Genomic DNA, 67169 nt, shown 5'->3' with positions numbered 1-67169 from the left:
ATATTTCTAGCCTTGATCCTTCCAGATTTACATCCCCACTTATATAAAGGTCTTCCTTACCTAGCTGTTCAATTTACATCTCATATTTAAAATAGCCAAAATGAAAATAATCTTTCCCAAAATATTTTCATCAGCCTTCATGAATTTAATTGCCATCTCCATGTTGATGATTCTAAAATCTACCTATCCTGCCCCCAGCTCTCTGCTGAGCTCCAGTCTCTCATCTTGAACTACCTTTTAGCCATATCAACCCAGATGTCAGTAGACATCTTAAACTCAATATGTTCAAAATAGAACTTAATTTCTTTTCCCCCAAGCACTTCCTTCTCTTACCTATCCTATTATTGTAGAGGGCAACTCTATGCTCTTAGCCACTCAGGCTGGTAAGTCACCTTGGACATCTCTCTCACACCCTGTTTTTGAATTTGTTGCTGGGCTTTGTCAATTTTACCCCTGCAACAGCTTTCCAATACTCCCTCTTCTCTCCTATAATACTGCCACTATCCTACTGCAGGCCCTCATCACTTTGTGCCTGGATTATTACAACAATCTGCTGCTGGGTCTGTCTATCTCAAGTCTCTTAGCACTCCCCATCCTCTATTCAGCCTCTAAAGTGATTTTCCAAAAGCACAATCTGACCATGTCACTCCTCTACTCGAATAAACTCCAGTGGCTCCCAATTATTTCGAGAATCAGTTAAAAATGCTTTTTGGTATTCAGTCCTCTTAACACCCTACCTTCTCTCCTACTTTTCCAAGCTTCTTACCCTTATTCTTTGACATATACTCTGATTCAATGATACTGGTCTTCTGGCTATTCCATGAACAAGACTCTCCTCCCCTGGCTCTGGCCTTTTTTTTCAGGCTGCCCCCCATTCTTAGAATGCTCTTCCTTCTTTGCTCTGACTGTTGACCTTCCTGTCTAGTCTCAGCTAAAATCCTACCATCTATAGGAAGGCTTCCTTAATTCTTTTCAAATACAGTGCCTTCCTTCTGTTAATTATTTTCTATTTATCCTGGATATAATTGTTTACTATTTGTTTGTGTGTTGTCTTCCCCATTAGACTGATCTCCTTGAGGACAGGGACCATTTTCTGCTTCTTTTAGTATCCCAGGGTTTAACACAGCTCCTGATACATACTGGATGTTGAATGTTTGTTGACTGACTTTTTTTCTTACCACCATACTTTTGGTTGCATTCTACTCCCTGTTCATCCACCTATTATATATCTGTCATGGAAAGCAGAACTCAGATATTAGCTCCTTCAGGAGCTCTTCCCTCATTGTAGGTCTTTACTTATTTTTCTTTGTGTCCTAGACAATGATTTCCATCACAGACTGAAACCATGGCTATTCAAAAAAAATCATAAATGATGATTATAAAATAATGTTATGTTGTGATCCATACTCAGTTCCCACAGTCCTCTCTCTGGGTACAGATGGCTCTCATCATCACAAGGTCATTGGAATGGGTCTGAATCGTCTCATTGTTGAGAGAGATGGTTTTAGGACATGGATAAGCTTTTATACATTTCATTAGGCAAAGGAAGGAACATTTTCATTTGAGAAGAAAAAGGAAGGTTTCATGGATGATTTGGCAGCTAAGATGGGCTTTGGAGCAAAACAGAGATTTCCCATATAAAAACAAGGGCAGAGTGCACTCCAGACATCCGGGTAGGTCTATGCAGTTGTACAGGGGAAATAGAGCTTAAGGAAAAGCTGGTCCAGTTTGATGAGAACTTAGTGTGTATAAAGAAGAAGAATGTGATCTTGAGAGCTAGAAGGGTAAGCTGGAGCCAGGCTATGGAAGGCCTGAAATGACAGTAACTACAGGTGGCTGAAGTGAGGAGTAAGGCATCTAATTTTTATTTTTCTATAAAGTCTGTGTGATGCTGTTAGTGTAAAGGATATACATTCAGTCCAAATGACTACTATTCAATTTGCTTGCCCATTAAATACTACATCTAAATACTTGCCATGTAGAATTGGTTAATAGATGAATAACAACAAATTAATAATTTTTATTCCAATCTGTTAATCCTCACTGGTTCAGTACAACAGAATTCCTTTGAAGCCTTCATCTTAAGAAAATGCTTGGTAACTGAATTTATTTATTTTGGATTTCTGACAATATCGAAAAGTTACTGGTATGATTTGAAGATTTCACTTTTGATGTTCTGTTGAGCTAATGGAAACCCCTGTTTGAGGACAATAAAGTCATGAAGGTATCCTATTTTAAGTATTACATTTTGGTCAAAGTATATGAACAGGGCAGTTAGGTGGTTCAGTGGATAGAGTACCAGCCCTGAATTTGGAGGAACTGAGTTCAAATCTGGTCTGAGACACTTAACACTTCCTAGCTGTGTGACCCTGGCCAAGTCACTTAACCTTAATTGCCTCAGCAAAAAATAAAAAAGATATGAACAATTTTCAGATGAAGAAATTGAAACTATTTCTAGTCATATGAAAAGGTGCTCCAAATCACTATTGATCAGAGAAATGCAAATTAAGACAATTCTGAGATACCACTACACACCTCTCAAATTGGCTAAGATGACAGGAAAAGATAATGATGAATGTGAGGGGGATGTGGAAGAATTGGGACACTGATACATTGTTGGTGGAACTGTGAATATATCCAGCCATTCTGAGAGCAATTTGGAACGATGCTCAAAAAGTTATCAAACTCTGCATACCCTTTGATCCAGCAATGTTTCTATTGGGATTATCTCAAAGAGATCTTAAAGGAGGGAAAGGGACCCGTATGTGCAAAAATGTTTGTGGCAGTCCTTTTTGTAATGGCAAGAAACTGGAAACTGAGTGGATACCCATCAGTTGGAGAATGGCTGAATAAATGGTGGTATATGAATGTTATGGAACATTATTGTTCTGTAAGAAATGACCAGTAAGAAATCTGAATGATGATTTCAGAGATGGCTGAAGAGACTTATGTGAACTGATGCTGAGTGAAATGAGCAGGTTCAGGAGATCATTATATACGGCGAAATACTATATGAGACTATATGAAGATCAATTTTGATGGATGTAGCTCTCCTCAACAATGAGGACCAGTTCTAATGGTCTTGTGATGAAAAGAGCCATCAATACCCAGAGACAGAACTATAGGAACTGAGTGTGAACCACAACATAGCATTTTCACTCTCTGTTGTTGTTAGCTTGCATTTTGTTTTCTTTCTCAGATTTTTTTTCCCCTCTTGATCTGATTTTTCTTTTGCAGCAAGATAATTGTATTAATATGTATATATATATATATTGGATTTAACATCTATTTTAACATATGTTGGACTACCCCAGGAAGGGGGTGGGGGAAAGGAGGGGAAAATTTGGAACAGAAGGTTTTGCAAGGGTCAATGTTAACAAATTACCCATACATATGTTTTGTAAATAAAAAACTTTAATAAAATTTAAAAAAATTAACCCTCGTCCCCCAAAAAATCCATTTTAATGATTTTTTTTCCTGTAGTTTTGAACTTAAAAAAAAATCACGCCATGTTACAAAAATACACGTTTCTTTCAACTTTTGCTGAGAGCAAAAGCAGAGCCTGCCAAATTGGGACAGAAGTGATCACGAAGGATCAGTTACTGATAGGAACTTCAGTCAAATGGCCTATCTCTGAACTAAGGAGAAAAAGCATGTTATACAGCCAAACTTCTTCTGAATTACATTCTGCCTTGATGAATTCAGTCTGTCTTTAATGTTAGATATGCACAATGAGATAGTATGTGTATGTTATAATCTTATGTCAGTGTACTGTGAGTGGCTTAATAGGAATCTTGTCACATGAAAATTTAGATAAATACTGCCTATTATTTCAAATAGGAAGAAAAACAATTCTGATATTCATGAAGCATTCTGTTTTTGTGGGACATTGGAATATTTTTTTTTTCCTTAAATTTAATTTAATTGAAGAAACAGTGAGGAAAAAAAAAACAAACAGAAAAGCAATACAAAACAAAATGAAACAAAAGAAAGGAAACATTATGTGCCCAGCAGAACATAAAGATTCAAAATATAACAACAAATTAACAGTTCAAGAAAGTATATATATTAATAGAAGAAATTATATTCATGAATGTCTGTCTTTTCTTAACTTCCTTATAAGTTGTTTTTTTGTTCTCTGCTGGACATCTTTTTTTTTTTTTTTTACTTTATTCTTTTACCTTTCATCTTCCCCACCACCCTCAAGCAGGCTACAGTTAAAGGATATATTTATATATACATATGTAGATATATACATACACATAACACACACACATATACATATTTCCTTTCCCTCCTCCCATCCCAAGCAAGCTACAGTAAAGAAAAGATAAGTATACATATGTAGATATATACATACATGTACACATTCACATCCCACATTCACACATGGTTTTCCTGTCCCTGCTGACTCATTAAATTCTACTTTATAACTTGGCTTACTATTATTTAGCCTACCCCCTCCGACCCCCTTCTACCCTTCCCACCCACCAGGATCCCTCCTTTGTCTTCTTCCCTCAGAGCCCTTTGCTTCCCCATCCACCCATTCCTTCCTTTTTACTTGTTTATAGATTTTGGAGGGTGCTATATCCTTCATGGTATGTGAGCAGGTTTTCAGAGCTTCGAGCCTTCCTCCTCTCTAATGCCTCTGTGTCTATTCTTCCTCTGCACTTTATTTGTACAATATGATTGCAATTTTTGCCTTTATTCTGCCAATCTTTCTTTTGAGCTTACTGTATTGTTGATATAAATCTTAAACATAAAGTATATATTTCCTAGGTAAAAAAAACCAAACAATTATCCATGTTTAACTAGTTTGTCCATGTTGAGTTCCTTAAAATTATTCTTTGATATTAGCTCTTATATGTTAAATTTTCTGTTAAGTTTGAGTTTGGTTGATAAAAAGACCTGAAAATCTTAGTATGTTGAATCCCCATTTTTTCTTTTTGAAAATTATAATTTTTCTGGATATGATATTTTTGGCCACAGGCCTAGTTCTTTTGCTTGTCTGTAGATAAGATTTTGTATGGGACAGTGCTACCCCTGACTAAAAATGACTACTCAGAGATCTCTCAAAGTGAAGATTAGAAGTTTTATTAGAATGTTATGAGAAGTGGGCAGTCTATCTATCCCCTGAGTGTTTAGAGAAAAGAGGCCGATTTTTCCAGAGGCTAAGAGGTGGTTAAATAGTCAAGAATCTTGTGGTTTACAAGAAAGGCTTACAGAAACTATTTGCTTACCCATCTTCTGTTAATCCTCCTAAAAATCATTGGCAAACTCAACCTGTATTCCTTTATTTGTCTTTGGAATACAGATTGGCTTTTGTGGTACTAGGGTCTTGGTTAAGCAATAAATGTTAAGAAAAAGGGATCTGTTTTGCTTCAAAGGTTAATCATCAATTAAGCCAGAGGGATTAGTTTTCTAGATTATTTGAGCTAGTAACTAAGGAGATTGGTCTATTTTACTTCAGGTTAAGTAATCAACAAATAGAAATAGCCAGTTTGGAGACTTTTGAATATCACTAGGCCATAATTAGTCAAGATCTTTTCTAAGCAGTTAAGTAAAGGTCAGGGGGTTATCTCTTAAATGTTTTCTGCTGGAAGAGCAAGTCTTTGCTCTTTTTTCTAAAGCTGAATGATTAAACAGACCCTTGGTGCTGAGTCTTATTATTCTGAGAAGTCCTCAGTTTCCAGTATCACTCATGGTTAAAGTGTTAAGAAGTGTTGCAATGTTTGCTAAATTCCATTCTGTTACAATGCTTACTCAAACTGATATAGTTGACTTATTACAAATTTCTGCTCAAGCTTAGCTGGTCACAATACTTAAACTATTTTAAGTTCTTTATCATAATACTTATACAAAGAATTTCATTTTCCCAAACCCATCAATTTATTTCATAGACTAAAATCTAAATGGCAGACTAAAATAAAAACTAAATACCTTAGTTAATTATTCTTGTAAGAAACCACACTCATTCCTCACAATTTCAAGACCTGCAGTTTTTTATTGTAGCTGCTGATAAATCTTATACAATTCTAATGGTTGCTCCAGTGTATTGCTTTTTTGTTTCTTACAAAATTTTCTCTTTGATCTGGGGGTTTTGAAATTTGGCAATAATATTCCTATGTGTTTTCCACAAAGAATCTCCTTGAGGTGGTGATCAGTGGATTTTTTTCTATTTTTACTTTCCCCTCATTCCCAGACAATTTTCTAGTTTTATTTCCTGTATTATTGTGTCAAGGTTTTCTTTCTAGCAGTTCAATTATTCTTATATTTTCTCTTCTTGATCTGTTCTTCAGATCTGTTATTTTTCTTATGAGATATTTCATATTCTGTTCTAATTTCTCATTCTTTATAATCTGTTTTATTATTTCTTGGTCTTTCATAGCTTCACTGGCTTCCCTTTGCCAAATTCTAATTTTCAGAATTATTTTCATCTTTGAGACTTCTACTTCCTTTTTTAATTGGTTAAATTTTTTTTTTATAATCTTTTTTTTTTTCTTAGATGGTTTTGATTTTTTTCTTGTTTTCCCTCAATATCTCTCATTTGATTTTTGAATTCTTTTTTGAGTTCTTCTATAAATTCTCCCTGTGCAAGGGAACCATTTCATCTTACTGTTTGGGGTAGAAGCTTTTTTTTTTTTTTTTTTTAATTAATTAGTGTCCTCCACTGAAGATGAATGTCTTCCACATTTCCATAATGTTTCAATAATGGGTTCTTCTTTGCCTGTGAAATTTTTTTAAAATAAGTATTAGTGTAAGCACCTCTAATTCTGAGGTGGGAGGGATACTGCCTCAAAATTCTCTGCAACTCTCCATTCTGACCAGGTACCCCAAACCAAGAGCCTCACCTTCCTGCAAGTACCCACAGCCAGTAGTGCCTCTGTCCCATTGCTTCAGCACTCACCAGTTACTGGTTCCTTCTCACCCAGGGCTCTCTCAGCAGCACAGCTGGGCCTGGTGTTCCTAATCATCAGAGGTTCCCTCAGTCTTCCCAGACTCCACAAACAGTCCTGGACGTAAAAGTCTCTGTGATTTCTGCAGTGGCTCCAGCTACCACCACATAACCTGAGGGATCCCCACCAGAGCTAGCCTGGAGGTTATTTGTACTTCAAAGGGGTTAATCCTGGCCTGGGGGCTTTCTTCAGTATTCTCAGGTTATATCCAGAGGACCTCTGTTCTGCCTCAATTCTTCTTGGTTTTTCAGTAGTCTAGGTTCACACTAAGGTGCAAATCCATTCTATTTGTGGGAGAAATCGAGGGAGCTTGACATTTACCAACCTACTCAGCCATCTTCCCAGAATCCTTGCCCCACTTTTTATAAATTTTAAGCAGTCTGTGATACTCAAAACACATGTAGTGCCTTTTCTTGCAGTTCACTTTGGGACAGCAAAAAAGGTCTAAATATTGTTTAAAAGTCCAAATTTATTGATCTTATATTAATTACATTATCATTCTTCCTTCATGAAAAGACAAGATGATTTTAATTACTCTTTTATTAATAGTTATGACCACCAGAAACTGACAGAGAAGCTGATATCCAGAGCTCGAACATAGTGCCAATACTTAACTGGAATAAACAGAATCTGCCCAGGATTCAAAATACATGATTGATATGAGGCCTCAGTAAATTTGGGGAATTTACTTAAATTGGGATTTTCCACATCCACCTAAAAAATAAAATAAACTAGTTAGTTGTATAATGATTATTGGAAGTAAAGTGACAACATTTAAAACTATATCACAAATATTTTACTTGGCTTGTATTATGAAGAAGTTGTGTTTCATGTGGATATAAATGCTCTGATTCTTGTGGAGAGTACAACTGGATGTATTTCCTTCCAAGTACCTGAAACGAGATTTTCCAGCTGTCAGTTGGTATTTTGGTTGTAGAAAGAATTTAATTTTAAGGTTATTAATAATGTTATTTGTGTAATGAGCAAGCAAGGGTGACCCCAAATTCTCACTAAATTGCTTAAGCTCTTAAAGCTTTGGACATACCCTCTCTAATCAAGGTGAACACATACAAATGAATTTAGCAGGATTTTTGCTAATTTGATACTATATATAACATATTAAGATAATGAACCTCTTTCCATACTTATTTGGTTTGTCTTATAGCTTTGAAACAAAATATAATTGTCATTCTTAAAAGTTCCAGTTAAAGAGCTTAAATAAGAATTAAAAATAATAATCATCTTCAAATCTAATGAATGTTATGGGCATGACATAGTAGATGAAAAAAGTACATAAAACCAATGAGTTGTCTTCTTAAGAATTTCAAATGTCACTGATAACTAATTTAATTTGTTACACTGTACATTTGAAATAAAGACCAGAGAATTATGGAATTCACTTAAATTGGTAAAATGCATTTTATCATGAAATTTAGTTATGACTCACTTATCATCCTCATTTAATGAACACTTAATGGTACAAGGAACTAATTTAATATAGATAATTCTATGAGAATAAATGGCATTTATACAGAGCATGGCTTTCTATTTACTATTACTATAAAAGAATGACAGCTAGTAGCAGCTAGATAGTGCACTAGATAAAAACAAAGGCTCTGGGATCAAGATAATTTTTTTTTTTTTTTTTTTTTTTGCTGAGGCAACTGGGGTTAAGTGACCTTCCGGGGTCACACAGCTAGAAAGTGTTAAGTGTCTTGAGGCCAAATTTGAACTCAGGTCCTCCTGACTTCAGGGCTGGTGATCTATCCACTCCCCCACCTAGCTGCTCCTGGAGGCAAGACATTCTTGGATTCAAATGTGACCTCAGACTCTTGATACTTGCTAGCTGTATGATCCTGGGTAAGTCATTTAATTCCAAGTGCCAAAAGAAGAGACAGCTACCTTAACTAATATTTTCTAATGAAAATATAGGTTCCTTTAGTGCTTTTTTTATAATCTTAATTTTAAAAACTCATTATAGTTTAAAATTTCAATTTAATACTGTGCTTATCAGACTAATTTAAGTAAATTTTGTTTCTTTAGGAACTTGTGTAACTTTAAGAAAAATCTGTTAAAATGCCTCTACTTTGTAAATTGTGCCATGCTAGGTGCAAACTTAATACAAAAATAAGTAGCATAGTCTTTGCCTTCAAGGAATTTATCATCTAGCAGAATACAGTCTGGTAGGTGACTTAGTAAAGTTCACAATTTTCTGTCTTCTTTCAATTTTTGTACTTATATAGGGTAGGACATGTGCTCTTTTCAACTTAAATAGTTTATTAGTGAGTCAGTTACTGCTGAGTAAATAAATTATTCCATGACCATTAGTTACCTAAGAGAGCAAATTTCTTTTTTCTTTTTCTTTCTTTCTTTTTTTTTTTTTTAATAACTTTTTATTGACAGAACCCATGCCAGGGTAATTTTTTACAACATTATCCCTTGCACTCACTTCTGTTCCGATTTTTCCCCTCCCTCCCTCTATCCCCTCCTCCAGATGGCAAGCAGTCCTATACATGTTAAATAGGTTACAATATATCCTAGATACAATATATGTGTGTAGAACCAAACAGTTCTCTTCTTGCACAGGGAGACTTGGATTCAGAAGGTATAAATAACCTGGGAAGAAAAACAAAAATGCAAACAGTTTACATTCATTTCCCAGTGTTCTTTCTTTGGGTGTAGCTGCTTCTGTCCATCATTGATCAACTGAAACTGAGTTTGATCTTTTTGTTGAAGAAATCCACTTCCATCAGAATACATCCTCATATAGTATCATTGTTGAAGTATATAATGATCTCCTGGTTCTGCTCATTTCACTTAGCATCAGTTCATGTAAGTCTCACCAATCCTCTCTGTATTCATTCTGCTAGTCATTTCTTACAGAACAATAATATTCCATAACATTCATATGCCACAATTTACTCAACTATTCTCCAATTGATGGGCATCCATTCTTTTCCCAGCTGCTAGTCACTACAAATAGGGCTGCCACAAACATTTTGGCATATACAGGTCCCTTTCCCTTCTTTAGTATCTCTTTGGGGTATAAGCCCAGTAGAAACACTGCTGGATCAAAGGGTATGCACAGTTTGATAACTTTTTGAGCATAGTTCCAAATTGTTCTCCAGAATGGCTGGATGTGTTTACAATTCCATTAACAATGTATCAGTGTCCCTGTTTTCCCACATCCCCTCCAACATTCCACATTATCTTTCCCTGTCATTCTAGCCAATCTGACAGGTGTGTAGTGGTATCTCAGAGTTGTCTTAATTTGCATTTCTCTGATTAATAATGATTTGGAACATATTTTCATATGGTTAGAAATAGTTTCAATTTCTTGAAATTGAATTGTCTAAGAATTGTCTGTTCATATCCTTTGACTATTTATCAACTGGAGAATGGGTTGGTTTCTTATATTTTGGAAATGAGTCCTTTATCAGAACCTTTGACTATAAAAATGTTTTCCCAGTTTATTGTTTCCCTTCTAATCTTGTCTACATTAATTTTATTTGTATAAAAACTTTTCAATTTGATATAATTAAAATTTTCTATTTTGTAGTTAATAGTGATCTCTAGTTCTTCTTTGGTCATAAATTTCTTCCTCTTCCACAGGTCTGATAGGTAAATTATCCTATGCTCTTCCAATTTATTTATAATCTCATTCTTTATGCCTAGATCATGAACCCATTTTGACCTTATCTTGGTGTACGGTGTTAAGTGTGAATCAATGCCTAGTTTCTGCCATACTAATTTCCAATTTTCCCAGCAATTTTTGTAAAATAATGCATTCTTATCCCCAAAACTGGGGTCTTTGGGTTTGTCAAACACTAGATTATTAAAGTTATTGGCTGTTTTGTCCTTTAAACCTAACCTATTCCATTGATCAACTAGTCTATTTCTTAGTCAATACCAGATGTTTTTAGTAACCGCTGCTTTATAATATAATTTTAGATCTGGTACAGCGAGGCCACCTTCATTTGATTTTTTTTTTCATTAATTCCCTTGAAATTCTTGACCTTTTGTTTTTCCATATGAACTTTGTTGTTATTTTTTCTGGGTCATCAAAATAGTTTTTTGGGAGTCTGATTGGTACAGCACTAAATAAATAGATTAGTTTAGGTAGTATTGTCATATTTATTATATTTGCTCGACCAATCCAAGAGCATTTAACATTTTTCCAGTTGGTTAGATCACACTTAATATGTGTGGAAAGTGTTTTGTCGTTTTGCTCATAAAGTTTCTGATTTTCCCTTGGCAGACAGATTTCTAAATATTTTAAACTATCAGTAGTTACTTTAAATGGAATTTCTTTCGTAACTCCAACTGTTGGGTTTTGTTAGTGATATATAAGAATGCTGATGACTTATGTGGGTTTATTTTGTATCATGCAACTTTACTAAAGGTGTGGATTGTTTCTAATAACTTTTTAGTAGAATCTCTGGGGTTCTCTAAGTATACCATCCTATCATCAGCAAAGAGTGATAATTTGGTTTCCTCATTACCTATTCTTATTCCTTTAATCTCTTTCTCAACTCTTCTTGCCAAAGCTAGCATTTTTAATACAATATTAAATAGTAATGGTGATAATAGGCAACCTTGTTTCACTCCTGATCTTATTGGGAATAGCTGCAGTTTGTCCCCATGACATATGGTGCTTACTGATGGTTTTAAATAGATGCTACTGATTATTTTAAGGAAAAGTCCATTTATTCCTATACTCTCAAAGTGTTTTTAAAATAGGAATGGATGTTGGATTTTATCAAATGCTTTTTCTGCATCTATTGAGATGATCATATGGTTTTTGTTAATTTGGTTATTAATATGGCCAATTATACTGAGAGTTTTCCTAATATTGAACCAGCCCTGAATTCCTGGTATAAATCCTACTTGATCATGGTGTATTATCCTAGGGATGACTTTCTGTAGTCGTTTTGCTAATATTTTATTTAAGATTTTAGCATCAATATTCATCAGGGTGATTGATCTATAATTTTCTTTCTCTGTTTTCAACCTACCTGGTTTAGGTATCAGTACCATGTCTGTGTCATAAAAGGAATTTGGTAGGACTCCTTCATTCCCTATTTTTTCAAATAGTTCATAAAGCATTGAGGCTAATTGTTCTTTGAATGTTTGGTAGAATTCACATGTAAATCCATCTGGTCCTGGGGATTTTTTTTTAGGAGTTGATTAATAGCTTTTTCTATTTCTTTTTCTGAAATGGGACTATTTAAGCAATTTACTTCCTCCTCTGTTAATCTGGGAAGCCTATATTTTTGGAGGTAGTCATCCATTTCACTTAGGTTATCAAATTTATTGGCATAAAGTTGGGCAAAGTAACCCTTTATTATTTCTTTAATTTCCTCTTCATTAGTGGAAAATTCTCCCTTTTCATTTTTAAGACTACTAATTTGATTTTCCTCTCTCCTTTTTCTAATCGGATTTATCAAAGGTTTATCAATTTTATTGTTTTTTTATAAAACCAACTCTTAGTTTTATTTTTTACTTCAATAGTTTTTTTACTTTCAATATTATTAATTTCTCCTTTTAATTTTTGAATTTCAAGTTTGGTAATTGATTGGGGGTTTTTAATTTGGTCTTTTTCTAGCTTTTTAAGTTGCAAGCCCAATTCATTAATCTTCTCTTTCTCTATTTTATTTAAGTAAGCCTCTAAGGATATAAAATTTCCCCTTATTACCGCTTTGACTGCATCCCACAAATTTTGGCATGATGTCTCATTGTTGTCATTATCTTGAGTGAAATTATTAATTGTGTCTATAATTTGCTGTTTCACCCAATCATTCCTTAAGATGAGATTATTTAGTTTCCAATTACTTTTTGGTCTATTTACACCTAACTTTTTGTTGAATGTAGTTTTTATTGCATCATGATCTGAAAAGAAAGCATTTACTATTTCTGCCTTCCTGCATTTAATTTTGAGGTCTTTATGTCCTAATATATGGTCAATTTTTGTGTAGGTTCCATGAACTGCTGAGAAGAAAGTGTACTCCTTTTTGTCACCATTCAGTTTTCTCCAGAGATCTATCACACCTAATTTTTCTAATATTCTATTTACCGCTTTAATTTCTTTCTTATTTGTTTTGTGATTTGATTTATTTAAATCTGAGAGTGCAAGATTGAGATCTCCTGCTATTATAGTTTTGCTGTCTATTTCTTCTCGCAACTCTCTTAACTTCTCCTTTAGAAAGTTAGATGCTATACCACTTGGTGCATATAAGTTTAATATCGATATTGCTTAATTGTCTATAGTACCCTTTAGCAAGATACAGTTTCCTTCCTTATCTCTTTTAATTAGATCAATTTTTGCTTTTGCTTGATCTGAGATAAGGATGGCTACCCTGCTTTTTTGACTTCACCTGAAGCATAATAGATTCTGCTCCAGCCTTTTACCTTTACTCTGTATGTATCTCCCTGTTTTAAATGTGTTTCCTATAAACAATATAGTGTAGGGGTCTGACTTGATCCAGTCTGCTATCCGCCTCCACTTTATGGGAGAGTTCATCCCATTCACATTTACGGTTAAAATTACTAATTCTGTATTTCCTGCCATCCTAATATCCCCAGATTATGCTTTTCTTTTTCTTGCTCCCCTTCCCCCCCTTCCCTAGTATTAAACTTATTGGTCCCACTTGCGTCACGCAGCTCTCTTTAGTATCCCTTCCTCCTCCCTTTGAATCCTTTCCCCTTTCTTGTACCCTTCCCTTATTACTCTTTTCCTTTTCCTCTCCCACTTTTTAATGAGGTGAGAGAAGATTCTCTGTAATACAAATATGTCAATTATTTCCTCTTTGAGCCAACTCTGAGAGTAGGATTCACACAATGTTCCTCCCCCTCTCTAAATGCCCTCAGATATGATAGGTTTCCTTTGCCTCATCATCGCATGTAGTTTCCCTCTTTTTAATCTCCCCTTTTCCCTTTTTCTGACACTCCCTTTTCTATTTCTACTCCCCTTTTTTATGTTATATCAGTAAAATCAAATTATACATGTGGTTTTTATGTATATTCACAACAGAAATACAGTTCTCAAAGAGCTCCTTTTACTACTTTTTTCTACTTCTCTTGAGTCCTGTTGTTAGAGATCAAATTTTTTGTTTAAGTCTGGGTTTTTTCCTTAGAAACAAATGGAATTCCTCTGTTTCGTTAAATGTCCATCTTTTTCCATTGAAAAAAATGCTCAACTCAGCTGGGTAGTTTATTCTTGGCTGCATTCCAAGTTCTTTTGCCTTTCGGAATATCAGATTCCAGGCCCTTTGATCCTTTAATGTTGAGGCAGCCAGATCTTGCATGACTCTTATTGTGGCACCTCGGTATTTGAATTGTTTTTTCCTGGCTGCTTGTAATATTTTTTCTTTAGTCTGAAAATTCTGAAATTTGGCCACAATATTCCTCGGAGTCTTTATTTTAGGGTCTTTTTCAGAAGGTGTTCGATGAATTCTTTCAATGCCTATTTTACCTTCCGGTTCTATTACTTCTGGGCAGTTTTCTTTGATAATTTCCTATAAAATAGTATCTAGGCTCTTTTTTTTCATCATAATTTTCGGGTAGTCCAATGATCCTCAGGTTATCTCTCCTAGATCTATTTTCTAGGTCTGTTGTTTTTCCAAGTAAATATTTGACATTTTTTTCCAATCTTTCACTTTTTTTGGTTTGCTTGACTGATTCTTGATGTCTCAATGAATTTCAGTCATTTCTATTTGTTCAGTTCTGATTTTTAATGAGTTATTTTCTTCATTAGCTTTTTTTTACTTTTTTGTATATGTCCAATTGAGTTTTTAAATGAGTTGTTTTGCTCTATGGAATGTTTTTCCATTTCACTAAATTTTTTTTTTAGTGAGTTATTTTCTTTTTCCAATTCACAAACCCTACTTTCTTGGGAATTCTTAACCTTTTCCAATTCATAAATTCTGTTTCCCTGTACTTCTTGGGAGATTTTTTACCTTTTCCAATTCACATTTCAGGAAGTTGTTGCTCTCTTGCATAGCTTCTCTTTCCTTTCCCCATTTTTCTTCTAGTTCTCTTTTAAGGTTTTTAATAGTTTCTTCTAGGAGAGCCTTTTGTATTGGGGACCAACAATTGTCTGGAGACTGTCTGCTATTAGTCTCTTCAGGGTTGAAAAGCTGCTGTCTTTCTGTATAGAAACTATCAATTGTCCTTTTGATTTTTTTACTCATTTTGTTAAAGCCTGTAGGGTGTGCCATCAGGGCCAGGAGGTTACCAGCTTCCTCTGCAGAGTAGTGATAGGTGTATGGATGGGTAGCTGTCCTGCTAGCTGGCTACAAAAAGCAGTGAGGTACTGAAGTGCTCTGGGAAAGAGTTCCCCACCAGGAAGTAACTCAGGCCTGCAGGGCAGAGCTGGGAAAGTGCCCTGCAAAGAACCTCTGCTGTATGAGATAATGACTGTCCTGGGGCTAGACGCTGAGCAGTGAGAGTTTCACTACCCCAAGCCAAAGCCAGCCCTGGGGCTGTGGGTATTAGCAGTTGAGCAGTGAATGGCCCTGCAGACACTGGAAGTGTCTCTGCCCAGGGAAGCACAGTCCTGTTGGGGAAGTTCTATTGCCCCAGGACAAGCCCCTCACTGTGCAGATTAGTGGCCACCCAGGCTGTGCTCCCCTGCCGTGCAGATTTGTAACTGACCCCGCAAAAGCCCCAATCTGCATGATGTGGCTGCAGAGCTGCATTTCAGTCTGCCTGAGTCACTTCCGGGTTTGGGTGGTTACAACCAGATCTTGTTAGGTTCTGGTGTTTTTTTAGAGTACCCTCTGTTTTAGGCTTTAATTTCTCTGCCAGTTTACTGCTTTATAATCAAGGCAGAGCAGTTAGCCTACAGCAGAGTGGTCTCTATAACTTCTCTAGCCACAGAGATCACTCCTGCCCCTGGTCTGCTCAGGATGCTAGTCTCTAGCTGCCTGTGCTATTGTTCCTGGCCCCTCAGGACAAACCTTTCCTGGTGATCTTCCAGATTATCTTCTGCTGGTAAATTGTGTGCTTCTAATCTTCATGAATTTAAGCAGTGAAGAGCTATTTTTGAGGCTGAATTTAATAGTTGGTTATGAAGGGAATGAGAGGAGCTTAGAAAGTCACGTGTGCCTTCTCCGCCATCTTGGCTCCGCCTCCGAGAGCAAATTTCTTTTTGGCCACTTAGGAAGCAAACAGTAATTTACTAAAAGTACCAAATGTAGCCTATTGGATTATAAGTATTAATGTAACTAAAAAGTACTTAAGTTGTGAGGGAATAAATGATTTGGGTGTATATAGAATATGGCCAATATGTAACTCAGGGATAAACATTATATTATAATGTATAACCCAAGTAGTAAAAACAGAATTCTGTGAATGTTATAGGCTCAAAAACCAAATACATATATTTTTCACAGTTGTCAGATTTAAAAAAAACATGAAGACTATACTGAAGAATGAAAATGAAGATTCTTTTAAATTTAAATTTTTTAAAATCATGACTTGATTATGATAATGATAACAGTACAAACCTGGGCTAAAAAATTCTGCTGTGGATCTTGGTGAAGAGGAGAGATGGTTCCTGCTGGACCAAACCAGGCATTAATAGTTATCTCTTCTTCTTCGCCATTACCTAAACAGCAGTAATCTGGTATACAAATATCTTCCTTCAATTCTGGAATCTGTCCCAGTCAAACAAATTACAAAAGATTATAGTCAGATGCTATATGGTAAAGACAATCAGTTTCAATTATAAAAATTTAAAATGAAATTGAAGCTAGATGATTCAAGATTAAAGACTTTGCAAGTAATGTTACTTACCTATCTCAGGTTGTACAAAGATATTTTCAGTGGGCTAACATAATCAAAATGCCATAAATATGGCATGTGGGTGAGTTAATATCCACTTAAGATTTTCATTATCTCAAATTTGTTTTATTTTCATAGCCAGACTGCATTAATGTGGTGTTTTGCATTAATTTCCTAGGTTTATGGTTCTAAAAGAGATTTTTCTTTTAGGTACAAAACCAAAGCTTCCATAAAAATTTCATTAAGTTTAGGGAATATGTTTCATGAGCCCATCAGGCAATTTTGAATGCTAACCTTTGACAAATATGCTCAATTTTTAAACGAGTCAAAAAACTAAGAACAAATCTATACTAATTTTCAGCCACTTCCTAATCTGATTATGTGAAAACCATAACTAACTGACAACAATAATAACTGCTTTCCTGCCCATCTCAGAGTTTTACTTTATCAATCATGAACTCACAAAAGGGAAATTTTCTGAATCAGACAGTATTGAAGATATAAAAATGGGGTCACTAAGGAGACCAAGTTTGCTTTTTTGCTTACATTTTTTCTAAGTATAATAAATATATTCAGATACTTTTCTAGTCTGGATAATAGACCCCAGTAGCATAAGTATTTTCAGATTTACACTTGGATTTCTGCATAATACTATCCATTTCCTCCTTATCTTAAAACTGAAAATCAGTTTAAAAAAAAGAGCTGTGGAAGAAGAAAGCAATCCTCCAAAATATTACATAAGTCACATCAAAAAATATTAGGTGTTAGGTGAGATTTTTTGTTTTTCTGACATTCCTGATCACAAGAGCATCAGAAATGATTTAACCCTAACACAGCAGTGATAAGAGGTTTATATGAAAGTACAAGAGAAACTTCCCAGTGTTTATTGCAATTCTAAGTTGCAGAACTTTTGGCTGTCTAAATTAGTAGAAAAGGATTTCCTCCACAGGAATTCCTTATATCAATTAAATCACAAATATGGATCCCTTTCCCCCCCCAAAAAAGGTAAGAGAAGACAACTATTATTTTTCAAATACTTATTAATAAATGATCCATTATTTTAGAAGTCTTGACCAAACTTGAGTTTCATTAAAGTTAACAATTCCACTGATTTATTATAAGCATTTATTAGGCACTTAGATTCCTGGCACTATGCCACTGAGGATATTTTTTAAAAAATCATGTTTCTGTTATTAAAGAGCTTATATTCTAATAGCTAATAATAATAAGAGCTAACATTTATAGAGTGAGAGTTTACATATATAATACCATTTGATTGCAGTAGGGGAGACAACCATGTATATTAATTGATATGAAGATGGGAAAACATTAGTGAAGTTGGAGGGTATGGGAAAGGTCTCTTTTATAGGTGACATTTTATTTCAATCTTATGGGATGCCAGGGATTCGAAGAAGTAGAAGTGAAGATGGAAGGCATCCTAGGCTTTGGGAACAGCTAACAACAAAGGTGGAGAGAGAAGTGATAGAGCACCATGTGGGAGGAACAGTAACTGGACTCTGATGGTTGGCCTGTCATAATGGTTACTTCCTGAACCTCCAGTTCAAGGAGGAGGCCCAGAACAAAGAGAGCTTCTTCCCACTCCATAACCAGCTCAGGAGGACTTTCCCTATCATGCTCTGTCACCTTGTGCTTTCTCTTCTCCCACAGCCCTTTCAGCTCCCTTTTCAGTATTGCCATCTCCTATTAGATAGGAAGCTGTTGGCGGGCAGTCTAACTCTCCTGTTTGGAGAAAAAACAGTACCTGTCCATGGTGACATGGACGGAAGTAATGTGTAGGAAAATTAGAAAGACAGGAAGGGGCCTTAAAGAACTTAAAATACTTAAAAAGGAAAGGAATTTCCATTTTATTCTAACAGTAATAAGGAACCGTTGAAATTTGTTGAGGGGGGGAGTGTCAATCTTACCTGTGATTTTAGACAGGCCTTTGGCAGCTGCAGAGCATGGACAGGAATGTCTCACGCAGGGAGACCAATTAGGAGGCTTTTAAATGCGACAAAGGCCTAATTTGTGTAAATACAGAGGAGATAAAAATGGGAAGTGTAGAGGTAGAAACAAGAGTTGGCAAAGGATTGAAAATGTGGGTTGTGTGAGAATAAAGAATCAAGAATGACACTGAGGTTTTGACTCTGGGTAACTGGAAGGATGGAGTACCTTTGACAATAAAGGCAAGTATGGAAAAGTATGTCAGCTAATTAGCATTTATTAAGTTCCAGTTATGTCCTGGGCCCTGTGCTAAGCACTAGGGATACAAAGAAAGGCAAAAAAATATGTCCCTGTTCTTGGAAGGCTCCCAATGTAGTGGAAAGGGGATGTTTTGTGGAGAAAGAGAACAAGTTGTGTTTTGTATATGTTGAGTTTTGAGACACTTATGGGACATGTAGCTCAAAATGTTAATTTATTGATGGAAAATCTTGATTGGTCTTGAAAGTAGGCAAAGCTGATAAAAGTTTAGTAAAGAGTATTATTTATATATGAAGAGGGGAGAACAATAATAATTTGTTTTTATATTTTAGTTGCTTCTTTGTAAATAAAAGGCTGTTAAAGCACACAGTACAGTGAAAACAGCACTATAATTGCAGCCAAAAAATCAAGTCAAGTACTGGATTCTAATATTGATTTGCTATAAGAATTTGAGCAGATCACCTAACTTTTCTAAGCTTCATTTTCATGGGCTCCCTAGTGTGGCTTGGCACAAAGTCCTTGGTCAAACTTATTTTCACCTCTACATAAAATGAGTACATCTAGACAATGTAGCTACCAAATCAGGTGTGGAAAAATATCCATTTAAATCTGGTACTTAGAGTACTTCAGTATATTCTTAAGCCCCTGCAGGAATCAGAAGCTGCTAGAATGGGACTGCAGTGCTGCTACCAAAGAAAACAGCACTTCTTAGGGGTAGGGTGATACACTGGAAAGAGCAATTACATCTGAATTCAATTTCTAAAATTCAATCGCACCTACAGTGCAAAAGACAATAAACTAGGACCGGGAATACAAAGACAAAAATAAACAAGTCCCTTCTTTCAAATAGCTCTACTCTGTATTTAGACCATTAAGAACCAGTATAGTGAGATCTGGGTTCAAATCCCAGCTCTTGTACTTACTGGCTGTGCAAATTAATTATCCTCTCTGAGACTCTACTCAGATATAAAAACAGGAATGATATCATATTTGTTCTGCACAATCCATTATAGAGTGTCTGCAAGAATCACATGAGAAAATATACAGAGTACAATTTGTAAAACTTTAAGGGCTATTCTTAGTAGAATGTAAGTTTCCTCATGGCAGGGAATATCTCATATTTATGTGTGAATTTCTCATATGTAGGAATATATATATATATATATATATATATATATATGTGTGTGTGTGTGTGTGTGTGTGTGTGTGTGTGTATTTCTATGTATACTATATATATATATAATTTATATGTGAACATCATTTATACATGATTATCTCATTTATCTTTATATTCCCAAGGCCAAGCATTTAATAGTACCTAGCACATAGTATGTATGCACTTAACAAATAAAACTCAATAAAAACAATTGATCTGAACTATTTATTAGGAAACAAATCTTGAGTCTGTGATTTACTACCTGTGTGACCTTTGATAAATTTTTTTTTAACTTATCTTGCCTTATTCTTAGGATATTTCTCTGCACTCTGTATCCTACTGTTCTATAATTTTTGATGTATTATTATTAAATAAAGCTTTTTTTCTTTTCTTTCTCTTTCTTTTTCTCTTTCTCTCTCTCCCTTTCTTCTTTCCTCCTTCCTCCCTTCCTTCCTTCTTTCCTCCTTCTTCCCTCTTTCTTTCCTTCCTTCTTTCTTTCCTCCTTTCCTGGGATTAATGTATTCATTCCATCTTCTTTTCTAGGAATTTTATCCTGGGATCCTAGTACTCCATGGTATTTCTTCATTGTGTTAGGTATTTCTTTTTTTACTCATTTCTGCCTACAGTCTCTCACTGATTTTTTTTTTAAATTTTGTTCTCCTGGCTAATCATTTGCAACAAGGTTTCCAACTTGAAGAGATGACTCTAAAAATTAATACTTCATTCAAACTCTCATTTCTGAAACTACCTTATATTCTTTTGGCATTTCAGGGAAATGTTTAGCACCATCAAGCTCAACTTCATGCTAATCTGGCAAAGTTCAATTCTCTTCTACCCTTATATTAAACTTCCCATTAGCCTGGAAATTAACTAATTCTTTCACAAAGTCTGACTTTTATTTTGTGTTTTTTAATAGAAAAATTAGCCAAATGAGCTCTTATTTTTGTAACACTGGATTTATATGCACCAAATACTAAATATCAATTGATTTATTTTCTAAGTCTACCACAGTTATACTCTGATAGCCTTGTTATGCCAAATTTTGATTTCTTATCAAGTGGAAAGATTTTGAATTTGGGTCTAGTGATGGACTTTATGTATCTATTTGAGGAGCATGCTTTTTCTGCTGAAAAAACATGAATTATTTTGGCTCTAGAAATTCATGAAGCAGTTTAATAAGCAATAAAGGGACTGCAATCTCTTGGTGGAAGGCCTATCTACACAAACTAATCTCTGAACTACTGAAGAAAATATTTGCTAGGAAAATTTTGAAGTTATGGCCCTTTCAGATGATGGAAATTATGTGGAATATGAATGGAACATATAGATATCTAACTTTTTTTTTTTTTGCATGGATTCCTTTTTTTGTAGTTAAACTATTATTCTGACAAATTCCCAGTTTCCTAAAAAATTATCTTTAGAATATAGGGACAGTAGTATATACAGGGACAGTAGTGAAATTCCTCATTTGAAGATATGATATGATGAATACAAAATTTGGGAATCAGGAAATCTTACTACTAGTTATAGCTCTGCCATTCACTAGCTGTTTGACCTTGGAAAACAGGTTGCTTGCTCCATCAGGCCTTTCATTTTGCAGATGAGGGGACTGGCTCAACTAATATCAAAAATCCTTTGCAGCTCACTTTGTATTTTCCAGTGCATTCCTCATACAGATAAACTCTAAATGTCCCAGCTAGATTTAAGCTTTTCTCAACACTACTTTCACCATGTTTATATTCCTGTCCAAAAAATCATTGGTTGCCCACTGCTTGCCGACTATAGGTCTTGTCCAAAAAAGTCTATGATTACAGCATTAAAGTAAAAATTTATTCTTGTAAAATTCCAAGGCCTCTATTATCTGGCCTAAATCTACTTCTGGTTCAAATCCTATTATTCCTCCTTTCATCAAATACATGAATACATTGAGCATGTGTCTGTTGCTACCTTTTTGTTTTGTTTTGCACACTACTCTGCTCATTGCAAATGCACTTCCTCCTCCTATCTTTTTGAATCTAATTCTTCAGAACTCTAGTTCATGCCCTACTCCAGAAAGCCATCCCCACCTACTCTTATAGTAAGTTTTTCTTCCTTTGAACTCCAATGGTACTTGTCTGCATCACCCATTTGGAAGTTAATATATGATGTTTATTATTATTATTATTATTGCTTTTTAAAAATTCGACCTGTGATTTTATTGGTATACCCTTGTGGGGAAACTTCCTTTAACAATACAGCTTATTAATAACTGCTCTGCAATTTAGAGGGTGAGCTGTTATTCATTGAGAGGTTAAGTGATTTGCCCAGGCTCACAAAACCAGCTGAGTTTGAGAATCAAGACTTGAATCCAGAAAAAACAAATATAATCCATATACTTACCTGATCAAATAGTTGGTGCTGAGCAAGGTATCCAATGTCATTCTGCTGTTTTTGAGAAGAACAAAGAGAGGATGGTGAGGAATCAATTTGACTATATTATATATCACTTTGTGATCAAGCTATTATTTTAAAAACTATCAATTTGGACTATAACTTACGGTTCTGGGAACTAACATCCTTTACAGGGGGCATGTTACAGGGAGTATATATTACAGCATACAGCTCTCCCAGCTAGATGGGTTAGCTCCTTGATGGAGTAAAGCCTAATGGCACTGTTTGCTTTCTAATTAGCAGCTGCCATTCTTCAGTTTTCCCAATCAGTGCATTATATAAATGGCTATTTCATTTCAGTTCTAAGAAAACCCATTAATTTGATAAAAGTAATCATACTTAATTTCATACCCCAAGCTTAATATCAAGAAATATAACCAAGTTCACCCACTATATACCTCTGTGATATAATCAGAGATAGAATCACACATTTTGAATCTGGTAATTCTGCTATTTTTGGAACAAAAGTTAGTTATTTTAATGTTCCTAAGTGAATTTTCATTTTTTTTTTCTTTTTTTTTTTTTTGCCTGGGTGTTTTAAAATTAGCATTTGAGGGATGTAAAATTTGTGGAAAAAAAATACAAACTTACATTTACATATCACTTTAAAGTTTACAAAGAATTTTTATTACACCAATAGTCCTATAAAGCAGGCTTGTTCACATTTTAGAGATGAGAAAACTAATACATAGGTTAAATGACTCATATAGGTTTTTTTGATATTACATTCAGTACTCTTTCTACCATATCAAACAATGTCTCTGAAGTATTGAAAGAGTAGATAGAGCACTGGGCTTAGAATCAGGAAGACTCATCTCCATATGTTCAAATCCAACTTAGACATTTACTAGCTGGAAAGTCATTTAAATCTGCTTGCCTTAGTTCCTCATCTGAAAAATGGGCTGTCATTCCAGTACCTTTCTTTCCCAAGAAAATCTTATCAAACAGGACCAAAACAACAACAGATATAACATGACAGTCACTTGGAGTTGATGGTTTTGTTTGGAATATAAGTCTAAAATATGGAAACATTATAGAATATATCCTCAATACAAGTCCTGCTTAGATGCCTCATTATGGGATGATGATAGCTCTGGGTTTTTGAAGGCTATGCTCATAGAGCACAAATCTGCTAAATTTTACCAAGTTGGAAAGGAGCTCAGTGACCACTCAGAGTAGCTAAACACATATATAAAAGTCCTTTCTAAAACATACCCAAATGGTTATCTAGTCATTATTTGCTTCAAGACTTCCAGTAAATGGGAATTATTTGTTACTTTCCAAGGCAATCTTTTAATTTTTTGGATATTTCTATTATGAAGTTTTTCCTTATTTCAAATCTAAATATGCTTCTTTGCCACATCAACCCCTCATCCCTAGTTCTGCCCTTAGGGAGGCCTAGCAGAAGTAGAATAATCTTACTATATGTGACAGCCCTTTAATTACTTGAAGACAGCTGTTGTGTTTCTCTGACATCATCTTTCTAGGCTAAAAATTCCCATGATTCCCTGATTAGGATGGAGAAAAAGGCTTGACTGCTGCTTTTTACTCTGCCATCCTATAAACAAATCCATAATGAAAACAACATTTATAAATCAGAAAATATAAAATAAACATAAAGTAAGCTGAAGTTAATGTTAAAGGGAATGGCAGTAGCCCAAGTTGATCTCTTTTTAAAAACAGCTAATTTGGGAAGGTGTCTCAATTGTAATACATTACTTCCTGCCAATTAAAATATAATGTGTGTGTGTGTGTGTGTGTGTGTGTGTGTGTGTGAGAGAGAAAGAGAGAGAGAGAGAGAAAGAGATTATTCAATGCTCACCATGTCTAACACCACTCAATTCTTTTCTCAAAGAAGCATGTCTGTGAGACTTCTGTGTAGAATACAAATTTTTGGTCCCTCATTCTTTACTCCTGAAATTGTATTTTCTCCCATATTTTTCAACACCTATCCAATAAAGTCACTGAGAATGAAAGTATATGTTAATTTATTTTGAAGGGTTTTACTTTTTTAAGATTTTTTTTCTTCCTGTTCACCCTCTGAAATAATGACATGAAGTATAATTATTTTCATAGCCATCTTCTGCAAACAGTTATGAGCATACAAGATAACCAAATATTTCATGAAATGTCACTTATTGCTTTCAGGCACATAAATATAAAGTCAATGAGCTCTTTTATTTGCCTTTCCAAGGAGAACCTGTGAGCCATCTTTTCATTTAGCTGTAACTTCTTACTGTCTTCTGGTTTTCTTTATGAGAATGTAATGATTGATATAATTCCATGGATAAATATTTCATTTGTAATACAACAAAAGCTAAAATAATTTTATAGATAGCCTAAAAATTATGATTCTTAGTATTCCCTGCCTACTTTGGCTCTGTTCTGCCTCTATTACTGTAGAAACAGAGGAGAAGCCTGCATGGAATTGAAGGCTATTGCGTATTTTTACTTATACCATGTGCTGTAATGCCCAAAGATTTCATCACCATGTAATCAGTCTACTGGTTACAGTCATTTTCATATTAAGGTATGTTTGTCTCTGGAAGGTAGGTACAGTCTATTAAAGGGATCAAAAATGTTCTTATATAGTACAACATTATCGAGGCTGTGCTTTATTGATAAAGCATTCCAGAACTCAGGGTCAACTCAACACCACAATGAAATAAGTATAACAGTAGGAATTTGTGAAGGAAACAGGTCACATAGGTCCTAAAACTTCCAAATGTTCCAGTTTCCATATCCTGGTATATTTGATTGCTCAACTCTAGCCTACTCCATTGAGACTATGAAGTTGCCTGTGGCATTTATAGCCCTATTTCCATGGATTTCTTTAAATTTCAGTGCATGAGGAGACTTGTCAAAAAAATAGTAATTTATCTTTTCATAAGCACTTAAAGAAAAAAAAAAAAAGAACAAACCTCATTCACAATATATTTGCTGATAAATTCATTGACAGTCATGAGGCTTTGAGACCATTCTTCATCAGTGTACTTGGACCCTACTTCCACTGGAACAGTTCGACAGCCAGCTATTTCTTGAATATAATCTAAACTATTGGAAAGAAATGCATATGAGTTTGGAGTTTATTTGTAAAGAGTCTTTGGGCCTTTAAGAACTTTCCCATTAGCTTAACAACTCTCTCTCTATCAATCCTTTTCCAGTGCTTTTGATATTCTACAGTGTTCCCTCAATACAAATATGAATGAAAATACAATACAAATCAAAAGGCTGAATTTATTCATCTTTCTTGAAACCTGCTGCAAAATTTCCATCAGGATCAATGCAATATTATTTTGATCCTGGGTATGCAAATATTTGCACAGTTTTGTTCAATTTCTTGGTTTCTTCCTACGTCATTTTCAATCTCAATAAAAGAGATTGGGGAAATGTAAACTCAAGGTACAAATACAGCAAGGGTTATGATAACTGAGACATTTATTAGTCTAAGGAAATTTTTATTGTTTACAACTCAAGGATATTTACCCTCCCAACTAGGTGAAAAGTATTGTTTCTCTGATCTCAGCATACCTTCCTTTTTCTTCAGGAATGCATATACTTTAGCTGCCACAAAATTTTTAATGTCTCTTTCCCATATTTACTAATGAAACTGACCTAAAATCAACACATTCCTAACTGAAACACTAGATTGTTCACTCTCTATAGCAATGTGGAGCAGTGAGGTAGTGTAGTGAATAAAGCAACTGGGCTTGAAATCAGGAAGATATTATTAAGCTTCTACTAGTGCTAAGCACTGGAGATTTGAAGAAAGGCAAAAGAAGTCTCTAGGAATTCACAATCTTAATTCACCTGCAAACAACTATGGACAGATAAGCTGTATACAGGATAAACTGGAAATAATTGAAAGAAGGAAGGCACTAGAATTAGAGAAATGGGAAAAGCTTCCTATAGAAGTTAGGATTTAAGCTGAGATTTGTGGGAAGCCAGGAGGCAAAGAAAGAAGGTGGAAGAACATTGTAGAGACAGGGGAGAGCCAGGGAAAAAGTTGGGTGTTGAGAGATGGAATGTCATTTATATAAGGAATATCAAGGAGGCCCATGTTACTGAATCAGAGGTTGTGTGTGTGTGTGTATAAAGTGTAAGAAGATAGAGAAATGGTAAGGAGGCAAGTGATAAAAAGTTTTGAACACCAAAAGGAAGATTTAATATTTGATCCTGGAAATAATGGGGAGCCACTTAACTTTACTGAGTAGTAGAGTGACATGGTCAGCTCTTTTTAGGAAGGTTAATTTTGACAGCTGAGTGAAGGATGGACTGGAGGAAGAGAGATTTATGACAGGGAGGCTACTTAACATTCTCACTGTGAGGTAATGAGGGTCTGTACCAGAATGATACCAGTTAGCTAGGAAACATAAATGAGAGTACTGGGCCTGGAGTCAGGAAGATTCATCTTCCCCGAGTTCAAATCGGACTTCAGATTTCTTAGTACCTATGGGAACCTGGGCAAGTCCCTTAACCCTATTTGCCTTAGTTTCTCATCAGTAAAAAATGAGCAAGAGAAGAAAAAATTGCAAGCCATTCTGGAATCTTTGCCCAGAAAATCTCATGGGGTTTTGAAGAGTCAGACGTGACTGCAAGGATTAACAATAACTACACCAACAAGGTGGTAGCAGTGGCAGAAAGGAGAAGAGGAAATATATAAAGGTAAAATGGGAATAATAATACCACTTATTGGGTTATTGTGAAGACCAAATGAAATACTTATTAAGTGCTTGGCCACAGTGTAGGCACTATACCTAGATGTTAATTGCTGTTCTTATCATAATTACATTATTGTTAAATGTTATGAAGGTAAAATCAACAAGCCTTGGAGGGATTGAGAACGACACTTAGGTTGCAAGCCTAGGGGACTAAAAGGATAGTGGTACTCTCCCTAGAAAGAGGGAAGTTAGGAAGAGGGGGAGGGCTTAGGGAAAGATAATGAGTTCCATTTTGGACATGTTAAATTTAAGATATCTCTAAGACACTTGGAGATATCCAAAAAGCAATGAAGATGCTAGACTGCAGGTCTGAAGAGAATCCAGTCTGGATAAGAAGATCTGAGAGTCATCAACATAGAGATAATAACTATGAGAGCTGATGGGATCACCTAGGGAAGTGGAATAGAAGGGAAAGAGGAGAGGTCTCAGGACAGAGCCCTGGGGGACACCCACAGTTAGGAGTCCTGCCCACAATGGAGCCTGAAAAGGCCCAGTGAGGCAGGTAGGAGAATCAGGGGTTAGTAATGGCATGAAACCTGGAGAGAAGAAAGTATCAAAAAGAAGACACTGGACATGGATTAACAGTGTCAAAAACCACAGAGAGGCCAAGAAGGATGGCAAATAAACAAATATCCATTAGACTGGGCAATTAAGAGGTCACAAATAACTTTGCTGAGAGCTGATGACAGAGGCCACATGATAAACAATTAAGGAAAGGGAGAGGGAAGTATGTGGAAGCAAAAGGAAGAAGAGGCGGGATGAAAGCTAGCAGAGAGGGATGAATTAGGCAAGGGTTTTTTGCAGGGTGGGGAAAACATGGGCATATCTGTAAGCAATAAGGAAGTAACCAGTAGACAGGGGGACTGAGAAAGTGGGAGGTGGGTTCTGTCCTCTCCATGTGACAACTGAGGAACCTGGAAAAAGGATTTGTTACTTGTCCTGGATCACACACCAGCAAACGTGTAAGACAGGATCCAAACGCAGCCTTCCTGATTCCCAAGTCCAGTGCCCCATCCACTGGGCCACCTTTCTGCCTCGTCTCTTGGAGGAGGAGCAGACATTTACTGGAATTAGGGAAGCTACATAATGCAGACCCACAAATTGGGGGCTCTCCCTCTAACTACTGGGAGGATGGAGCTAGATGGCAACAGTGGGAGAATCCCAGGTCATCACGAGTTCCTAGATTTAGTCTTCTGGAAAGAAGAGGGGCAAGCACATAGCTCTGGAGCTGGAGGAGCAGTGGTGGATTAAGTCAGGGTGTGGGAGAAGCAAACCAGGATCTCTTTTACTGATTAGAGGAGATAACGATCAGCTAGCTATTCAGACTGTGAAAGCCCAATGGGAAGCAGAGAATGCTGGCTGTCTAGCAAATGCAAATTCCTTCTGAAGAGTTAGGATTGTAGATGTGGAAGACATTTGTCCCCAAGTGGGACAGGAAACTCAGGTATAGTGGGGAGGGAGGATGCCTTTGTTACCCCAGTACAAAATTCCCTTTTTTTTGGAAAGCTCCAGAAACACACAACAATCTCCAGTTTGTTTCTATTCCAAAAGAAGTCCAAATCACAGGATAGTGCTATGATTCTCAAGGACTGTATAGGTTTCCAGGTTGAGGTAGCTGGGAAAGGGGGAGATGGCCCACCAGAGGAGGAAAAAAAAAATAACATACAGCCATAATGAATCTTTTCCTGTCTGTGAAAATAAAATGAATCTCATTTTTTGTGTTATTATTTGATGCTGTGTCTAGCACCTACAAATTCATTTCTTGAAGTGTTCATAATATACAGTCATGAAGTTTCTATGTAGTCTATAAATCTTTAGCTTTTGTCATTTCTTCCTGAACCATGCTTTCCTATATATTTCTCACTAACCTCAATTTTTCTAATGTTTGTGTTGAAACAATAACTTTTGTGGTCATATAAGTATATATTGATTTAATTTGGAGAGCCTTATAGGGTATTTCACATAATTTTTTTTCTTCTATTCTTTACAATAATGTCAGTATGTAAGGTATAATTATTTTTGTGGTAGTCTCCTTGCAAATACTTATCATGAGTACTGCAAGATGAGATGATCAATATCCCCTGAAAAAATGTTTCCTGTTGCCTTTGGGTATAAGACAAATTCAATGCCAGCAACTCCTTTTTTTGCTCCTCCAAAGACTATCTGCAAGCCTTCTTCTAGTTAGTTGCAACTTATTTGTTCTTTTAATTTTATTTATAGGAGAATATAAAAAGTGTAAGATTTGGATCCTCTACTAGTATGACCACTCTTTGGTCACTGGACAAGGATCTCCCATTTAGCGGGATTAATTAATATTTACAGATAGTCTAAAAAATGATTCTTGCCCACTCTCTGCCACTTTCCCTGCTACTCTGCTGATGTCACTGCAGAAAGAAGGCTACAGGGGACTGAAAATCATTTTATATCTTTCTTTATTTCATGGGTTTCCATGGCCAAAGAATGCATCACCAAGTGGTCAGTTTATAGGTAATAAAACTCTTGACAACTAGATAAGCTGGTCCTCAGAAAGTAGATTTAGTCTGTTGCTAGACATTCTGGGGTAATAATAATTCTTTCTTTTGTATAATAAAGCCCCTCATAATCATGATAATAATAATAATAACACATTTCTATGTTGTTTTAAAGTTAACAAGTCAGTTTCCTCATAATACTTCTGTAGAAGAACTATTAACTCTATTTTACAGATAGGAAAACTGAAGCCCAGAGCAGTAAGTGCTAATAAGAGTCTGAATTATTATAAAAGAGACCTAAGACCTAAGCACAGTCAGTCACAAGAAATATTTCTATGAGAAGGAAAAAAAAAGTTTAGAATAATCTTAGTCTTTGTCACAGAATAAGAGAACCAAATGATTTTTAAAATCATAAATAGAAATTCTTAGATTCAGTGATAACTTGTTTATTGAGTTTTGGGATTTAGGTTTGTAGTATAAGGATTCATCAATCTACCAGGGAGGCACAAAATGGGAGAAATGACATCAATTTATTTACTTTTACTACTTACCTCCATTTCTTCATGCATGGCCAGTGGTTAGCAATCCCCTCCAAAATAACAGGCTTTTGTGGAATCAAATAATTTTTCCTAAAAAACTCAAGTGAAGGGCATTGTAATCGTGGAACTGCAGTTTCTAATTTCACAGCTGGAGTCATTGGAGAGTCACTCCTGGTTTTCTATACATAAAAATAGAATCTGAGTCAAAACATCTGTATTTACATATAGTTAACACAAACTCAAGAAAGTACCTATTTTCTAGCAATGGAGGGAAAGAAAAGGTAATTTCTAAGGACAATCACTATAAAAACATTATAAAATTCCCAAGAAATAACTATTTCAGATATCCTATATCTCTTCCCAAAGTAAAAGATATATAAACAATATTCAGGGTCAAAAGTTCATTAAAACGGATGGATTTTCCCTTACAATACATATCCTTTATTTGGATCAGCTCAATCTCTTTCCATCAGGCTCTAGCTCTTTTCTTATGTTCTTGTTTATAATACCTTCTCATGTCCTTTCTGTCTTCCTATAGGACTTAGAATTTAGGAAGGGGTCTTTAAGATTCCTTCATTTTACATACACAGTCACTGAAGCCTGGAAAAGTTAAGGGGCCCAAAGTCACAAAGGTAAATAGAGGCAGAATTTGAACCAATTCTGATAAGCAGCCAAGTGGCTCAGTGAATAGAACTGTTCTGTAGTCCTGAAGTCCTGTGTTAAAATCCTTTTTAATTTTAAATTAATTGATTAATTTTTATATTACCTTGATTTCTGAATATATCTGTCCATGATTCTCCCTCCTAGAGAGTCATCCCTTATAATAAAGATTTAAATGGAAAACAGGGAAAAAAGCAGATCATAAGAGAATTTTTTGGTTTTCTTATTCTATAATACAGACTGCAAGATTACTCTAAATTTTTTTTCTCTTCTTATAGAAATATTTCTTATGGATGTGCTTATATTTTAGGTCTCTAAATATTTAGGTCTAAATATTTAGGTTTCTAAATACAAATTCAGATCCTTATTAGCATTTCACTCTGGACACTTAACTAGCTTTCTAGGTAACAAGTTATTAACCTCAATATCTTGATTTGTTAAATGGCCATGATACTAGTATCATCACTAGTAGCATTTACCTCTCAGGGTGGTGATGATTATATAAATGTTAGTTTTCATTATTCTATTCCTTCTTGGATCTTATCTTTCCTTCAAGCCCCATTTCTTCTACAGACATAAACTCAATGACAACAGGAACCATTTCTTATTAAGCTATGTGTTTTCCTCAGTACTTAGAACAGTTCCTGTAACATAGTAGGCAATTATAAATGTCAGTTGAATTCCTTTACTGTTTCAGCCAATATGCATGTTTCCTTCTTTGAACTCCTATTACACTTATAATCTATAATATACACTTTATCACTTAAATCACATTCTGACTTAAGCTATTATATATAATTTTTCCATTTCTGCTGTCTTTCCCTAAGGGCAAAATACATTTCTTTCATATTTCTCATAGCACAGAACTTAAAACACTTTTTGAATGAATGATTGATAATTTGAACTGAGGCCATTAGGCAATAGAATCATCAAGTATAGGTAGAATAGCTACTACAGCTTTAGTGTAGGGATAGGAAAATAATGTAAGCTGGCTGATTCTCATACTTTTAAACAACTCAGATTTAAACCAACTCATAAACCCTGCCTGACGGTTTTCTTTGGCAAAACACATTTAAAGTGTGGATGCTAACTAAAGTAACATATCTCTGGAGCTATAATAAAAGCATCTCAAAAAAATTCCATATACTCAAATGACAACATCCATGAGTCAGAAAAAAGTTTGTGGCAATTTCCATTATAAACTTAATAACAGGAAACAAAATAGAAGCAGATGTAACAAGAAAAGTGAGTGATAATTCAGCCAGCTGACCAATAAAGAGTACAAAATGGACTAAAAGCAGCTGCAACTCATTCCTACAGTATGTCTGAGGTGTTTCTCTTTGAGACCATAAACACTGTATCAAAAAAAAAAAAAGGTAATGGAAAATTGCTGTTGTAGGAATTACAAATAAACCAAGAAAATGGGTTGAGATGTTCCATTTACAAAATCAGTATCTGCCTCAAGATAACATGTTCTATAGTTCCTCAACCATGGATAGCTCAGATCAGTGGATCACAGACACGGAGCCTGGAAGGAATCTGGGATTTTGCTTGCTGGGAACCACTATGTTAGAATCTATTACATGTAATTCAGTAACAATCTCTCAAATTAATACCTTTATACTCAGTTCCTCAATCCTGGTTTCAGAATGTCTCTTCCCATGTTGAAGATGCTTCTGAAGGACATTGACAACTTTAACCAAAATGTTCCCCAGGATGGATGCTCCCATCAAGAGACCCATGTCACAGACTCTTATTGCTTCTGGTATGTCATCAGTTTTAAGGCACACACAAAGTGCTTTCAAAAGACATCCATAAGAATAAACTCTCCTCCACTCTTTGTCCACATCCTTCCAAGTTCCAGTATTAAGTTTTTCCCAGGAATAGTCTATTATTATTTCACTTGTCTTCAGACATTCATTCTTTTTTCCTTCGTAGAAAAGCTCTCTTGCTTGATGAAGTAATACCACTACACTTTTTTCAATCTTCTCACTGAAATCCAACTTGAGACCCTCTTTGGTCTGTGGGAGCAAGGCCCTGAGTTCTTCTGAGAGGGAATATCTTGCTGACATCTTATTATCAGAAACACTGGCTCCTGACATCTAATCCACAAGATGGATTAGTTTGCTTAATAGACTTCTTTCTTCTCAACAATGATCTTCCTGAATTTCCTAACAGGAAACAAACAAAAATTACAAACCACAGAAAACCCTTCTTTACACTAACTAATGTATTCATCATAATTTTACTATCACTGACATTTTCATGGCACAATGATTGAAAAACAGTAAGCACTTAAAACCTTTTCATTGTGCTCATTCACAGATCAGAACACAGACCAATCCAGCAGTAAACATAACTTTTCTTATCAAATTTCTCAAACTGGGGGTCATAATCCCATAAAAAGTTGTGTAATTGGATTTGGGAGATCATGAAATTAAGATTTATTATCAGTAAATGTTTGATTTGCATATGTATTTTATATACCTATATACTCAGGGTCTCAGAAAAATTTCTCAGGCAAAAAGTGGTCATAAAAGGAAAAAGTTGAAGAGGCCCAGAATCATACCATCTTGCAAGAAATGAAAACTTACAGGCCCCTATAAGTCTCTCTAAAAACAGCTACCCCAAATCCCTGAAACTTGGGACAGTATATTCTTCATCTTGGAAGCAAATCCCTCTTTTAACACAGAGTTAAAAGTCAATAAATAGGCTGATAAAGTGAGCAAACAACAGAAAAAAGATTCTGACCAAAGAAACTTACTATGGTGACAAGAAAGGTCAAAATACATACTCAGAAGATGATAAGTCAAAGTTCCTACATTCAAAGCCTCTGAGCAAAATAGGAATTGGTGTTATCCCACAGAAGAGCTCAAAAAGAATTTTGAAAGTCTAGGAAGAAAGGTAGAGGAAAAATTGGGAAGAAAAATTAGTGATGCAAGAAAATCATGAAAAAAAGAGTCAACAGCTTGGTAAAGAAGATACAAATAAATTATGAAAAAAATAACATCTTAAAAACAGATTATGTTAAAAGGTAAAAGAGGTATAAAAAGCCAAAGAAGAAAGGAATGCCTTGAAAAGCAGAATTAGCCAAATGGAAGAGGCACAAAAATTCACTGAAGGAAAAAAAAAATCTTTAAAAAACCAGAATTGGATAAATGAAAAAGACACAAAAGCTCAATGAAGAAAACATCTAGAAGAGACTATCTGAAAGACATGATCAAAAAAAGGCTCTAGACATCATCTTTCAAGAAATTATCAAGGAAAACTGTCCTGATATTCTAGAAACAGGATAAAATAGAAATTGAAAAAGATCCCAACATGAAGCCTCCCAGAAATATTACAGCCAAATTTCAGAAATCTCAGAAATTTTCAATGAAAAAAATTATGCAAGCTGCCAGAAAGAAACAATTCAAATATTGTAGGGTTACAGTCAGGATTTAGCAGTTTCTACATTAAAGGGTTTAAAGGGCCTAGAATAAGTTATTCCAGAGGACAAAACAGCTAGTATCACAACTAAGAATCACCTTCCCAGCAACACTGAATATAATTGTTCAGAGGTAAAAATGTATAATCAATGAAATAGAGGACTTTCAAGAATTTCTGATAAAAACACTTGAACTGACTTTCAAATACAAGACTCAAGAAAAGCATCAAAAGATAAACAGAGACAGGAAATCACAAAGGACTTAATAAGGTTAAACTGTTAATATTGCTATATGGAAAGATAATTCTTGTAACTCATAAGAACTTTTTAGGATAGTTAGAAGGAATATGTATAGACAGAAGATACAGATGTGAATCAAATGATGTCTAAAAACATAAAATTTAGAGGTGAGAGAGGAATGTACTGGGAGAAGAGAAAAAAGGAGAGATAGAATGGGATAAATTATTTTCCAAAAAAAAAAAAAAGAGGCAAGAAAATGTTTTTTTACAGTGGAGGGAGCTGAAAGGGAGTGACTAAATGTTACTCATCAGAATTATCTTAAAAAAGGAATCATATACACACTTAGTTGGGTATAAAAATCTCTCTTACCCTTCAGGAAAGTAGGAGAAGACTGAATAACAGAAGGGTATAGAGGGGCTGATAAGAGGGAGGGCAGATTGGGGGCAGGAGAGTTAGAAGCAAAACATTCTTGAGATGGGACAGGGTAAAAGAAAAAATAGAATAGAATAAACAGGGAAGTGAAAAGGATAGAGGGGAATAGAATTAGCAATAGTAACTGTGAAAACAATTTTGAAACAAGTTTTTCTGATAAAGGCCCCATTTCTGAAATGTTTTTAGAACTTTAGAAAATAAGATCCATTTGCCAGTTGATAAATGAGCTAAGGTATGAACAGTTTCCAGATGAAACAAAGATATCTATAGCCCTTAAAAAAAATGCTCTAACTCACTATTGATTGGAGAAATGTAAATTAAAATAATTCTGAGCTGCTACCTCATATCCATTAAATTGGTTAATAGGACAGAAAAGGGAAATGAGAAATGATTGGAGGGGGTGTGGAAAAAATAAGACATTAATGCACTGTTGGTAGAGCTGTGAATTGATTCAGCTATTCTGTAGAACAATTTGGAACTATGTTCAAAGGGTTATAAAACTATGCATATCCTTTGACCTAGCAATACCATTACTAGGTCTGTATCCCAAAAGAGGTACAAAACAAAAAGAGAAAGAACTTATATGAACAAAAACATAGCAGCTCTTTTCTGGGGGACAAAGAATTGGAAATTGAAGGATGTCCATCAATTGGGGAATGGCTGAAAAAATTGTAATATGTGATTGTGATGGAATGATAAGTAGGATGCTCTCAGAAAAAAACTGGAAAGATTTCCATGAGCTGATGCAAACTACTGTATAAGTGTGAATGACTTAAATATTCTCAGCAATACAATGATCCAAGACAACTCTGAAGGACATAAGATGAAAAATGCTATCCATCCAAAGAGAAAGAACTGATAGTGTCTGAACACATTAAAGCATACTTTTTTTTTTTTTAAACTTTCTTTATTCTTCTTGAGAATTTAGTTTGGGGGTTTTTTAGTCTATATTTTCTTTTATAACATGACTCATGTGGAAATATGCATATATGTATGATGACATATATATAACTTTTTTTGAACTGCTTGCTTTCTCAGTGAGAGACAGGCTGGGGTGGGTGGAAGGGAGATAATTTGTAATTCTGAGTTTTAAAAATGAAAGTTAAAAAAAGAATGTTAAAAATTGTTTTTACATGTAATTAGGAAAAAAAAAGATACTAAGTAATTTACAATGTTTTCCTCATTTCAAATCCAGGCTTCCTTCAACTGTTTTCAGATTCTGAATCTGGATTTTCAAATTCCAAGTTTAATGCTCTCAAAATTCTCTCCAGTTTTCCCATCCCAAGTTTAGTGAAGTGACCTAAGATACTGACTTGAGAGGTCCTGAAGCTATTATTTTTATGAGGCAGCTAGGCGGAGAAGCAGATATACAATATGGGTTTAGAACCAGGAAGATTCATCTTCCTGAATTCAAATCTGGGCTCAGACACTTACTCGCTAGGTGACCCTGGGCAAGTCACTTAATCATGTTTGCCTCAGTTTCCTCATCTGTAAAATAAGCTAGAGAAGGTAATGGCAAACTACTCCAGCATCTTTGCCAAGGAAACCCTAAATGGATGACAAAGAGTAGGATGCAACTGACTGAATCACTGCCTGAACAAATTATTACCCAGAATTGAGTAAGGAGGTGTTCTTCTTCTTTAAAATATAATGGTTCTCTCTGAGATCAGGTTTCTTGGGGAGGTTTTCTGGAGGTAGCCTTAGTTTTAGTTAAAAGTAATAATCACCCCAAATGCAGCCAGCTGATAGAATGAAAATGTTTATTTCTTATCTCTTTCCAAGCCCAGATAGCTTTCTTAGAGGCCTCTCTCTCTCTCCTTGGTTCTGAGAGCTCTTGTTGCTAGTCCTTTAGCTCTTCCAGCTTCTGCCTCTCACTCTCTCTCCCACTCCCACTCCTGGCTTCTCAATCTCCTCAACTGAATTCTGACTCTCAATCTCTCAAAAGTCTCTAGTGCTTGTCCTTTTATATGCTTTTTTAGAGGTATGAACTCAAAGATTGGCTCCTCCTCCGAGAGTGGGATTGTGGGAGCTGTGACTTGTGAATCTCCTCCACTGAACTTGTGAATCTCATACTGAATCCTGACTTGTGAATCTCAATTGCCAATGTGTGAACTCTTAAAGGTGTAAACTCTGAACTAGAGAACTGCTATGCACGATGCTACAATTAGACAACTGACTTATCACTTTGTAAGAATCCTAACAGTTCCATCCCCGATTTTTTAACAATTTGAACTCTAAGAAACCTTTTCCACTCTCCTTAATCCTAGTGTGTCTTTCTAAGACCATCTCCAACCGAGTTTATCTTGTTTGTACCTAGAGGTTTATATGTTGTTTCTCATTAGACTATGAGCTTCCTATGGGCAGGTAATAATCCCCACCATCTGCCATCCCCACCCCCCAACTCTTTCATTTGTAGTTTAGCACAGCTGGCATATAACAAATGATTAATAAATGTTTGCTGATTGGACTTGTACCTAATTATTTGCGTGTGGTCTCCCTCATTAAGATTTTGAGTTGCTTCAATTTGGCTTTTTTTTTTTTTTTTTTTTGCCCTTTTCTGAATACTCAGCACTTAGCAACGCCTGGCACACAGTAAGCTCTTAATAAATGCTCGATGATGTGACTTAGCACAGTAAGCACTTAATAAATGCTCACTGATTTGACTTAGCACACAGTAAGCTCTTAATAAATGCTCGTTGATTTGACTTGGCACACAGTAAGCTCTTAATAAATGCTCGCCGATTTGACTTGGCACACAGTAAGCACTTAATAAATGCTCACCGATTTGACTTGGCACACAGTAAGCTCTTAATAAATGCTCGCCGATTTAACTTGGCACACAGTAAGCACTTAATAAATGCTCGTTGATTTGACTTGGCACACAGTAAGCACTTAATAAATGCTCGCCGATTTGACTTGGCACACAGTAAGCACTTAATAAATGCTCGCCCGATTTGACTTGGCACACAGTAAGCTCTTAATAAATGCTCGCCGATTTGACTTGGCACACAGTAAGCACTTAATAAATGCTCGCCGATTTGACTTGGCACACAGTAAGCACTTAATAAATGCTCGCTGATTTGACTTGGCACACAGTAAGCACTTAATAAATGCTCGCTGATTTGACTTGGCACACAGTAAGCACTTAATAAATGCTCGCTGATTTGACTTGGCACACAGTAAGCACTTAATAAATGCTCGCTGATTTGACTTGGCACACAGTAAGCACTTAATAAATGCTCGTTGATTTGACTTGGCACACAGTAAGCACTTAATAAATGCTCGCTGATTTGACTTGGCACACAGTAAGCACTTAATAAATGCTCGTTGATTTGACTTGGCACACAGTAAGCACTTAATAAATGCTCGTTGATTTGACTTGGCACACAGTAAGCTCTTAATAAATGCTCGCCAATTTGACTTGGCACACAGTAAGCACTTAATAAATGCTCGCCCGATTTGACTTGGCACACAGTAAGCACTTAATAAATGCTCGCCGTTGACTTGGCACACAGTAAGCACTTAATAAATGCTCGCCGATTTGACTTGGCACACAGTAAGCTCTTAATAAATGCTCGCCGATTTGACTTGGCACACAGTAAGCACTTAATAAATGCTCGCCGATTTGACTTGGCACACAGTAAGCACTTAATAAATGCTCGCCGATTTGACTTGGCACACAGTAAGCACTTAATAAATGCTCCCCGATTTGACTTGGCACACAGTAAGCACTTAATAAATGCTCGCCGATTTGACTTGGCACACAGTAAGCACTTAATAAATGCTCGTTGATTTGACTTGGCACACAGTAAGCACTTAATAAATGCTCCCCGATTTGACTTGGCACACAGTAAGCACTTAATAAATGCTCGCTGATTTGACTTGGCACACAGTAAGCACTTAATAAATGCTCGCTGATTTGACTTGGCACACAGTAAGCACTTAATAAATGCTCGCTGATTTGACTTGGCACACAGTAAGCACTTAATAAATGCTCGCTGATTTGACTTGGCACACAGTAAGCACTTAATAAATGCTCGCTGATTTGACTTGGCACACAGTAAGCACTTAATAAATGCTCGCTGATTTGACTTGGCACACAGTAAGCACTTAATAAATGCTCGTTGATTTGACTTGGCACACAGTAAGCACTTAATAAATGCTCGCCGATTTGACTTGGCACACAGTAAGCACTTAATAAATGCTCGCTGATTTGACTTGGCACACAGTAAGCACTTAATAAATGCTCGCCCGATTTGACTTGGCACACAGTAAGCTCTTAATAAATGCTCGCCGATTTGACTTGGCACACAGTAAGCACTTAATAAATACTCATTGATTTGACTTGGCACACAGTAAGCACTTAATAAATGCTCGTTGATTTGACTTGGCACACAGTAAGCACTTAATAAATGCTTGCTGATTTGACTTGGCACACAGTAAGCACTTAATAAATGCTCGTTGATTTGACTTGGCACACAGTAAGCACTTAATAAATGCTCGCTGATTTGACAGTTCCCTCTAAGCCTTCTTTTCTCAAGTTAAATCCCCTAGCTCCCAAATTTCCCCAACCGCTTCTGAAGCGCCTGAGGTATGAGCCTCTCGGACCCAACAGGGTGCCCAAGAGGTCGCAGTTCCCATTTATAGGCGAATCGTTATTTCACAGATCCCAGAGACTGACTGGTGGGAGAGAAGGGGGTGCAGGGAAGCCCCCCCTCCCCAAATGAGAGGAGCCCTTCTTCAGGAACCCTGACGGCTTATTTTGGCCCAGAGAGAGGCAGGAACCTGCCCAAAGACACACAGCGCGGCAGGGCTGGGATCCAAATCCCGCCCCTGTTCTAGCAGAAACGGTCTCCGGGCACAAAGGCTTCGGGCCTCGGGGCACAAGCTTCCCCTCGGATTTAGGCATACTGAGTCAGCCGGCCAACATAAGTAAGTGCGAGAGGGAGACCCGTGAGGAGCCGGAGCAGCCCAGCGCAGGCGCAGCAAGCCCCACTAAAACCGCACTGCGCAGGCGTACGAAGATCAGCGCCCCTCCCCCCACGCCGGGCGCCTAACGCAGCCTCTCTACTGCGCAGGCGCAGCGTGCCCGCCCCACGCCACCTTCCGAAAGCCGGGCTTAGGTGTCGCGCACGCGCCGTAATCGCCAGCTTCCTAACTCCTAGTTTCCCCTCTTAACCGCGGCCTTGTGGCCAGTATGCTTTTCTCCGATACCCTCGCTGTGCCCTCCTCACCGGTTCCTGGCTTTTACCGTGCAGCTCGTCTTCGTCCTTCCGGGGATGAAACACGTGAAGTCGGATGGATCACTCAGGGCTTCCTAGCAGAACACCGAGCGATCGATCGTCCCGCTGAGCCTGCCCCGCCCACGCAGAAGAGGGAGGAGCATCCTCGGGATGGGATGGGATGGGATGGGAAGGAGGAGGGAGCTGCGCTCTTCTTGGCTGGGCTCAAGATCCAATTCTTCAGTTTGCAGGGATTCATTTTCCCTCTGTGTGAGAGAGGTCCCTTCTAGCCTGGACCTTATTCTGAAGGTTCCGCGCAGTGTGACGTCTGCTCGCACAACTGTGCAGAACTTGCCTTCTCCAACAGACTTACATAAAATAGGCGCGATATCTCCCTCTGATATTGATGAATAGTCACGTCTCTTAATTAGGAAAATTGACGACTCCTCCATCCCGGAGTGAGCTCGGTCCTGGAGCCTCCCCAGTTCCTCCTTTTCTTTCTTCTCCTGCTCCTTTAAATTCTAATCCTCCCTAAATGCTCTCCCTCCCTCCTCCCCCTGCCTCCTCCCCACAGACGGCTTAGGGAGCGCAGTGGTCAGGCGCATAACGGTTTACCGTCGTCCAAGCCGGGATTTGAAGCGCGCTCCCTCCACCTAAAGCCCTTCAGAATGTGCTAGATGACATCACTCCTCATTCATGAAGTACTTCATGGTTTACAATGCGTTTTCCTAGCCACGAACGGTGAAGTGCGGTTCTTTCTGTCACACACGAGGCAAATAAGGCTGCAACCAGTCAAGATCCAGGGCTTTTTTTGGTCTCAGCCCAAAATTCTCTCCATTGTACCAGAATGCTTCTCTTTGAGGGCCTTGCAGGAAAGCTAAACTGCTGACCAATTACAGTGAAAAGCCGCCCTTTCCGACCAAGACAAATAGCCTCGCTAGCTTATTTTTGTTTTTAACAGGGGAGTCGAAATGAGATAGAGATGCAAATGGAATGTTTTTCGCAAGGAAAACATGTCTTTAATGATGGGGTTGTATCTGCGGTGTTTATTTCAGTCAGTTTCATTGGTCAAAGCCGCACGTTGCTGAGAGTTACTGAAGTGCTCTCAGTCTCGCAGGTCCGTTAAAGCACTGTTTCAGTCACTATGAGGGGCTCTGAACAAAAAAAAACTCATTTGTAGTCTTCCAATTTTTTTTCATTAATCAAAAGCCTGCAATTTAAAAAGATATAAGTGTAGTGGAAACATTGGAGGCTTAATTATCGTATTTACTAAGGACAGGCTTTAATATCCATCCCAGGAAAAAACAACAAAAGCTTGCTTTCAACCAGAGTCATCGAATGGATTGTGTTTAATTAAATAGTTTGTGGATATGTGACGACCGCTAAAATCATTCTACCACTAATGATTTGGGTGACTTTAGGCAAGTCTTTAAAAAACAACCCTTAGTGCCTTATTTTCCTCATCAGTAAGTGGAATTCCTTCCATAGCCCTTGCTTCTCAAGGATATTATGAAGAGAAATAAGATGGGGGGATTTGGATGAAAAATTTACAGGGTTTGGACTTTATCCTATAGACAGTGGGGAAGCACTGATGGTTTTTATGGAGGGATAATACAGTGAAAACAAGATTTTTGGAAAATTATTATGAAAAATTTTCCAAGATTGAGTGAAAGTAGAAAAGTCTTAAGGCAGAGAGAACAATTGGAAGGGTATTATAGTGGCCTAGCCATGAGGGCCATCATAAGAGAATCAATTGATGGAAATATTATTAGTCTGGAAGGAAGGAACCCTTGGTTTCTAATCTCAACTCAGCCAGTAATTAATATTTGACCTTGAGCAAATATTTCATCTCTCTGGATCTCATTTCTCCACTTATAAAATAAGAGGATTGGATTAGATGATGATTCTGACTGTAAAATCTGTTTAACACTGGTTTTCCAATCACAATGATATCTAAAATGCAGTTCTGATATTCTATGGTTTGTTCTATAATAGTGGCCTTGTTCAGTACAGTGTGTTGGTTGAATTCTTCAAGATATCTTGCAGTCTATATTTGTAGTATGGGGATTTGTTGACATGAAGGATAGTAAGCTTCTAATATAATTTTTATCTACTAGGTCATGTTTTGGTAGGTGTTAAATTGTGTATAGTATAAAATGATATGCTGTTGCCATTTCCATGAATAAATTATATTAAACATGAAAAGTCTGGGATCCTTAAAAATAACCCTTCTGGAATTTCTGATGGCAATGACCTGTTCCTGAATGCTACAACAAAACCCTCCATTCTACAAATAGCCACATCTTTAATTGTTCTTTTTGGACATATTTTTGACTGAGTTCATATAGATGTCATCTGTGGAAAGATTTGATTCTGTTGTTTGACTTTCATAACGTCCATCTAAAGCCACTTTTGTTTACTTTCAGCAAATCCAATGGTATATACCTGTAATTAGCCTTTACTGTGGATTAATGAAATGATATTTGGTTATTATTATTATTGTTATTAGTTGCAGTGGTAATAGTATTAACAGAAGTAATAGTATTAGTAGTGGCGGTGAATGTTAATACATTACCCAATAAAATTATTGCTATTGTTATAACTTTCACAAAATTCTAGCTTCATGTCCTCATCATGATATAGAAATAGCCCTGAAATCTCAAAAACTATGCTAGTAGATTGCATATTCTGGAGGGTTCTGACAAACTGGAAAAACTTTGAGGATCATTTCAGTGACAAATTGCATCTTTTGTCCAGACTAGCCTAGCTAGTTGCAGAAAGACTTATCACAAAAGGTGATTAATGTTTTGACCATGATGACTTATGAAACAAAGAAAGTACAAAGAAGCTCTTAGTCTTGTGAATCTCATTTCTGTTTTTACAGTGACAATAGAATAGTATCAGACATGGGAACAGAAGGAGCTCAGAGTCACATAATTTTGAGAAATGTCTATACATGACAATTAAACTATTGGTTCTCTGAATGAGAGAATTTTGTCTGGTGCCAGTGGGTTGATATATTATTGCACATAGAAACATTTCTAGGACAGATTTATTGGAAATTCTACCCCCACCCTCACTCCCAATCAGGGACTGAAATTTAGAATGTGCAAAAAAAAAAAAAAAAAGAATACATATTCCTTCAAAAATGAGTAGGCTTAACCCATAATTAGCAAGAATAATTAATCAAATTAGGAAGCTAATTTTGAGCACTATTGGTTACCCTAGTCTGTGAGCCAATGTTATATAAGTTTTCTGCCCTATTCAACTTAATTTGTTTTAATTGTTTCTTGTATTACTTTTATACTATGCATTGCAAAGTTGTTTTGAGGGCATATTTTATATTGCTTGCCCTGGATGCCAAAATTGCTAGTTCTATTCTGATTAGAAGAACAGAACCATGTTCCTGTTGACATTTTGGCTGGAGATGAAACTGGAAGAAAAATGGAAGTTATAACCACATGGAAGGATTGCTATAGATCTCCTTAATGAGGCAAATAATGCTATTTCTAGAACTTAATTTAGAACTATAGAACTACATTGCCTCCAAAGACAAATTTTTATATGGAATCAAAAACAGAGAGTCAGAAGGGACTTTAAAGGTCATTAGTTCCAACTATTTCATTTTAGAGATGAGGAAACAAAGGCCCAGAGGGGTTAAGTGACTTTCCTAGGGTCACACATTTTGAAAGCATATGAGACAAGATTTGGATCCAAGTCTCCTGAACCACAAGTCCTGCACTCTCTTATACCTGCTTCCTTGTTGCTCATAGGGCACTTGGTCATCTACCTTGCAGTGTGCATGAGGAACAAGCAAATAGACCACCATAAATATGGACTACTACATTTTTAGGGAAAGGAGGGAGAAAAATTTGGAACACAAGGTTTTATAAGGGTGAATGTTGAAAAATATCTTTGCATGTATTTTGAAAATAAAAAGCTATTATTAAATTTTTTTTAAATTGCTACATTTTGTGTGCCAATATCTGTTTCATAGGATAAAGAGGTAAAGTAATTCTATAAAGGACTTGACAGAATCCTCCCAACCAAGTCATCAGTGACTTCAGTGTAAAAGAGGATGGATGTAGGGTGGGTTAGAAGGATAATGAGAAATGTGGTTCTAAATTATAGGATTAAAAAGGTTTAATGCTTAGATCCTACTTTGAATCCTCAGGTCTGTCTAAAATGAATATTTTCAAGAAGAGAATTTAGAAGCTACTGGGCATTATGAATATTGTATAGAATCACCAAAAAGATGAAACTGATAGTATCTTAACAAACAGGAAGTGACTGACTACTGGAGGGATATTAGAATCAACTATTCAGTCAGAATATCAATTAGAGAAAAAGAAGAAGAGCTAAAGATGAGGGAAAGGCTGTATACCATTGTAATAGCTCTAACCTGACCTGTTCAAATGAACTGGTCTTTCTTAAAATGGGAAATGAATAAAGGAAAAACATCTATTCTTATTATCATAATTTCTAATGAGAATTTGACTGGTACAAAGCAGTTACAACTCCCTCTTCATCCCCATGCTTATGGAGATCAGAATAGCTCCCAAATGACCTTAGCCAGCAGATATTGGATATCGTTACCAAGCAAAGAAAAAGCATTCCTTATGGCAATGTCAGTGTAGAATATAAACTGGTTTGTATATAAATAGGTAACAACAAAGAAGATAATATGAGGTAACTGACTTTTGGAGGATTTGGATTTCAGTTTTGCTAATACTAGCACTATGATCTTGGGCAAATTTCTTAACCTTTTTGTGTCTCAGTGTCCTCACCTGTAAAACGAGGAGCTTTGAATTAGTTGACCTTTAAGGTGCCTTCCAGCTTGAAATCCTTGATCCTATGATCATAAGTAATATTGTTTCATAAAACAGTAAGGAGTTATGTGATACTCAGTTCTTCCAAATCACCCCCAAGAGCATTTCTGGATGAAACTAAAGGGAAGATAGAACACATATAAAAAGGGAACAGATCTACTAGAATGTCTATAACAAATAACTTTCATCATAAATGACAGTAAAACTCTCTCAGACTCACACTCTTAAAGCTCTGGTCTCTAATGAAAAGGAGTTGGGTCAGACCAGGTCCACATATAAAGAATCTAGGGAAATGACACAATTAACAACATCTAAATGTCCCTAAGGATTGATTTTCAAGGTAGTAGGAATGGGAAAGATGCTAGATCTTTATAGAAAAATTTCACAGACTATTTTTTAAAAAAGATGATGAAAAAGCCATTAGTAACTTATAGAGCATATGCCTCCACTCTCATCTTTTTAAAATCTTAGGGAATTATCTGTATATGTATCTACCATGTTTTTGACTAAAATATAACAATAGAGCACACTGATTTTCAAATTCAGTTTAAAAAAATTAACAAATGTTATTTTCTTTCTCTTTTGCTTGCCTCTTCTCAATTAAAAACAAACCTTTTAAACAAGCAACCAATCAGCAAATTTTTAAGTGCCTGCTATATATCAGACTAACATCATGGATACAAAAAGAGACAAAAGACAGCCCTTACCCTGAGAAAAGTGTAAAGCTAGTGTTGGCACTGCTTTTCTGGCATTATTTACTCATTGTGTTGACCAAAGTTCTTGTGTTTCAAAAATTTTCAGTTTTATAATGTTAATACATAATTTTTCCTACTTATGCTCATTCCACTCTTGATCATGTCACATAAGCTTTCCCAAGTTCCACTAAAATTATCTCTTGAATAATTTCTCAAGTATTTTATTCATATACCATATTTTATTAAGTTACTTCCTAAATGATGGGGGCTCTTATTTTCCACTTCTTTGCTATAAGGAAAAAACCTCTACAAATAATTTTGAATATGAATCCTTTCCCTTTTCTTTAATCTCTTTGGGATAGCTCTAGCAGTGATATTACTGGGTCAAAGGGTATTTATTGGTTGAATGATTTTTTTGGGCATAGTTCCAAATCACTTTCCACAATGACTGAACCAATTCATCATTTCACCAACAGTGCCATAATGTGCCTGTTAACACACTGACTTTCACAAATGATTTTCTGTGGCACACTGCATCTTCAAAGTCTCATGACTGACCAAAAGCTATAAGGAATGCATGATCCTGCTGTGTGTATTGTTTGTTAATTGGAAAAGAGTATTGGACCTAGGAGAGTAAAACAGTTTCAGACTCCCCTCCCCCAGGTAATCTTCTCATATATATGTTATAATAATGCAATGATTCTTGTTAGATGCAACAAAATTACTCTGTTCAATGATCTTATTAGTATATAAAGCAAAGCATAAAAGAATAAGCTTTGCACTTATTAGAGATTAGTACAGCCACAGTGGCACTCATCAAAGAATACAAATGAAACGAGATTCCCTGTTGATTAGGGAGGGTTTCCGAGGTGTTTCTTTTGTGGATGGTGTGCCGATTGCATTGAATTCCTTCCTCAAAAAGATCCTTGGACACTAAAAAAAAAATGAACTTAACAATTCACAAGGAAAAAAACCCAAACAAATATTTGTTGTCCAGACTACAACATAAGATTGTAGAACTGAAGCAAGAGGTGATATCAGAAGTTATATAATCTATCATTTTACAGACAAAGAAACAGACCCAGAGAGTTTAAATGACTTTCCCAAGATCTTAAGTGACAGAACTGGGATTTAAACTCAGGTCTCATATCCCTAAGTTCTGCAATCGCTGTATTGAACAATTAGATAATCAGTGCACTGAGTTAGTCTGTCATTAAATTTTCTTGGACAGGGACTCAAGTTGGACAGTGATCTGGGACCAGAATTTAATAGGAGGAAGAGAGCAGATTGGATTGCATTTGGGAAATACACATTATTTTCAATCATTTGAAGCTACTCTGTGATGCAAAAACTCATCTCTTAAAACCATTATTATTCTAGTGATGCTATGTGGCTGTAGATCTTTCTGCAACATGATTTCCAAAGAATCAAAATTGTGTGTGACCCCAAGGGCAATGGAGAGATGTGTGGTAAGTAGGCTGAAGCATATTATGAGTGATTATTTGTAATGCAGTATGTGACCAGTCAGTGTAATTTGTGAAAGAGATAGATCATGAGAAAGATGGGAAATGGATATTCTAAGCATGGTATTAGTGCTTGTGGTACAGTAGGAAGAGAACACAATCCATACCCGGAGAATCCATACAGGTTCATATCCTGACTTTGACACCTGCTGTCTGTGTGACCTTAGGCAAAGTCCCTTCACCTCTAGGGTCTTAACTTTCCTCTGCTGTAAAATGAGAGAGCTCAGCTAGATGGATTGTAAATGGAGATTCCCTTTGGTTAGAGGAAGGCCCAGGTGGATCCAGAGGAGTTTTAAGGAATGAATTGAACCATAATAATGCTCATTGACAATGTGGGTAAAATGTAATCTGTACCACTGGATGGAGGTCCCATTGGCATGAAAAGTATGGAAGTATAATCAATAGACACACACACACACATACTGGAATGGTAAACTGGAGTGGAATACAGAACTCCTCTATCAGTGTAGGTTGGCCCCTTTTTTTTGTGACTCATATTTTCCTGGGAATACTGAAAGAGGTTCCATAACTTGCCTTAATTTGTTTGCTCAGCTACTAGAGAGGTCAGAGAGAGGATTTGAAATCAGGTCTTCCTGACTCAGAGACCGAATCTCTATTGCTTCATCCCATGCTGCCCATGTGTGTCTGGTTGGGATCATAATGCCTTTCACTAAGCTCCTCCAGCTTGCACTTGCATTTGTGCTTTCAGGCCCCAGAAGGTAACAACTGCTTTGAGTTTCAAGGATAACCCTGTGGAAATCCATTCCTAATATCTCAGCTCACCTGCCTTTACCATTTGCTTCCCATTAACAGTTAGCTAGTAATAGATTCAATTCTTTCTTAATAAAGGCAATTGTTCACTAGGGTGCTCTCTGTAACAAATATAGATATCCTAGGAAAGAGTGCATTCCAAGTTTTGCATGACTTCACATGTGTAATTGATATTTTTTGCTTTTTCAATTTGCTTGCTTTTTCAAAGATAGGGAAGGGGATAAGGGAAATAATTTAGAACTCAAAATGAAAAAAAATTGGTTGTTAAAATTTTTACATGTAATTGGTAAATATTTAATGAAATAAATAAAAATTTAAAAAAGAATTAAAAAAAAGTGGGTACAAATTTAAAAAAAAATTGTAGTAGATCATACTTGTAGGCTATCTATGTGGCAAAGCTCCTGATTCTCTTCAGACTGGAAATTTTTTCTCTCTTTGTAGACTCTTTACATAGCTTCCCTTGGAGGCAGTACATCTTCTGGGTGAGCTGCTCATGAGGGTTTCCACAGTCTGCTTCTCTCCATAACTAGCTATTTTCTTTACTGCCGAAGGGCCTTCTCCTTGAAACTACTTCCTCTCTTGGTGACTATCTCTTTACATTTATATTTGTATGGACTGTTTTTTGTTCTTCCACTAATGCAGTGCCTCAAGAGCAGTATAAGGATAAAATTTTCTTTTCCCCCCTTGCAGAGGTCTCTTTGTAAGGCAGCTCTCAGCTTGAAATTTTTCTTCAGTTGCAGATATTTGTCCAGCATTTAACTAATCAAAGTCCTCAGAGATTTGACTGAATTGTTTGTCCCGCTAATCTCTTTGTTCCCTTCTTGATTCAACCAGGGAAATTTTCCCACTTCATAAAGGGACCAGGGCATAGACATATCTCCCCCCCCCCCCTTCTTTTTCTTTTTCATAGCCGACTCTTACTGTTAAGTTTATCACTATATTAACATCTTATTATGACATTCTGGGCCTTCAATGACTACCACGTCAATTAAAGGAAGAGAACAGGGACTTCGCTTCCTTCCCTTACAATAGTAGCAATGGACTATAATGATAAAAAGAAAAGTACACTAGGAAAAAAAATGGCCTTTCCTCAATTAGAATTATGAAATCAGTTTGAGAGAGATATGTGGATCTTGAAAAGATGTTGGTGGGCAGAAGTAAATGAAATAGTATCTGATGAGGTTGAGGTAGCAATACCTAGTTCAAAACAAACATGTGACAAATTCACAATAGCTATTCTCTTTGCCAAAAGAAAGGTTTATTTAGGAGAAGAGTTTACAGACAAAAATAAGAGATAAAATGCTAAATGAAACATAGGTATACATATTTATACAGTTATCTTGCTGCACAAGAAAAATTGGATTTAGAAATAAGGTAAAAATAACCTGAGAAGGAAAACAAAATTGCAAGTGGACAATAACAGAAGGAGTGGAAATGCTATGTTGTGGTCCACACTCATTTCCCAGAGTTCTTTTGCTGGGTTAGCTGGTTCTCTTCATTATTGAGCAAATGGAACTAATTTGGTTCATCTCATTGTTGAAGAGAGTCACGTTCATCAGAATTGATCATCATATAGTTTTGTTGCCAAGTACAATGATCTTCTGGTCCTGCTTGTTTTACTCAGCATCAGTTCATGTAAGTCTTTCCAAGCCTTTCTGTATTCATCCTGTTGGTCATTTCTTACAGAACAATAATATTCCATAACATTCATATACCACAATTTATTCAGCCATTCTCCAATTGATGGGCACCCACTCAGTTTCCAGTTTCTGGCCACTACAAAGAGGGCTGCCACAAACATTTTGGCACATACAGGTCCCTTTCCCTCCTTTAAGATCCCTTTGGGCTATAATGCCAGTAGAACACAGCTGGATCAAAGGGTATGCACAGTTTGATAACTTTTTGAGCATAGTTCCAGATTGCTCTCCAGAATGGTTGGATGTATTCACAGTTCCACCAACAATGTATCAGTGTCTCTGTTTTCCCACATCCCCTCCAACATTCCTCATTATCTTTTCCTGTCCTCCTAGCCAATCTGAGAAGTGTGTAATCTGGTTATATTACACTTTTATAAGGGAAATGTAGCCTTGGGGGTTTCTCAGGTGCAAAGGCGGGAATGTACCTGGCAGACCAAGTCCCCAGTCTGTCTAAATAAATGTCAATCCAGATAGTCTGGGAAAGCTAACTTCCTTTTTGTATGCAATTATGGTTGACAGAGTTTACAACTGTCTTAACTTAGGGTAGACAGTCTGGGAAAGCTAAGTTCGATCTAGGTTGTCTGAAAGGTTGTTGGCAATGTTTTTGTAGATGCTAACTAGATTAGAGACAGGATGGATGAATTAACAATAGACTCTGACTTCACATTATTCTATATGAATAAGATTTGGCAGATCATATCAGTGTTTGTATTGAGATGTATGATTTGTGTTATGTTCTATAAAGCTTTTTCTTTGAAAGGTTGAATATGAACATTGAAGGTATGATATTTTCTTTCCTCTGCTTTTACAGGTGCAGTATAGGATTTTCTGGGTCTTCACCTGCTAGATTGTAACCTCCTTCAGGGCAGACACAAGGTCTTGTTGCATCTTTGTATCCCTAATGTTAAATGTTAAATGTTTAATTGAATGGAACTATGATTACATGAAATTAAAGTTTTTACATGAACAAATTAATGCAACTAAGGTAAGAAGTGAAACTGTAGATTTGGGAAGAAAAATATCTCTAATAAAAACCCAATAAATATTCAAGATATTTAGGGAACTTAGAGATGGATAAAACCAAGACCCATTTTCTAATGGATAAGCAGTCAAAGAAGATGAACAAACAGTTCTCAAAAGCATTGAAAATGATAAGCAATTATATGAAAGATTGCCACTGACAATAAAAGAAATACAAATCAAATCACTCCAGTTTCACATCACAACTGGAAAAAACAAACAAACTTGAAAAGATAATAATGGGGGGAATAGTGAATGCTGGAGTAATTATGGAAGGCCAGATATATTAATACATTGTTGATTGAGGGATAAATTAGTCCAATCATTGCAGAAAGCATTTTGGAATTATGCTAAGCAAATGACTAAAATATTCATCGCCTTTGATCCAAAGATCTCACTGTTTGGCTCATTCCCCAGAGATTGTTTTTGTACTTCTTGAAGAGAACCATAACATCAAGAAAGTGATGTCATGGCATGTAAGTGAATTGTATTTAAATGATGGAGGGCTGTGCAAGGTCCAGTGGCAAGATATAGATCAGGATGACTGGAAATGGTCCTGGATAAATGGGAGACCTTGATTTTTTTAAGCTAAGGTCTTCAACAGGTCTCAGTTTGACTGACGCAGCAGTGATTAAGGCTAGGTAGCAACTGGGACAAAAAAAATCTTCTTTCCCCTGGGAGGGGGAAGACTCTCAGGGTTTCTGGACAAACAGAACTGATTGCTATTTACGTTTAATCTGAGTCAATCAGGACTCACACAGTGACCAAATAGGCATGGGCCTGAGATTTATTGGTGACCAATCAACAAGAATCAGTTTGGTTTTGGTTCAGGGCTTGGTCCTTAAGAAAGAAATCTAGCCAGTAAACCCTGCAAGATACCTTAGGAGAGTCCAGAAATCCAAAATAAAGGATAAAAAAATGCTTTTAAGAGTATAAGTAAGGGCATGATACCCTGTGTGGACAGAGGAAGGGAAGAAAGAAAGGAGAGGAGGGAGGAAAGAAAGAAAAGAAGGAAGGATTGATTTATTACATGCCTACTGTATGCCTACTATGTGCCAAAGATAGAAAATTCTCATATACGACAGAATGTTTATAGCACTATTTTTATAGTAGCAAATTATTGAAGACAATGTTGATGCCCATTAATTGGGGAACGGCCTTTCCTCCTTCCCTCTTACATTGCCTTCCTTCCTTTGTTCCTTTCTTTGTTTGTCCATTTTTTCATTTCTTTCCTCTCTTCTTCCTTCTTTTTTCCTCTCTGTTTTAAGGAAAGACTCTTGGGAGAGGAAAAAGTTTGCCAACACAGTCGATTATAGTAATTCTGATGAGGGAGCCCTGAAACTCTCTAAAACTCCTTCAAGGAGAAAGTCTCCTTGAGTTCTGCCTCTGTAAAAGACCCTTCCGGAGGACAAACAGCTTCATTCTGTTATCTAGGAGGGGTTGGTTGAGTCCTGAGCTGGAGAATTCCAAACTTAATGGATTGAAGAAACACCCATTAAATTCCAAGAATGTCTATTCTGATTCTAGCTCAATCTTCACCCACCAGCCACCATTGGGAGTGGGTCTCGGCTTGTAGCCAAGGCTTCTATTATAAAAAGAGCCAATTTTAAACTCAGTCCTTGCAGAGGATCTAATATGCCATACCAAGGAAACTCTCTCTCTTCCTGGGATAGCAACAAGCCTCTGCCCACCAAAATGATATTCTCTTTCAGCGTTATCCTCTCTTAATTCTCTCACCTAAGACTTTATACTTCTCTGTCGGAATCTTTCTACTGGAAACTTTACTTCTCTGTCAGGACCTTGCCACTAGGAATTCAGTCTTTCTATTCATGGTTGACTTCCCAATGTCAATAATAAACTTATTTTTACCAGTCTAGCTTTTCTGGTTCATAAATTCCTTTATCAAGGACCTCTGTGCCGCCAAAAGGGGGTTCCCACAACTCCCTACCTTGCACTGGATCCTAAGGGGGTTTAGGGGAGCCAAACCTCTTCATTTGGTTCCCTGAACCCCGAACCTGCCACTAACCTCATCATTTAACTCCCTGACCACCAGGAACCCTAATCTCATTATTTGGTTCCCTGAATCTAATCTCATCATTTGCTTCCCTGACTGGGAACCCCAAAATTTAATCTCATCAATTCCTGAACTTAATTAGTTATAAGAAGTTGTTAAATATTTCAGTGGAGAGAGGACCCATAGTGTTGAAATATAAATCCTTGAGGTTTTGAAATTGTTGGGTTTTGGGTTTTTTGGTAATTATTCTAGGTTCTAGTAGTATGAAGATTTCCTTGATTTATTTCAATTACTATATTTAACAAGAATTCTCTGCTAATTTCCTACTCTGTTGCCTCATCAAGTTCTCAAGTTTTCAAATGTTATGTCATTGAAATAAAAGTCATGGATTATCCTAGCAAGCTTGAAGGACTTGGAGCATGTGTTCTGTGATACAATAATATATTTCATTTGAGAATTAGCAAAATATAGAGAACCTTATCACTAGATTGGTGAATTTTTCTTTTTCTTTTCTTTTCTTTTTCTATTAGTATAGCTTTTTATTTACAAGATATATGCATGGGTAATTTTTCAGCATTGACAATTGCAAAATCTTTTGTTCCAATTTTTCCCCTCCTTCCCCCCCTCTTACCTGCCTAGATGGCAGGTAAACCAATACATGTTAAATATGTTAAAGTATATGTTAAATACAATATATGTATACATAGATTGACGAATTTTTCAATCAAAGGAACTTGTATATACCATATATGAAGGGTTTCAGTTTTTATTGTTGGAGAAAAAATCCACTTTGGCCAAATCATAGATCATTGACATTTTGAAGTATTTGCAAAGATGATGTGGACATATTGCTTTGAGCCTGGTGTTGGCAATGTGTAGTAATGGACACAGATCTTGGAGTCAGAAGTCCTAGATTAGAGTCCCATGTTTTCATGTTTGTTGGTTGTTTCCCCCATTCGATTGTGAGCTCCTTGAAGGTAAGGACTAGCTTATTTCTTGTTATATGCCTAGCATTTAGTGAAATGCCTGCACATAATAGGTACTTAATAATGTTTAATCATTGACTGACTGGTTTATTAACTATGTCACCTTGCATAAGTTAATTCAACTGAGTGGGTTTCTTTTGTTCCAATCTGTAAAATGAGAGGGAAATGGCTGAGGAAATCTAGAAGGTAACTCTAACATTTAGGGAAACAAATAGCTTCAATAGACGTCCTCATCCTGCTCAACCCTTAAAAACTCTGGGTTTCTTTTTAAATTGACCAGAAAATTAGACTTAGTTAATTCCCATTCATTCATCATATATCCTGATATTTAAAGAGCAGTTTCTGAAATCTTTTTATCAAGGCAAATTAGTCACACATTATAATAAAATATTTCAATTTTCTATTCTTTGCTGCCAAATGCCATTCTCTGTATACACTGGCCCCAGAAGAATGTTAGGATATAAAACCTTAGAGAATTTAAAGTTATTCTTGTCATGGGGAGCTATTTAGAACCTAATGTGAATTATCATTGATTCAAACAGAGAAGTTGTCCAAAGGCTGCAACCAGGCATGGAGAGGAAACAGATATTGTTCTTAGCTGACACATGGTAGCTGGGCATTTACTGATTAGTAAGTAATTGGGCCCTGGCACAATAATTTGCATGCTGGAAACTGCTAAAATATTCATGTGCTTGACTATGTCTCTTTCAATTAGATGTAATAAAAGCAGATTTGAGCAGCCATATGCTTTATTTTGTCATAATATGTTTGACCTTTATGTAAGAAATAACACTTTTTTTTAGAGCCATCTTGTTGTCTTGTCCTAAAGGGAACTTCTTTAAGTCCTGTTCAAGTGAGACTGAGGGTTAACTAACATTGGTGCCCCAAAGGAACAAAATGTCTAGTCCAGTGTTCAAAAATGAGTTCTCATCTAGCTACTCCGGGCTGCCCAAGCTGGTTGTCTGGTTCATCATTATTCTTGAAATGCATAGGGAGGAATGGAATTGAGAAGTCATACATGGAGCTGGAAGGGGTCATAGAACAAAGAATTTTAAAGTTGGTAGGAATCTGAAAAAAAAAGGATATATGGAATAAAATAATTGAATTGGAAAGGATTTTAGAATACTAGAATGCTGGAGCTAGCAGACACAGTTGAACATAGAATAAAGAATTTTTTAAAGTATCTTTTTTTTGTTTTTATATTTCACAGTTTTCCAATATATCCTTTCCTTATCCTCCTGAGAATCACCCTCTATAATAAACAATAAAAAGAGGAAGAAAAAAGTTCATAAAATCTAACCAAAATATTAAAAAAAACCTGACATTATATGTAGTGGATTCCAACCATAGTTCCCCACCTCTGCAAAGAAAGCAGGAAGCTTTTGCATATCCTTTTTTTGAGGTCATTATAATTTGGTTATTATAATTTGAAAACATTAATTTTTAAAAATTCTGATGCTCTTTCTACTTTAAATTGCTGTAGTCATTTTGTATAGTTTTCTTGGTTCTGTTTATTTCAATTTGTGTCAGTTCACAATTTCTATCTGTTCAAAGAAGGCTAAAACCTTGGTATTAGGGTTTCTGAGCCCTTTTCAGGGCTGCTTTTCCCCTTCAGTGTCCACCAGATCTCTTACTTGTAGGTCCATACAGCTGTAGCAGGAAATCATTTTGGCAGATGGACTAAACCAAATTGAGGGTAACAGAGGAGTCTCAAATTCATCAGTGAGTTAGAGTAATCTACTCCAAGCATGTAAAGACTTTCCCCAGCAGAATGGGCAAATAAGAACAAATTACAATGGTCATGAAAGCAGCTGAAGCAGTTACTGTGGAGTGTTAGGGCTTGGTTAGACACTGAAGATGTCAAGATCATCCATCCACTGCATCTCAAAGAAGTCATCTTGACTTTGTCCTATCCAAAATTGTGATGACTCTGAAGTGAGGTCGATGATTTTGTGCAATTCTTTCTCTCTTAAATCCAATTTATGCATGAATCAGAAAACATCATTTATATAATTTTATCATTTTTTTTAACCTATCTCAAAGTCCTATAATGACAGGCAAGTGATGACACGTGCTGGGAGCTGTAGTCACTTAAACCCAGGCAACCCAGTCCATAGGGTTATTCCCTCTCCCCCTTTTTAAAAATTAAAGCTTTTTATTTACAAAACATATATGTGGGTAATTTTTCAACATCGACCCTTGCAAAACTTTCTGTTCCAAATTTTTCTCTCCTTCCTCCCATCATAGGGTTGTTTTCTCACTGAAAGCAGCAGTGGGATTCAGCAGTCTCCTGGATGTATGAGCAACCTTTTAAGGACTGCACTCCTACTGGGAGAAAGAAACTAGAAAAGCTGGTTTAAAAATCGTCTGCTTACCTAACTCTGACCTGATTACCAAGACACGTGAGGAGCCCATCCCTGTAGTCAAAACACAAAAAATGTGCAAAAACTCCTACAAAGATGATTACACTCACCATTCATACATGAAATGTGTGCACACTTATAGACAACACAAAATCTAGTAGATCTGAAAGACAAACAGCTCTACTTGCAAGAGAACTCAGCGGGTATCATATGCAAATAGTGGCCCTGAGTGAGACAAGGATGGATAATGAAGGCCAGCTCCCTAAAGTTGGAGCTGGACATGTTTTTCTGGAGTGCAGTTATAGATTTTGCCATGAAGCCATCAAAACTAATTTAGTGAACAAGCTTGGATGCCTACTTAAAGACACGAATGACAGGATCATGATGATTGCAATTGCCTCTTGCAGAAAGATGCCACACTACTATCATCAGTGCCTATGCTCCCACAATGACAAATCTTTTATGATGTCAAAATTTTTTTTTATGAAGACCTGGATAGAGATCGTCAACATCAAATGTGCACAAAAATGTGCTTGTAATTGCATGACAGATTAGTCTCAGACTACTAGAAATGGCAGAGTCCTTGAGAAGAATAGAGATGGAAACACAAACAGCAATGACCATTTACTCATGAAGACTTATGCATTTCATGATTTTATCACCAGTATTGTCTTCCATTTGCCTAAACAGAATAAAACTCCTTGGATGCATCCTAACATTGAACATTGGCATTTAACAGACTGTATGATTGTAAAAAGAGACAGACAGAATATGAATGTGATGAAGGCAATGTGTTTCACAGAGTGCTGGACTGATCATAGATTTATTTTCTCCAAGCTAAATACTCACATTCAACAAGTGGCAGCTTCAAAGCAAAAGGACTACCAGAAGAATTTTTTAAATAAAGCGTTTTATTTTCAAAACATATGCATAGATAGTTTTCAACATTCACCCTTGCAAAACCTTGTGTTCCAAATGTTTTTTTCCCCTCCCTTCCCCCACCCCCTCCTCTTGACGGCAAATAATCCAATATATATTGAACATGTGTAATTCTTTTATCCCTATTTCCACAATTATCATGCTGCCCAAGAAAAATCAGATCAAAAAGGAAAAATGAGAAAGAAAATAAAATGCAAGCAAGCAACAACAAAAAAAGTGAAAATACTATGTTGTGAAACACACTCAGTTCCCACAATTGTCTCTCTGGATGCAGACGGCTCTCTCTATCACAAGACCATTGGAACTGGCCTGAATCATCTTATTGTTGAAAAGAGCCACATCTATCAGAATTGATCATTATGTAATGTTGTTGTTGCTGTGTACAATAATGTTCTCTTGGCTCTATTCACTTCACTTAATATCAATTCATGTAAATAATCATCCTGCTAATCATTTGTCATAAACAATAATATACCATATTATTCATATACCATAACTTATTCAGCCATTCTCCAACTGATGGCATCTACTCAGTTTCCAATTCCTTACCACTATAAAAAGGGTTACTATGAACATTTTTGCACATGTGGGTTCTTTTCCCTTCTTTAAGATCTGTTGGGATACAGGCCCAATAGAGGCACTGCTGGATCAAAAGGTATGCCAAGTTTGATGGCCCTTTGGGCATAGTTCCATATTGCTCTCCAGAATGAATGGATCAATTCACAACTCCACCAACAATGTATTAGTGTCCCAGTTTTCCTATATTCCCTCCAACATTCATCACTATCTTTTCCTGTCATTTTAGCCAGTCTGAGAGGTGTGTAGTGGTACCTCAGAGTTATCTTAATTTGCATTTCTCTGATCAATAGTGAGTTAGAGCATTTTTTCATATGACTAGAAATGATTTTAATTTACCAGAAGAATTAATGTCAACAGATTAGAACAGTTCTCTGAGTGGAAAAAGTTTGTTACTAACATGGAGAAAAAGTTGAGCCAACAGAAAGTTGGCAACCAAAAAAGGAGTGGGTAGCTTTCAAATATTTGATATATAGCACTGTATTTCCTCATTTAGGTCAGAATACTTACAAACATCAAGACTGGTTTGACAAAAATGATGGAGAAGCTGCTAAATGAAAAATGAGAACTCCACAAGATTTACCAACAGAATAGTTCATCCATTTCTAAGAAGGGAACATTTAATTCCATCAAACGTAAAGTACAATAGAAATTTAGAGAGATGCAGGATTTGTGGTTCAGTAAGGAGGACAGATGAAATTTAGTTTTATGCTGATAGTAACAATCCAGAGCACTTTTATGATACACTGAAGGCTATTTATGGGGCAAAGTGCATTTCTGTTACTCAGTGATGCTGGAACCACATTGATTAGGGATAAGGACATTATCCCAGACAAATGGACTGAACCCTTCTATGGTATTCTTAACAAACTGTCATTAATCAATGCTGAAGCCATTAACCATTTACTTTAGGTTGAAGTTAATTCCTCCTTAGCCAAAAATCCACTGAAGAAGAGATTTTAAATGTCATTAGGTTCCTTTAATGTGACAAAGCACCTGGCGCCAATTCTATTCTACCTGGAACTTACAAAGTAGGGGGACCATTGCTCATACAAAATCTGCCAGGTTATATGGCAAGAGGCAGTTATCTCTCAGGAGTTCAAGGATGCTTCCATTGTCAGTCTCTATAAAGGTTAAGGAAATAGATTGTCCTGTGACAATTGTGGGGCTGGAGGAGCAGGATGGGGGAAAAAAGGAGAGAGGGCAGTGGTAAAAGGTCAGTCTCTCTCTTAGTCATTGCAAGATTCTTAACAGTCTGATCCTTTACCTGGAAGATGGTCATCTAACTGAGAACTAGTATAGCTTCAGAAAGAGCCAAGAACTAGTTGATAAGGTGTTTGCTCCCTCTAGGAGAAATACCAAGAGTAGAAGAGAGGTCTGTACACAATGTTTGTGGGTCCAATCAAGGCCTTAGATATTGTCAGTCATGAGGGCTTATGGAAAATTATATCAAATTATATCAAAATTTGGTTGCACAGAGCCACCATGCTCACCACATTGCTAAAACCTGGACAGTATACCAACGCCGTGCCAGGGATCTGTCTTAGGAAGACTCGGAAGACTCTGGCAGGATAAGGCACTGGCCACTGAAGTTCCTTCTTAAGCTAAACTGCCAAGCATCCACTGAAGAGAGCCTAACTTCGATGGGCTGGCTGTGCTATTCTCATGTCAGATGGATGCTTGCCAAAAAGACTGTTTTATGGAGAATTCACAGAGGGCAAGCACTCATGTGGTGGTTCGAAGAAGCAATGCAAGGACACTTTCAAGGTCTCTCTTAAGAACTTTGGAGCTGATGGACAGCATGGGACATACTAGCACAGGACCACCCAGCATGGCATGCCCTCATCAAAGAAGGTGCCACGCTCTATGAGCAAAGCATCATTGAAGTAGCTCAGAAGAAACACCAGCTGTGTGTATATTTAAAGACCCCCCCTCAATGTTCTCGTGGGCCATTTGTGCCCACCCTGTGGTAGAACAATCCGAGCTGGTACCGCTTCTATTAGCCAAAGCTGACACCCTATAATTTGACCCTAACAAAATAATATAATTTTGTCCTCTTTGTTGGACCATTGGACCACCCATGGCCCATTGGACAATGGGCCAATCAGTTTACATACTTTTCTATGCTTCTCAGTATTCATCATAATTTTAATAGCACAGTAATAGTTTGTACCATTCCTATGCCATAGTTTGTTTGTTTACTTTCCCCCAGTCAACAGACATCTATTTTGTTACTAGTTCTTCGCTACTACCACACGTGCTGTTCTGAAATTTTTCCATATATAGGGTCTTTCTGTCATTGATTTCCTTGGGTTAGAACAGTGGGAACATTCTGTCAAAGGAGAAGGTATTTTGATCACTCTGTTGGAATAATTTATTTATTTAATCCTACTTATAATTTATTGAAACCAGCTGAGTCAATTGTTCTTCATGCCTACCCTCTCATATACTGTCTTTATTTCTTTCCTGCCTGAGAATAATATCTTTCACCAGGAAATCATGACCTTTGGTATTTGACATGATCCACTTGGATAATTTGGATGTAATTCATTCTCCCTTTCTACAATTTCAGGTTAACTTTTAGCCAAAAATAAGATTTCTCTTTTGCAGATGGATTTCTATCATTCCATAATTCAAATTACTTTCTATAATGGTTGGACTAATTTATAACTTCACCAAAAGTGTGTTAATGTGTTTATCTTTCTGTAGGAACTCCATTATCAATTATAGAACATGGAATGTTAGATATAAAAAGAGAGTTTTATTGGATTTAACATATTGAACATGTATTAGACTATCTGCCATCTAGGGAAGGGGGTGGGGGGAAGGAGGGGAAAATTTGAAACAGAAGGTTTTGCAAGGGTCAATGTTGAAAAAATTATCCATGCATGCGTTTTGTAAATAAAAAGATATAATAATAAAAAAAAAATAAAAAACCCCAAACAACTCCTGTTCTAACATTTAATATCTTTTGTTGTCTTATTCTAGAAATGCATTCCTCTTTTCCTTCTTACCTCTGTTCTTATAGAGCCTAGAATAGATCATAAGAATCCATCTTTTAAGACTTATTCACAAGGCAAGAGTACATCTAAATCCCATTAATATAAATAATGAATAACCTGGGCAACATATGCTTTTCATCCACTTTATTTTTGAAGTATAGAAGGCTGGGTCAATTTCTTTTGAATAATGGTTAATTTTATTGAAGAATCTTTGTAGTATTCTGGGACTCAAGAAAACATAATATCGTTTACAAATAGAAGCATTTGGAGAACATCACCAATGATTTATATCTATGTTAAATTTTAGCAATAGCACCCTATGAAATAGAATAACAATCACTCATTTATACTTAGATGTTCCTCATACTTCCAGCAACGCTAGTCTTCTTACTGATCCTTAAGCAGGGCATTCTATCTCCTGGTTCAATGCTTTTTCACTGGCTATCCTCCATGACTATAATATTCTCTCTACCTCTATTTATTGGTTTCAATGGCTGCCTACCAAATGAAAGGTAGATCCTATCTTCTGAAAAGTCTCCTTTCCTCTTCCATTTTCTGAGATACCTTTCATTTACTATTTGTGAATATTAAATGTACATAGTTGCTTGCATGTTATCTACCCCATTAAAATGAATTTCTTGAGATTAGGGACAGTGCTTTTGCATCCCACCTCCCCTTTTTTTTTGTACTCTCAGAGTTTAGCACAGCACCTGGTAGATAAGTACTTAATAAATGCTTGTTGACTGACTTACTGCATTACAACTTAATCACAAGCTAATTGTAGATCTTTCCTCTCTTTAGAAAAGGAAATAAAAGCCTTCTGAAAAGACATTATTACACTTGTATTCCATCAGTCAGAAAAGAAGAACAATTAGGTTGCAAATTCATTTTGCCTCCAAAGTACATAACCAAATGAAATGACTATATATGGGAATTTTCACAACCAGGTTCTCTTGAGGGTTCTCCAAAGGTTAAAAACTGACTTGCTGAACCTTTTAAATTTCTTTACAAGATGCCTTTGGGAGTTAGTTTTCAAAGAAAATAAGTTTATCTCTTGCTTTTACCCTCCTTGTATTTAATTTCTCTTACCTGCAAAGTGGGGATATTAATATCTCCTATATCTGGGCTTTTTTCCATAGGGGTTGTGAAGATCAAAAGTACCAGGAAAAGTAAACATCTCTATGAAGAGGCAAGATTATAGAGAGTGCAATAGTGATGATAGTAATGACAACAAAATTGCAACAACTATAATACTTTATTTTTTGCATAGATATAGATCTTTAGGAATTAATAGACTCACTGTTGTGACTGCTTCAATTACATTCAGCAAACATTTATAAAGACACTATATAATTTACTATATGTGGGCTCATCTCCCTCTGACCCCATCTGAAAATGATCTTGCCCTCATTTCTCCTAGTACTCTGGTGGTATCTGCCCTTGATACTTGTCACACTCTCCATTTTTAAAAAAGATTAATTGTGTATAGATAATCTTCTTTTTTCTTTTCACTTTTTTTTACTCATGTTTGATAATGAAAGCAAGGCCTGTGACCTAAAAGTGCTTAAATTATGATTGTTGATTTGAGTGGAGACAAAGATAACTGAGACAGCTCCTGCCCACAGGAAACTTACGGTTTAGTAGGAGGAATAAGAGATAGACAGATATAATGTAACCCAAAGCAGAGTATGAGATCTAGGGTAAGAAGAAAATGTAGAGGGTATCCAGAAGGCAAGATTCGTTTCTGGCTGAGGGAAGGGAAGGGTTTATTAGGAATGGTGATTGAGAGGGAGGTAACATTTGATGGGATCTTGAAGGGATGCTTAAGGTTTTAGCTATAGGAAATGTGAGTGTGAATACAGATGGCATGGATTGGTCCAGAGGACATTTCAGGTATATTAAATAGTATATGCAAAAAATGGTTGAAGTTAGGTAAATGAAGGGTAAAAGCAAGCAGCAAGCAGGACTGGTTTGGCTGGAGCCTAGGGTATGCAAAAGAACAGAAATTTCAAACAAGTATTGTCGCATTGTGAAGGACTTTGATTTAGAGCCTGAAAAGACTGAGTTATCCCTGTTAAAATGATGAAGGACTGGAAATTTCAAACAAGGGCCCAGAGTAGTCAGAACCAAGAGGTAAGGATGGAGTGGGGATGGGGTGGAGAGGTAGAGAAGAATCAAACTGAATTCAGTAGGATAAACATGTTAATTCTGCTTATATGCAAGGCCCTTTGCTAGATGCTAGAGACATAAAGATGAAAACAACAAAAAAAGCAGATAGATTCAGAGCAAGGAAGAATTTTAGAGGTCCTTAAACACCTTCCCCCATCCCCTGCTCCCCCACTTTTTTTTTTTAAACAAAAAGGAAGCTGAGGTTGAGGGAGGTGAGATGTCTAGCTCAAGGTCACACAGCTAATAAAGGTCTGATGCAGTTTAGACTTTTTATGCCCAGCCTTCTAACCACTACACCGCTAACTTCCTCCTTGCTCTCAATAACTTTATTCTCTACAGAGAGAATGCAATGTTTACACAGAGAAATAAATACAAAATATATCAGGTAATTTCTCAGACAGCTGGGTGGGTCAGTGGATAGAGCTATGGACCTGGAGTCAGGAAGCCTTGAGTTCAAATCCAGTCTCAGACACTTATTAGCTACATGGTCCTGGGCAAATCACTTAATTTGTGTCTGCCTCCATTTCCTCATCTGTAAAATGAGGATTATACTAGTACTTCCTAGGGTTGTGAGGATAAAATGAGATATTTGTGAAGGGCTTTGAAAATCATAAAATATTATATAAATACTGGCTGCTATCATTTTCTAAAAGAATATTTTAAATCATAACATCTTATTCTATGTGGCAAGAATCTGAATTGACACCTGGATTCCAAAGGTTTCCATCCCAAGGAGAAAAATAAGTTGATTCAGCCTAGCCTGCAGTGAAGTCTTTGGAGAGTAGCCCATTGATTCTCTGCAACTGCCAGAACTATAAGAACTATTTCTTCTGTCATAGAATTATAAAATTTCAGAGTTGAGAGAGATTTTTGGATGTAGAACATAGAAGGTCAGAGCAAAAAAAGAAACTCGAAACATAAGACATAGAATATCAAAGCCTGAAGGGACTTTGGAATCCAGAGTAGAGCATGTCAGAGCTGGAAGAAACCTCAGAAGAGAGAATATAAAATGTGAAAGTTAGAAGGGACTTTGGAAATTATCTCATCCAACTGCCTTATTTTACAAAGAAAGGTACTGCAGTCCAGTGAGGAGATTGTCTACAGTCATATGGTGAATTAATGGCAGGGCCAGGGATGGAATCCAAATCTTCTGACTTTTTTTCAGCAAGCTTTTCATGATGCCCTATTGCCACCACATTGTTGTAGTTGTTGCTGTTTTTCTTTCATTCATGAAGATAACCATAATATCAGGGAAGTGATTTCATGACATGCAAGTGAATTGGATTTAAGTGAGGGTACAGAGAAATAAACCCCAGAGGAAAACACTCAGTGAACTTCATTTGTAATGATAACTGGTTAGGGAGGTGTTCTCCTCTTTGAAAAGAGAGAAAGGGAAAATAAATAAGTAATGAAATTCAGATTCAGCAAATGCCTGACCTGCTCTGTCTCAGGATGTAGAGATGGTTGGGGAGGGGCCTCTTAAATGGGCCAAAGTTAACTCGACTGGTTTCTTCTCTTCCCTTTTAGCAATCTTCCTTCATTTGCTCATTTTGGAACCATCAATAAGCCATGCCATTATTTTTAGATTTTATTAAAATGTTGCTGAGACACATGCTCTGTCGTATACCACTTAAGTCCTAAGTGGGGCATTTTTACTAGATGGATCGATTTTTAAAATGACAGCATCTGTTTGCTTGTACACATTTATTTATAATTCTTCCCTTGGCAATTATAGCAGGATCTTGGCGAGCAGTAACCAGCTGTTGGAATTAACGGGTAGGGGAAGCAGTTATTTGATCTGTGAAGGAGCATTGAAGCCAAGGCCAGAAGTAATAAAAACTAAACAGATGCCCCAAAATATACAAATCTGAGGAGGGACTTGTAAATTACGTACATTGTGGATTGGCAGAATACCAGATGAACAGGGGAATGGTGGGGGGAGGCTACTTGTGACATGTATTAGAGAAGCTCAACCTTCACTGCTTCCCCTTCAGGGTTTTCAGTGGGGAAGCTTTGAGCTATAGAGAGGAACCATTGGGAGTGAAAGCCTAAGTCTGGGCCATCATTATGGTGAACCTGATTCTTCTGCCCATAGCAACCCCTCTCCCAGTCCCCAAGACTGAGAAAGAAATCTACCTTCTAACTATTCTCACTCTTCTTTAAATTATTCTGGACCGAGAGCCTAAGGGTTTGAAAAAAGTTGATTTAATCAAGAAAAGAATCATAGGTTCATAGGTCCATAGGAACAGAATAAGGAAAGAGCTAAGGGAGCATCATCTAGTCCAAATTTGGGGCACTTAAGATTTGGCAGAAAAATTGAGGTTATGCTTTCTGCTGATGGAAATCTATTTTTCTAGAGGACTAGGGATGTTAGGTATAGCTTACTTGATCTTTCTAAGGCCCCCAATAAATGTGCAGACTGATGAATGATTTTCATTTGCTTGCTGGACTCACTCAGTGGCGGGAAGGGGAACAGGAAAAGTCAGTGGTCACATTATTACAAGTGGCTTTTGCTCTCCTCCTCTGGGTTACTTGTCATGAATGCCCTCCTTCTTCCTTTCTGCTTACTGCACTTAGCCTGCCCTTCAGGAGCCCCAATTCTTCCATATTGCCTTTTCTGACAAATTTTATCCCACAACAATCAATTTCTCCCTCTAGAATGGATGGTTTTGAAGCCTAGTTCTTAGAGACAGGTACCACAAAATTGCCCCTGAGGGCAAAAAAAAAATTCAAGTATGTTTGGGAAAGTGGAAGGAGATTATGGAGAATCATCTTAGATTTCAGGGCATAATAATGTCTTTATAATGACTTTAATGTTTTCAAAGTACTTTACAAATATTCAGTCATCCTAGGAGGTAGGTCTTATTATCATCCTCACTTTACAGATGAGGAAATGGAGGTAAACAGGTTAAGTGGCTTATTTATGGTCATATACTAGTAAGTATCAGAATTTGGATTTTCAATTCACATCTTTCTGACTCCAGGTTCAGTAGTCTGTTTATTGGAGGAGGAAAAAGAGACATTCTTTAAACTTCTATAACAGGAGGAAATCATATTTGGGGCTGAAGGGATTTAATCCAATCTCTTCATTTTATAGATGGGGAACCAAGTCCCAAGAAGTTTTTACTCAAGGCCATTGCTAATAACTGATAAAATCAAAATTTAAAGTGAAGCCCTTTGACTCTAAATTCAGTGTTCTGTCCTTTGTGCCATATTACCTGTGGTTTGAACAAGATAATCTCCAGAGTTCTTTTCTTTAACATTATTCTCTGTTCCAAGCTCCTTTCTAGCTCGGACATTCTAGGTTCTTCATAAAAAGGTCTTTTCTACAGTCAACATTTTATTTCCTATGTTTTTAGGTCCCGTTTAGCTCTGACATTCAGGTTTTAGGTTCTGTATTAGATGGTCCCACTAGCATTGATTTATTGTTTATATTTTAAGACCCTTCTCAGTGCTGATATTCAGATTCTAGGTTCTGTAAGAGTGTCCTTTTAGCTTTGACATTCTATTGTCTATGTTCAAGACCCCTTGGCAGTGTTGACATTCAGGTTCTAGGTTATCTGTTAGAAAGTCCCTTAAGCATTGACATTCTTTTGCCTAAATTATAAGACTCCTTCTAATACTGATATTCTAAGTTCCAGGTTCTGAAATCTCTTTCAGCTCTACAAGTTTTGAAGTCTGTATTCTGCAAGTGGAAATTCAGAAATAAGAACAATGAATGTTGTGAACTCAGTAAGTGGCTATTAATGAAGAGCACAAAATGGCTCATCATTAGGTTAAACATGTTCATTACTGTGAGTGACTTTGATTTTTCACCGAGAGATGAGAAAATTGCCATTTTCTCCTACTGAAGGAACAGAAGGACCTGACTGATGCCTTTAGCCTGGCAGCTTCTTTGAACAGCGGGGTGGTTGGTTGTGGTCCTTTGTTTTTGAAGAGGACCAAAATGACATTACTGTGTTAGAGTTGGGTTAGTGTGTCCGACTGTGGCTGATCAGACCAATATGAGCTCAGAACACTGTCACAGGTTGGACACAAATAATCCCTATAATTGTTTGGGGCGACTTCTTTAAATTTGAGCATCTCACATTTCTTCTGATCTAATTCACTTCTGCTTTGCTCACAAAGCACGGAATCTTCTCTGATGAGAGCATGCCATGCTGGGGGTCCTGGGCCAGTGCCTCCCATGTCAAACTATCGATTCTAAAATTCTTGAGGGATCTTGAGAGTGTTCTTGAAATGCTTTTTCTGACCACCTTGTGACCACTTGCCCTGTGTGAGTTCCCCATAAAATAATTTTTTGGGAGCAAGCGTACATTTGGTGTTTGAACAATGTGGCCAGCCCA

At 36.5% G+C, this 67169-nt stretch overlaps 1 protein-coding gene across 2 annotated transcripts; it reads right to left on the bottom strand.

Moving 5' to 3' along the window:
- Positions 1-6632: 6632 nt before the first annotated feature.
- Positions 6633-40472, bottom strand: KDM8 (lysine demethylase 8). Of its 2 annotated transcripts, none has more exons than XM_023497881.2 (8): positions 40269-40472; positions 32535-33089; positions 30271-30437; positions 25449-25581; positions 22477-22521; positions 16463-16612; positions 7757-7849; positions 6633-7670 (listed from the first exon to the last, which is right to left on the bottom strand). In XM_023497881.2, the coding sequence occupies exons 2-8, from the start codon at positions 33018-33020 to the stop codon at positions 7506-7508; spliced, it is 1239 nt and encodes a 412-aa protein (XP_023353649.1). In that variant the 5' UTR covers positions 33021-33089; positions 40269-40472; the 3' UTR covers positions 6633-7505. The 2 variants fall into 2 exon arrangements, with proteins under 2 accessions (XP_023353649.1, XP_003762156.1); XM_003762108.4 differs by having other exon boundaries at positions 40252-40471.
- Positions 40473-67169: the final 26697 nt, after the last annotated feature.

Source organism: Sarcophilus harrisii, chromosome 1 (assembly GCF_902635505.1).
Source record: "Sarcophilus harrisii chromosome 1, mSarHar1.11, whole genome shotgun sequence".
In the NCBI taxonomy this organism is placed as follows: Eukaryota; Metazoa; Chordata; class Mammalia; order Dasyuromorphia; family Dasyuridae; genus Sarcophilus; species Sarcophilus harrisii.
This window is presented reverse-complemented; position numbering and strand designations above follow the sequence as displayed.

What these genes read in the sequence shown, in the direction of transcription:
- KDM8 (XM_023497881.2), bottom strand. Translation starts at nt 33,020, where the DNA reads ATGTCAGGAGCCAGTGTTTCTGATAATAAGATGTCAGCAAGATATTCC. An exon ending in CCATGCATGAAGAAATGGAG is followed by an intron (nt 25,582 to 30,270) that starts GTAAGTAGTAAA and finishes TCTTTCCAATAG; the next exon opens with TTTAGATTATATTCAAGAAA. An exon ending in GCAAATATATTGTGAATGAG is followed by an intron (nt 22,522 to 25,448) that starts GTTTGTTCTTTT and finishes TCTCAAAAACAG; the next exon opens with CAGAATGACATTGGATACCT.